Consider the following 72,089-nt stretch of genomic DNA (forward strand, 5'->3'; position numbering starts at 1 on the left):
GAGACACCAGTACTATGCCCGCTCCTCCGGTGTCACTACTAGGGGTGGAAGATCCATCAAAGTATAGAATCCATGTTTCTTCCTTGATGACCAAGATGTCTGGGAATTCGCCGGGCACTTCTTCATGTAGTGTTGTTGTGTCTTCCCCTGGAAAAGCAGCGAGCAAGTCTGCGACTGCTTGACCTTTGATGGATTTAGGTGGCTTTCAAGCTATGTCAAACTCTGACATCTAGAGTAGCCACTTCGCTGGTCTCCCTATCAAGGCTGGCTTTGATAGCAAGAACTTTATGGGATCAGCTTTGGAGATGAGTACGACCCTGTTAGATAGTAAGTAATGTCTGAACTTCTGGATTGCATGTACCAATGCCAGGCATGCCCTTTCAGCCTTTGGATATCGGAGTTGAGCATCTCTCATTGTGCAGCTGAAGTAGTAGATCGGTCGCTCGACGCCTTCGTCGTATTCCTGAACGAGGAGTGCGCCGATGGCGACGTTACTGGAGGCTGTGTAAAGAATCAGATGTCGTCCCTGCACTGGAGACCTCATGACGGCCGGTGACAATAATATTTGTTGTATTTTATGGAAAGCTTCTTGTTGAACAGCTGTCTAGGTGAAGCTTTCTCCTTTCTTCAGCAAAGGTGTGAACGAAGCAATGAGTTGAGCTAATCCAGGAATGAAGCGTCGAATTTAATTTATCTTGCCCATAAAGCTCTGTAGTTCCTTCATGGTACGTGGAGGAGGCATTTTGGTAATAGCTTTTGCCTTGTCTGGGTCGACTTTGATCCCTTCAGCCGTGACCAGGATTCCTAAGAATTTTCCAGAAGAAACTCCGAATGCGCACTTTAAGGGATTCATTTTTAATATGTATTCTCTGTATATTTCAAACACCTGCCTTAGAACTTCGAGATGAGATGCTCGAGTCTTCGATTTTACTACCACATCATCAACATAGTCTTCTACTTGCTTGTGCATCATGTCGTGGAATATGGCAGTCATGTCTCGTTGATAGGTGGTACCAGCATTCTTTAATCCAAAGGGCATCACAGTGTAGTGAAAAATTCCCAATGGGAGTACGGAACGCAGTCTTGTTGGCGTCATGTTGATACATCTTGGTCTGGTTGTACCCACTATAGCCGTCCATGAATGAGAACATACCGTGACCACTGGTTGCATCGACGAGCATGTCAATGTTGGGTAGAGGAAAATCATCCTTTAGACAACATTTATTCAAGTTCCTGAAGTCGACACAACATCTGATTTGACCATTTTTCTTCTTAACATGTACCACATTTGCTAGCCACGTTGGATGAAGAATAGGCTTGATGAACCCTGCTGCCAACAGTTTCTGGATTTCAACCTTGATTTGCTCCTCGACTTCGTGTCTAAATTGTCTGGGCGGTTGTTTGATAGCTTTGGAACCATGGACGATGTGCAGGTGATGGGTGACGAGTTTGTCATCCAGACCCGGCATTTCTTCGTACGTCCAGGCGAAGACATCTTGATATTCTTTGAATAATTTTATCAGCTCGGTCCGCTCTTCCGGTGATAGTGCTGAACTGATCAGGATTGGCCTTGGATAGTCTTTAGTCCCAATGTTGATTGTTTTAAGATCGTCAGTGGTAGAGTGAATGCCGTCATGTAGTTGTCGTGGGGCATCCTGGACTTCTTCTTCAAGTGATAGCTCACTCTGACACGATTCTTCATGGTGGGGAGACTTTTCATCGTTCTCCCTGATTAATTGCTAATCTTTCCGTCGGCGATAAATGACTCTCCCTTCTACATCTCGATCGGTCGTGAAGTTTGACCCTAGAGTTGAGACTTGATCATTATGGCGTTTAGTCGGTGTATTAGGTGACTTTATCATTTTAGCAGCTGGGGATGACGGATCGTTATCAGCCTTCTCGATAGTCTTCCAACTTGGAAGTGGAGACGACCGTACGGAGGAGGCTCCTCGAACCGAGCGAAATGTTAAACCTCACACAGATACACCGCTGCAAAGGGGGTGCTTTAGATTCGAGAGACCAATCTGTAGTACTCCGGCCTAAATCAAGACAATGATCGTTCCAGAGTAAATTCGGTCACAAGAGAGGATGGGTTGATCTGTAGGAGGGAAACTGGGAAATGTGTGAAATCAATGGTAATCAAAGATTGTGGGTGTGTGAATTCTGAATATGATAAGCTCTGAATGATTGAAATTGCTCAATTGAGAGTAGTTGCTCAATTGATGAGTTGATGATCTCGTGTTGTCGATGAGACGTGAGATTGATGACACTATTGATGCCGATGATTCAATCATAATTCAGAGACTTATTTATATTGCTGGAATTTTAGACACCATGACCCCATGAAGTGTGACATTTGATGGAATCAAGGAGTGGGGAAGTGGAGATCGTGTTTGAAACCAGTTGCTCAACGTGTGGAGACTTGGTCGATTTTCCACCTACTACCTCGTGAATTCCTTCAACTGATTGCACGACTTTCTCACATTCCATCGTGTATTTGAACACACGTGCCGTAGACCTCCAGAACAAAACCCTAAGTGATATACCCCAAAGTGACACGATTGACGTCTCGTGGTATGTTAGTCAATTGATGATTTTGAGGTTTGATGGGACGATGAGTCCATGTAGTTGCTGAGTTGAACATGATGTTCTGAAACTCATGAGTTGAACATGTCATGAGACAGAGGTATAGTTTTTACGATGAAGTGAGCAAGTATTGCTCATTCGATGGATCGTTGAATATTGATTGTTGAACCAATATTCCTTGGTTTGAGAAAATATTTATCATCTGAGCAAGTGTTGCTCATGTGATGAATTGTTGAATATTTGATCGTCTGAGCATGTGTTGCTCATCTGATGGGTTATTGGCAGCGTACCAAAAATATTAATTAGAATACTGGTCATTGAACCGTGCATAATTAATAAAATTAATGACCATGAGGTCGTTGTAAAATTATTAAGGTTGGAATCTGTAATGATGATCCTTGGATTCAGAAACCCTAATTTGATCAATTGATGATCAATTCATGGTTCGTCAGAATTTTAACCATGGGACGAAGGAGGGAGCGACTATATGGGACCATGGATCAACCATGTAGTTTCCAGATGCTCACATGAGAAAATACAAAGAACTCCTGAAGAGTTGACGATTTTTTGGTGAAAGAATGATTAAATGATGGTTTAATCATTTATTCAAAAATGCTCGTCTGAGCCTTGGGTGAGAAAACCTAATTAATTATGACGGAGTGAGGGACCGACCATGGGGTCATGCAACCGGCCCTGGGTAGTCACGTGACCGTCTGATGATCACTTCATGAAAATCCAAAGTGTTTGGAAGAGTCTTGGACCTAATACGTGCAATTGTGCAAATTAGGTCAAAACTGTGAAACTTGATGGGACCGGCTTCTGTAAACCAAAGAGCCAATCTTGGTCGGTCAAGATAACGTGCTCGTGTCCCCAAGGCGTCCGCGTCTCAGTCCTGAGAATTTTGATATTTTCAGGCGTGTAATTGAGCATCCATTCGAGAAAATATGCCAAAAAATTAGGGTTTCGACGAAACTGAGGAAAACACCATGAGATGATGGAAAATAATTATAAAATAAGGAATAAGGAGGTGTGGGACCGTCGAGGCGAAGGCATGGTCGGCCGGTCGTGGCCACGGTTCTGTGGTGCCTTTTCCTTAATTTTATAATATTTTGATGATTTTATGAAAAATTCATGAATTTTGAGAAATTTGATGAATTTAGGGAGTTTCCATGAATTGAAGGAGTTTTCATGAGTTCAGGGAAGCAAAAAATATTAAAATAATAAAAATAAGGGCGTGTGGGACCGTGGAGGCGCGGCCGGCCGGCTAGGGCCCGGTCCCACGAGTTTTCATAATTTTTAATATTTTTTTTAGGTATTTTTCATGATCTGAGGGAATTTTTCCTAATTTGAGAGAAATACCATGAAATAAAGGAATTTGATGAATTCAAGGAAAATAAAAATAATAATAAAACAAAGGTGCGTGTGGGACCAGGTAGGGGATGGACGGCCGGCCAGGGCCCGGTCCCACAAGTTTGTCATAATTTATTTTATTTTATTATTATTTGGTGATTTTTGCAAAATACCATGAAATCAAGGAGTTTTTTCATGATATTAGAGAAATAATAATAATAATAAAATAATGAGGAATCATGAGGTGTGGGGCCAGCTGGGACCAAGGCACGGCTGGTTGGCCCATGGTCACGCCCCACACTCCTTTCCTTATTTATATATTATTTTTTATGAATTTATGACAATACCATGAAACCGAGGAGTTTCCTCGAGACGAAGGAGATTTGATCAAATGAGAGAATTTCCATCAAATCATGGAAAATATTGTATTAAAAATATAAAACTGGCATAGGACTGACCACGACACGGTCGGTTAGTCGTGTGTCCGTGTTCCCAGCACCTTGTCAATATTTTTAATTATTTATTATTTTCTTCCGTATTTTGCATAGGTTCATCGTTTCGTTGTATTTTGAAATACTCGTTCGTGCGGTGACTGTTAGTGCATCGTCGTTGAACACACTTTCACCATGGGGATTACTTAGAGGTAGCTCAGACGCCCGGTTGTTGATTATTTATTACTAATTGTGGAATTCAGTGGAGAATAATTCACAAAACTGAGTAATAAGATGTTTATTATTAATTCATAGGATCGGCTGAGGATTCGACTACGAATTCAGAATAATAAAGTGAGCATTACCATTCCATGGGATCGTAGATTCGACCATAGAATCAGAGTAATTAAGATTTATCTATTACCATTTATGAGACCAGTTGTGGATTCGATCATAAAATCGGAGTAATGAGATAATTTAGTTATTGCTATTCTATGAGATCAAGCCGTGGATTCGATCATAGAATCAGAACAATTGTTTATTGCCATTCCATGGGACCAGTCGTGGATTCGACCATGGAATAGGAGCAATTGTTATTGCCATTCCATAGGACCAGTCGTGGATTCGACCATGGAATAGGAGCAATAATAGATTATTCTGGGAATTCAGCAGTGAATGTCACGGCAGAATTAATCTTAATTAGGAATAATTAACTTTGTGGCTCTATACTAGCAGAGAAAGCTGTCTAGGAGCATTAATTATCCCGATATGAGCTTGTCGGTAAGTCATATCCTTTATATAGTCAGGGTAAACTCGTTGTTTGTTCCTGAAGACGTTATCGCTATATACTAGCAGAGCAAGCTGTCTAGGAGCCGTCCATCTCGTGATACTATATAGAAATAATCACTGAAAGTGTTCAGTATTCATGAGATATGTCGTTGTCCAGTCGTGAGACTACATATCTACATGCACTCCGAGAGAAAGTACTCTCCGTTTAGAATTCGATGAGAGACCCGTGTCTCAATATTCACGTCTGATTGCTGGATCAGAGCTTCGTATTATTATGATTTTACGATTTTATCCCTTGTCGAAAATCCACCATCTACATTAGTCTAGTTGAGTTTTCATATATTCCACAAGTTCTTGTGTTGAGTATATGAACGACTATACAAATCATGTTTTATTGGTTAATGTAGTCGTATATTCCGTAAGGTTTTTCCTTATGTTGAGTATGTGAACGATTAAGTTAGTCGTCTCCGTATGATTATCTTAGTCGTAGCTCCGTAAGTTTACTTATGTTGAGCACATTCAATTAAATTGATCACTTTTGTGGTTTGATTTAATTGCGTATTCCAATTAAATTAATCATGGGTTTTCTTGTGATTAATTTTGTTGAGTTTTGGATGTAGAAAATCATTTCTATGGTTTTTGGTGTCCAATTTAAAAATCCTTTTTTTCTTTCGAAATTAAGGTCGCTCTTGTTGTTCTTTCGGGAATGACATCAAATGGGGGAGAGTTCTTTTGAACTTGTGCTTAATGGTAATATCTTGTGGGGTGTGCGGTTGTGGAATTTTATAGGGGTTACCTTGTATCTTAAAACTCCTTGATGACTGCATTTAGCTTCGGCTTTATGATTGCATCTAAATTAATTTGGTATGTCTTTTTCTTTTAGTCTATGAAATGTCTCTTGTGGAAATTTCATTATGATCCCGTTCTTGTACCTTTGTCAATTTTATTGACAAAAAGGGGGAGAAATATTGTAGTTCACACTACAAATACATATGGTTTTTGGATCATTGTGCAAGGGGGAGTGGTTTCCATGATCGAGATGGAGTATTGACTAAGGGGGAGTGATACATATCACCATAGTATTATTTTTAAAGTCGTGATACAATTGGACTTTGATGTTACATAATAATACTATGACACTGTATAATAATGATCGAGAATCTCGATTTCTCTCATTGTTATAGCTACGGATATTCAACAACGGTGATGCTAAACTTACAACCTTTGGGATCATTGGAGTACTTGGAAGGACGAAGATTTCAGGGAACGTTGAAGTTTAGACTATGGAATAGGAGCCACTAAAGTTTAATCTTTTTTGTATTCCATATGTATTAATAGTTTTGTCACTAAAATTGACAAAGGGGGAGATTGTTAGAGCATAGCTCGGTCGACCTCGCATGCGTTGCTATCTCAAGCATGTTTGTCAATGTTAGTGATCAAAACTATAAGTCTTGATTTCTAGCCTACATAGCTAAGTCTCGGACTAGGATAGAAAAGTGTAGTTGAGCTCAAGGACTTTATGGCGATTCATCATACAACGACGAAGATCTACTTAAGGAACCGTGGAACTTCATCAACAAAAAGGTATGTGGAGACTTGAACTTATCTATCACTCAAAAGTCTATCTCTTCTATCTCCTACTTCTTATGATACAAAAGTCGTATGCTATATATACTGGATCATACACATTTGATATTTCGAGCCGAGTATATCTCGCCTATCTATATCTCGAAATCATGTGTTGGTAAAGCGTTTCGCTTTGATCAAGTTTATCTTCACCTAGTGACGAAAGTCATGAAAAGTTTCAATTACTTTGAGAATTGCTCTGACGCGAAACGGTCTGTGAATAACGGCTATATAACGTCCTCTGAGAATGTCTCAATGATTGGAATGAGAGTTTAGATTACATAACCATGTATTCCTTAATCCAAAGTTTTCGAACTTTGTTGATTGAGAGAAACCGGAGGAATTGGCTTTGCCAAGTCCGCGAACTTACGGAAGTTCTTGTACCGAGAATTTCTGCTGGGATTTTCCAAAAACTCGTTTGCGTGTAAGTCCGCGAACTCAGTCCGCGAACCTAGTCCGCGAACTGGCGAAAGTCTCTTTGCCGAGATTTTCTGCTGAGTTTGGAAAACTCCACCGGTTGTCTTAATTCCGCGAACTTTTTTGTGAGCTTAAGTGGTTATGATCTAAAGATGTGCTCTGAACATGAAACTTAAATTACTAAGGAATGCTCTATGCAAATCGTGGCTATAAAGTTCATGGGCCGATTCAATCGAGTCGAATCATCTTTGTTTGAATTGTGTCTTGTGTAGTTACATAAGATCTCATAGCAATTGAACAACTCTTTAACTAGTTCATTTGTGTCAATTGAACTAGTTATGGTGAAGAAGAACAAGGTTAATATGAAATGCTCATATGGTTAACCTTTTGGGTTACTATGTTGAACCAACATACACGTACACGTTTGGGCATGGTTTTCACAAACCCAGTAAACGTCTACCCAAGTGTGTGTGACAAGCTAAGTTTTCGATCTAACGGTTGAGAAATATTAGCTTGAATCTAAGACATCTAGCATTATGAAAAACTAATCCCCACACGTCTGTGTGATACTAGTGCGCTCGCTAGAGTCGATTCTCCTTTAACCTTTGGTTTTCTTCTCTAAAACCAGGTTAACGACTTAAAGACTTCATTGGGATTGTGAAGCCAGACCGATACTACTTTTATCGTAGTTGTGTGATCTGATCTTGTATCTTCTATCGTACGAGTACAATCTTTGATTGGCTTGAGATCGTGAGAGTTCTCCGATAGGCAAGATAAAGAAGTCACAAACATCTTCGTCTCACTGTTTGTGATTCCTCGACATACCGTCTGTGTAGTCAGGAATGATTGTAGAGAGGTGATTGAATAATCTAGGATGTTCTTCGAGAATATAAGACCGGATTATTAATTGGTTCTTGTTCATCTTGATTTCTTATCTTAAGACGGAACAAAACCTAGGGTTTATCTGTGGGAGACAGATTTATCCTTTGATATACTTTTCTGTGTGAAACAGATTTGTTTATTATCAAGTCTGCGATTTTGGGTTGCAGCAACTCTTGGTTGTGGGTGAGATCAGCTAAGGGAATCAAGTGCGCAGTATCCTGCTGGGATCAGAGCCGTAGGAGTACAACTGTACCTTGGATCGGTGGGAGACTGATTGGGGTTCAACTATAGTCCAGTACGAAGTTAGCTTGGAGTAGGCTAGTGTCTGTAGTGGCTTAATATAGTGTGTATTCAATCTGGACTAGGTCCCGGGGGTTTTCTGCATTTGCGGTTTCCTCGTTAACAAAACTTCTGGTGTCTTTGTTATTTCTTTTTCGCATTATATTTTATATAATTGAAATAATACAGGTTGTGCGTTCGTGATCATCAATTGGAAATCCAACCTTTGGTTGTTGATTGACATTGATTGATCCTTGGACATTGGTCTTTGGTACCGTCCAAGTTATTCCTTGTATTTGATAAAGACTCGCTATTGATTTTAGCTTGAGTAAAAATCAAATCAAGAGAGAGATATTAACTCCCTGAGATACTTTTATCTAGATTGAGTCTGAATGTCTAGTTGATTCTCTAGCAAAGTATTTTGGAGTTAGTCCATACATATTGCTAAGAGAAATATTGGGTGGTGTTGTTAGACCCCCGCTTTTTCAGATTGATCAAACCAACATTCAATCACAATCATGGGTTTAACGGTTCTACCAAAACAAGTTTCGGTTCTACCTCCATGTGAGTACTGTGCATAGTCACGCTAGCTTTCCAAAATTCGGTTGACTAGGTACTAGGATCGGTTCCCCACATATATATGGTATCTAACTTATATGTGTTGCACATGTCCATAGGATCGGTTCTCGTTTGCCTAAAAACGTGTTGCACATGTCCATAGGATCGGTTCCCCTTTCTGCTATAAACCTTGCTGCACCCCATACAAGGATCGGTTCCCCTTTGTGATGTACTGCGCCTCTTACTAGGATCGGTTCCCCTTTCCCATATTTGGTCAGACAAAACACAAACCCGATCATACCATCTCAGGTGATTACTTAAGATCGGTTTCACTATTAAAATTCATACCAATATATAATCCAGGCCTTTGTGAATAGTTTTACCAAGAACAGAAACAAGTTGTCAGCGGTTATACTCAATCACACGTATTGGGTGTTCATAAGATATGAAATGAATAACAAAACCAATAACACCTGGCAATTTCCTTTTCGGTTCACAAACAAGTTTATGAACTTACTTCCTTAGAACACGTGTAAATATTGTTCTGGGATGAAATCCTAACCTCATACCCATACATAATCACAATAGCATTCAAATGATTATGGCGATGTCTTATCTACAAAGTCTAATGGTTAAGCAATAAACCTCGTATTGTATTCCTTAATACTATGTCTATCTAGAGTTCAAATATGCTTCGCAGTTATGTTTTCAATATGCACGACTTGAAATATACGTTAGGGAATGAAACAGTTCAAGTCAAATATCACTAACCTCAAGTGGAAGGATGATTGTTGTCGTTGTAGCTCCTTGATTCTTCACATCTTCAAGACTTCGCAATACTTGTAATGTCTCATATCCTAATACTTTCAAGCTAACCTATACGAAGTTGACTCTAGTACATAATCAAGCGACTCTTAACATGAGTTTTGATTCACTAAAATATGACAACCAAACTTGACATACCAACTACTTGGTGGGTTCAACCAAGCCATGCTCTAACAATCTACCCCTTTGTCAATTTTAGTGACAAAACTCTTACATCATATGGATAAACAAATTACAAGAATTCACTACACATCCGCTTGATTCCCGATTCAACAGCACAGTAAAACTGCTTACATTCAATCCTTGAAAATGCCGTTGTTGACATTATAATAACAAAGATAATACTCCCCCTAAGGAAGATAGGTAGATATTGAATCTGCACGTCTTTGTTATACCAATTCATATGACATATTACTCCCCCTTAGTCTGTGCTTTCACTCTTTCGTTAGATAAACGTTCAAGCACCATTGTTCTTTGCCTTAGCGATACCAATCAATATAAAATCAATGCCAGTATCACCTGTTTACTCCATATATTTCTCCCCCTTTTTGTCACAAAAATGACAAATAAACGAAAAAATAAAGGACAACACGTAAAGAATCTTACAAATCTCAAAATAGACTTGCAAATCTGTAGAGTTAGGCACGAGTGTTCCACACATCATGTTCTGATAACCAATATCAAAACCGAAACTACAAGTAGTTTTATTTTGATATGTTATCAAGGAAACAATTGTCTGAAATAATTTTTCCAATTTAGTTTAGCAAACCAAAAATCAACTAAGCACTTTAGTCCCTTTGCTAAACCGATTGTTCAAAAACACCGCTTAATTCGATAAAACCAAAATAAAGATAAACTCTATTTTTCTCATCAGGTTCTAATTATCCATAAACTTAGACCTTTCAATTTTAAACAAGACAAGTACTAGGTTAGTTAACTAGCATTTCTTGTTAAGGCATTCGATTAGACTTGAATAACCGAAACCTCACTTCGATAAGTCTAACTAAGATCAGAATTAACTTAGTTTCTCTTATCCGGAATCGAATTGGACTAAACAACTCATCCCGTACACCTTTTTATTTCGTTAAGCCATAAATAATTTATACAAACCAAAACAAATCAACTTTCATAATTATTCACCTCAACCGGAAGCAATTGAAACAACATAGACATTAAAAGCACCGCAATTGCACCGAAATTTTGTAATCCTAAACAATTCATACCATACAAAAGCAAGATAACAATAGTTTTTCTTAACCGGAACCAATTGAATCACACATAACATCAATTGTAATGAAATTTTGTAAGCCTAAACAATTGATACCACACAATAAAGCAAGATAACAATAGTTTTTCTTAACCAAAACCAATTGAATCACACATCCACGCACACATCATGGAATAAGTATCAATTATACCGAAATTTTGTTAAGCAAAAGCAACAAATATATATAATATAAACTCAGGCTTTTCTTAAACAGGAAAACAATTAACTAACAAGAATGTTACCTCAAATTTCGCATCCACTTCTCCAATATGTTTGCATCTTCGTCCAGGGAAAATTGATATCAAAATATCATCACGTTGTCATCCTTATGCCAAAACAAAAGAATAACAACAACCCTCAACCTTTACTAGAGAAAGGTTGAAAACCGGTTTTAACAATTGCAAGCAAGAGTTGAAAACCGTCGAAACACATATGATTTTATGCTAAACCAAAACCGATTCAACATATTGTGACTTTTTAACATATTGTTTCTACCAGTACCCCTCATGATTCTTTGATAAAGCCTACCAACATGGGATAGAACTTAATCCTGCTAAACCAAAAAGTCACCCAAACAATAAGGGTTCACAATATATGAGATCGAATATTATGGTAGTAAAACCGAAATCAAACATCCCATAAACAATTTGCAATACACCATAAATATTCAACATAAAATCAAGTATTGCAATTACCTCAATCTTTTAGGAAATTGAATTACGAAACCAACTAAAAAATAATGAGGTCATTCCGAGTTCGGACGAAGAAGTTTTGCGCAAAATAGTTTTTACACATCTTCGTAAGGGTACCTCTCACTAGGATCGGTTCCCTCACCATGACATGGTACTAGGATCGGTTCCCTCACTATGACAGGGTACTAGGACCGGTTCCCAAGAGTTACTTGTGAAGATCACAACACTAAACTTTTTTCAACATAACTTTTGCATACGATGTCCGGATTCAGTGATTTTTGGATCGTTTTAACCGTAAAAACAAGAGCTACACATATATGATCAGTAGATATCAACATCATAAACTCAAAATTACCGTTTATTTCAAAACCCAAATAGAGAAAGTATGAGTATAGAAGAAAATAAATCTCCTAAAGATGTTAATTAGTCATATAATAATCGAGAGATCATATGCTTAGTTTCATGTGCTTCCTCACCTTTCAAAGTTGAGCACCAAGGTGAGTATGCACATTCTAACACAACTAGGTTGTGTTGATTTGATCCTTGTCTTGTTCGTCACGAGTGACTAAGACGGAATCATCACTCTTGACCTCTTGCTTGGTTTGTTTTCTCTTGTTCCATCTCTTGTTTTTCTTCTTTGACTTGTGATGTAGAGTGTCATTATCACAACCTTTACTAGTACAATAGATTTCAGACATAATATCTTTCTTTATCCTTTCAAGAAGACTGTCACCAATAATTAACAGTTGAGAGTCATTCTTGTGACTAACTTTTGGTCCCTTCTTGGCTATGGAGGACTTCGGGACCCATTTAGAGTTAGTTTTCGCAGGAGCCGCTTTCTCCTTCATACCATTATGACGATTGCCTTTTGAATACTTTGCGAAACATCCTTTCTCCAATTTGGAACATCAGATCTTGTCTTTGCATTTGAAACGTCATCTCTCTTTCTATAATTGGGTATTTCATGAGATGACCTTATCGAGTGATATGCAAACTTTGAACTATCATTATAATAATTATTTTGCCTAAACTTAGGGCAATAACAATCTGAGTTCTTATGAGGAGAAAACTTAGCCAATTCGTTTGATACAAAAGAAAGTTCATCTTGCATCTTACGAACTTTGCATCCCCATTGCAAGTTTCCTTTATTACCACAATAAAAACAATGCTTAGTATAAATATAAGAAGTATGAGTTTTAATGTTACCTTTTTGTGGATCCTCTAGCATTGGAGATCGACGAGTTTTCTTCTTCTTCTTCTTCTTATCTTTGGTCAAAGTTGTTGCTTCCTTCACATTAGTAGAAAAGCTTTCTTTGATTACTGCTGGTTGAACACTTTTCTTAGGCTTGACAGACTTTTCTTCTTTACAAGAAATATGAGCATCTTTGTCATCAATGGAAGCCTCTGGTTGAGAAGAATTTGTAGTTTTAACAAATTTTACCTCTTTGCTAATATTTGAAGCATTTATTCCTTTATAGCCCAATCCTCGTGTATCACAATGATTTCTACTTGCTTCTAACATTGAGGTTAACTTTTTTGAGATTTCATTGGATTTTTTCAGTTCCAAATTTTCTTCTTCCAACATCTTGATTTTATCAAGAGCACTGGCTACATCAGCCTCAAGGCGTTTTTCTCGTGAGAGATATACACCTTCTTTCTCTTCAAAACTATTTTGTTGAGAGTTAATCCTTGCATCAGATTCAATAAGTTTCTCTTTCAACAAAAGAATTTTTTCAAGAGGAGCATCACGCTCCCTTTTTAACAGTTCTATTAGAGAGAGACTAGCACTTACTTTATCCTCAAGATTCTGTATTTGTTGAGAATCATTTTTATTCAACTTTTCGTAGTCTAGACGATGCCTTTCACATTCAGTAATCTTTAATTGTAAAGTAACCTGAAGTTCCTTTACTTTCTCATTAGCCACACATAAGATAATTTCGTTAGACAAAAAGCGCTCACGAATATCTTCCAACTTAGAGTTTATAACCTCTGATTCTGAAGGTGGTTTAAAAACCTCTTGCGATACATTAACCGAGTCTTTCAATAATTTTCGCTTTTGCTTAATCTTACTTTGACTCATTTCTTATAGGTTGGATCTCACCAAACACAGATTGTTATATCTTTTCGTGTTTGCCTGCTTTGATACCAATTGAAAAGGCGATGGTACCCAAATATACCTCAAGCTAAAAAATTTCCTACCTATAAGTCCTTTCTCCGGAAGTGATTGTTTATGGACTGAGTCGAGACAATAAAACTAATTGGTTCACACTTCGTGTGATCGTCTATGGATACGGGATCGAGACAATACAACAACGAAGTATGTTTACTTGATACAAAGGTTCGGACTTAACCAAACACAATAGTATTGCTTATCAAGTAAATATGAATTAGCGTTTGTGCGATTTACTTTAATTATAATAAAACAATTATAATGCAGAAATATAAAGTAAATGACACAACAAGATTTTGTTAACGAGGAAACCGCAAATGCAGAGAAACCCCGGGACCTTGTCCAGAATTGAATACTCTCAGGATTAAGACGCTACACAAAATTACACCTAACTTCGTATAGTTTAGACCAATCAACTAAACTTATAGTTCACCTAGTTCCGTCTGTATTCCCAGGCCTCCAACTTATAAATAAGTCATGTACTTGGAACAATTCCTTTGGTTCGTATTCCAAACAGTAAAGGAACAACAAATCTGTTTGGTATCAACTCTATTCAACCAAGTGATATGAGTCGGACAAAGGCTCTTCCGTTTATCTTAACATAAACTCCTTCGTCAGGTCCTTAGATTTATCTTATGTTCAATTACCGAAGTAATCGTTTAAGATTAATCCAACAACACTCTTAATCCAAAGAATTGTGTTGATGCCAATCTACTCAATTAATCAATCCAATCTACCACAAAGATAAACCGATTATTAATTGGATCCTCATTTACCAAAACAAGTATTGTGCACACCAAAGATTATGAACCCTGAACACAATCACTTGAATCTCTTGTGATCAATCACGCACAGAACGGAGTCTGTTAACAATGGATTATCACAAGATCGTCTTTAGAACTCACAACAGTCTAAAGATCCCTGTCGAAACTCTGAACTAGTTTGAGTGAATCTTATATCTGAAGAAAAGATTCTCAAGAATAATCAAACTAGGTGCAATCAAATTTCAACCACCATTAGTCAATCAAATCAATAGGAAACAAAAGATAAACCGCAATTATCTAGTTTCCCACCAAAGGTACACGCTAGAGCTTCTCAATCCCAAAGAAGACTTTAAACTGAGCGGTCGTAAGAGATTTCGCCTAATTAGGTTACTGTCCTCTACGAATAGGCGGTTACACCAATAACAACAACAAAAGAGGAACTCTGTTGTTATAAAGGATTAGTTTGCTAGAAAGGAAAACTAAAAGTATTTATAGACAAGGAAGTTTGGACACCAAGAAATTTCCAAAACCGAAAATATTCTCAAGATATTCATTAAAGCACAAATTCGGTTTTCATAATTCCTTGAAATGCTCTGTCCAAAAATAATGATCTAAATCTCTCGGAAAATCTAATTAGTAAATGCACATTACTAATTATGGAATTTCCCTACAAAATGAAATTAATACCCTTAATTAAAAGTTTCTTAACTTACTTATGTTTCGATCCTGGGATTCTCTTCCCTTATCCGTTAAGGAATATATTTGAACAATTAAAGAAATAAACATTCACATCACATGTTCAAAGTATGTCGACATCCTTACTTTGTAAGTTCTCTTTCACACTTACAACCTTGAAACCGATTTGCCACACTTCCAAACAATTTTATAATTGGTTCATCTGACTTTCAAGAACTATGTTATTGATCAAGCCAACATTCAATCACAATCATGGGTTTAACGGTTCTACTAAAACAAGTTTCGATTCTACCTCCATGTGAGTATTGTGCATAGTCACGCTAGCTTTCCAAAATTCGGTTGACTAGGTACTAGGATCGGTTCCCCACATATATATGGTATCTAACTTATATGTGTTGACATGTCCATAGTATCGGTTCCTGTTTGCCTAAAAACGTGTTGCACATGTCCATAGGATCGGTTCCCCTTTCTGCTATAAACCTTGTTGCACCCCATACAAGGATCGGTTCCCCTTTTTGATGTACTGCACCTCTTACTAGGATCAGTTCCCCTTTCCCATATTTGGTCAGACAAAACACAAACCTGATCATACCATCTCAGGTGATTACTTAAGATCGGTTTCACTAATAAAAGTCATACCAATACATAAGCCAAGCCTTTGTGAATAGTTCTACCAAGAACACAAACAAGTTGTGAGCGGTTATACTCAATCACACATATTGGTTGTTCATAAGATATGCAATGAATAACAAAACCAATAACACCTAGTAATTTCCTTTTTGGTTCACAAACAAGTTTATGAACTTACTTCCTTAGAACACATGTAAACATTGTTCCCTAGGATGAAATCCTCACCTCATACCCATACATAACTACAATAGCATTCAAATGATTATAGCGATGTCTTATCTACAAAGTTTAATGGTTAAGCAATAAACCTCGTACTGTATTCCTTAATACTATGTCTATCTAGAATTCAAATATGCTTCGCAGTTATGTTTTCAATATGCACGACTTAAAAGATACGTTAGGGAATGAAACCGTCCAAGTCAAATATCAATAACCTCAAGTGGAAGGATGATTGTTGTCGTTGTAGCTCCTTGCTTCTTCACATCTTCAAGACTTCGCGATACTTGTAATGTCTCATATCCTAATGTAGATGGTGGATTTTCGACAAAGGGTAAAATCGTAAAACCATAATTGTACATACTCCTGATCCAGCAATCAGATGAGTATTGAGGCTCATGTCTCTCATTAAAGCATGAAAGTTCATGCCGCAAGAACCTCTGACTGAGAATATTGTCTCTCAGAGCATATGCAGATGTGCAGTCTCTCAACTGAGACAACGGCATATCTCATGGATACTGAGCAATTTCAGTAATCACTTTTATATAGAATCGAACGATTGGACGGCTCCTAGACAGCTTGCCTGCTAGTATCGAGTAATAACGTTTTCAGGATGTAACAATGTTTTCCCTGACTATATAAAAGACATGTATATAGAATCATTATGATTGGACGGCTCCTAGACAGCTTGCTCTAGTATAGAGCGATAACGTCTTCAGGATGCAACAAAGTGTTTTCCCTGACTATATTATACATAATAAATATGACGCTTCAACAAGCTCATATCGCTCAATTATTGAATAATTAATGCTCCTAGACAGCATGCCTGCTAGTATAGAGCCATCAAATAATTATCTCTAATCCTTAAATTCATTAGCTGAATATTCGGAAATACTCTACATTCTTCATAATATTTCATTACTTCAATTCGTGGTTCTTCCTAGCAGAATTCCATGGGTTAGTGATAAATATTCAACGTGCGGGCATCTGAGCCACCATCGAGTAAGCCCCAAGAAAATGGTGCAAGTATATTCAGCAATAAATACACTGACAAGCACCTGAATGCACGAACGAACATTTGTTGATAACATAAAGGAACGATCAAACCATGGAGAAAATAATAATAATAAAATATTTAAAGAGGCGTCTAAGGGGACCAATCCCACCGGCCGGCCGGTCATGCTGTCGTGGTCGGTCCCACGCTTCTCCCTTTATTTTATCATATTTTATTATTTTCCCTTGATCCCATGAAAATCCTTTCATTTGAGCAAATCCCTTAATTTTATGAAACTCGTCAGTTTCATGATATTTCCTCCACATCAAGGAAATTACACAAAAATTACATAAAATCAGGAAAGGTGTCACGGGATCGTGGTCACTAGCCGGCCGGCCATGCCCTAGCCGTGACCATCCCACACCTTGTAATTCCTTATTTTATTAATTATTTCCATCATCTTGTGCAAATTCCTTAATTTTATGAAACTCCTCAGTTTCATGATATTTCCTTCAAATCAAGGAAATTACATAAAATTATGTAAAATTAGAAAAAGGTGTCACGGGACCGTGGTCACTAGCCGGCCGGCCATGCCCTAGCCGTGACCATCCCACACCTTATAATTCCTTATTTTATTAATTATTTCCGTCATCTAATGGAAATTCCTTAATTTTATGAAACTCCTCAATTTCATGATATTTCCTTCACATCAAGGAAATTACACAAAAATTACATAAAATCAGGAAAGGTGTCTGATGTGATCTCAATAATGTTGTAGTAATAAGTTCGTTGAGGCTTGTGAAAGCAAAAGATTCTAGACTTAATAAAACTTAAAAATAAAGAGAACTTAACTCAAAATTGATTTCAAGATATGAGAAAATAACCAAGACACTGATTCCACTATTACACATGAATGAATGATGGTAAATAACTCAAAACTCTAATTATCTTTAAGCCCCTTATTTTCTTAACTCACAAATAATCAGGCAAATTCTCAAATATTAATTGTATCCCCAAAGCATAGATTATCTAAACAAAGTATAACCTATCTAATTGAATCACAACTAATGAAGAAAATTATGCAAACAATTAAAAACTCTGCAAAAGCACTGATTGAGTGAATTATAAATTATAAATTAGAGAAAATAAAATAGTTACCAATTATTCATGCGTAAATAGCTTCCTCATTGCCTTGGTTGTGAGAGAATTAGCTCATCATCATGTTGGAACACGCTCAAAAATCATTATTATTGCTCAAAGGGTGTTTACAAAGATGAAATGGAGAAAATGATGAAAATCGGGTGTTTGCAACGTTTATAGTTGTTGCAAACACTGTTACAGAAAGCGATAAAGATGAACTGTTGCTGTTACTGTAACTCTGCGACCCTCATATGAATGTCGTTGTCACTGTATCATGAACGACAGCCTATGGTGGTCTTTGTTCTTCGTGTTCTTCGTAGCAATAGAAGAAATGGTGGTCTTCTGCAACTCAATTATCTCGACTTTCTGATGCTCTGAAACTCTCACAATCTCTCCGTCCCTCCTCAGTATCCTATCCGCCTATTTATAACTCTGAGCAACAATAAATCTCGAGTAATTGCGAAATATTTTTGATTATTCTTCATGCAGGATCCGGGAATATATTTTCCTTTTCAACTCTTTCACGCACTCTGCTGGTGTCTAGTTCTCCATATTTATCTCTTCCACTTTCCTATTTTCAGCAAACACGTCCCAAACGGAGTCAAACTCGTTGAGAACACACGTTGTTCTTCCAAAAATAAACCCGAGCGTTTTTCTAACCTCTATTGCGTTGGATTCTCACGTATCTTCCTTTTTATATGATTTTGATTCACTTACGAACCCTGTTTGACTGAAACAGGCGTAAACCAATCCATTCCAGCATTGAAATCCCGAGAAAATCTCCCCAACAATTAAATTCAAAGATACGCAGGTGAAGGTATTTTCTTTTCCCGCCCAACCTCATTTTTCAAACGAAGAAGAAAAGGTGTCCCCTTAACCAAATCGGGGGTGCGACAAGCAGGTGACGCTCTAGGGTGTAAATAGTGAATAAGGTGCCCCTTATCCAAAGTAAGATTCCGCATAGAAAATGTCATCCGGGGGTGCTCCGAGCAACTTTTCGAGCCGAATTTTCCAACAATATTTATTTTTCAAAAAAAATACATACAAACACACAAAACACCATAATAAGGACGAAAACGAGTACTAACGATACGAAACATTAGGATAAATTAGACACATAATGCGTCTATCAAATACCCCCAAACTTATTATTTGCTAGTCCTCGAGCAAAACTGATAAAAAATAAAACCGAGTTAATCTCGGGAGGGTTTACCAGAGGTGTACCCACAAAACCATGACTTCTAATTGGTCACAAGTATCCAAAGAGCTATGAGGACATACAAATTCTCAACCTATCTCCAAGTAACTAGAATGCCAGAGAAATTAAAGGTTCCAGCTCTAAAGCTGACTAAAGAAAAGGGGAGACACATCCGCAACACTGCTAGATAAAGAGATATCCGCTACACAGCTAGATAAACATTGTAAGATGCGTCCGCTGATTTACAGCTGGATAAGATTAGGAGAGAGATAAAGATGAGAGGGACATCTGCTACACAGCTGGACTAATTACGTGTGATGAGTTAAACCAGTGCTAGAAAGATCTTGTGCCAGATTGAAAGCGGACTAACAAAGCAACCAAATGTATCTTTCTTCGACTCTCTCATAGTGCTCAGTAGAAACAACGTCTTCTTCGGTCTTCAACTGTTGATGATAAACTATCGAACCTCATAGAACCTTGACAATTAACTCTTCTCTTCGATTTCTTGCTTGACTTAAAAATTTCTACTTCCCTATGGCCTTATTGAACAAAAAACTAATTATGAACAAAAAGAACGTAATGATTTTTTTTTTTTTTCATTTTTTTTTCATTTTTTTCATTTTTTTTTTTCAAAATTACAAGACAAAAATTTACATGGCCATGAGAGAAGGACTTTAAAACTTGGATCTTCGCAACTTGTGATGTCTTGGTATCATGAATTCCAACAACTTATATCATTTGCTCTTATAACTTCTTGTAACTAAGTCTTCAACTTTGATTTTTGAATTATTCTTTTCTATTGTTGCTTCTAAACCTTAAACGTCTTCAACTTTCTTCATATTTTGATGTCTCTTCGCTTGTTGATGATAAGTTTCTACTGAGAGAGAGTCGTAATCCAGTAACTAAGACTACATTGTGAGGTTGCTTTGTTTTCTGGCATTTCCTGACCTACTTGCCTTTCCATCATGATGGTTAGGTCCATCACGGTTACCCTCTAAAAGGAACAAGTTCTCTCCTGAATTTCAAGGATCTCAATGTCTTTTTCTCTAATGTCTCAAAAGGTTGTTATCCCTAGCATTCCAATTTCTATCTTTTCGGTGAGAAACAGTATGTAAACTTAGCTAACCGGATACCATGTGACGCTAGAAGTTTCAAAAGTGCAACTAAAAAGTTCTTCCCCACCCCCAAACTTAAATCTAACATTGTCCTCAATGTTTCTAATGAAAGAGCAATACCAAAAGTAAAATAACACGAGGAGAAGTTGGAAAGATAGTACCTGGGTGAAGAGAGAGAAAATCAAAAACTAATATACAACATACAATCGCCTCGATGGTCAATCAAGGGTAACAGGGTCCTCCAGAGGGACCTCCTCAACATCACCTATAGGAAAGGGCTCTAAAAAGGGTTTCAATCTGACCGTTAACCTTGAAGAACTACTACCATCCGGTGTCTCGATTTCAACAGCTCCATGAGGAAAAACAGTGGACTAAAAGGACCGTCCACCGAGACGTAACTTCCCGGGAAAAGATGCAAACGGTATCATACAGAAGAACTTTTTGACCTGGAGAAAATGACTTTAAATATTTCTATCATGCACAAGTTTCATTTGTTCTTATACTCCTTCGCACTATCGTAGCATCTCTACGAATCTCGTCCAACTCATTGAGCTGGAGTTTCCTATGGGCTCCTGCCTTGTCAAGTGAAAAATTTAGCTGCTTAACACCCAATAAGCTCTATGTTCTAACTCAACAGGTAAATGACATGCCTTCCATACAAGCCGATAAGGCGACATTCCAATGGGGGCCATAAGGCATCAGTAAGCCTAGACGACCAGTCTTTCCGATTAGGATTAACTGTTTTCTCTAATATACGTTTTATCTCCCTATTGGAAACCTCTACCTGACCACTAGTCTGTGGATGATACGGGGTAGCCTTATGTGTAATACCATATTTCTTCATCAGAAGCCTAAAAGGCCCATTACAAAAGTGCGACCCTCCATCACTAATTATAGCTCGCGGTGTACCAAAACGTGTAAGTATATTATTTTTCAAGAACTCAATCACAACCCTATGGTCATTGGTTTTACACGCAACCGCCTCAATCCACTTAGAGACATAGTCTACGGCGACAAGGATGTAAGGTTACCAAAAGAATTAGGAAACGGACCCATAAAGTCAATACCCCACACATCAAAGACCTCAACAATTAAAATCGGGTTCAAGGGCATCATATTCCTACGGGAAATGGTTCCTAATTTCTGGCAACGTTCACAAGTAACACAGTAACTATGGGAGTCTTTAAACAACGAAGGCCAATAGAATCCACACTGCAATATCTTAGCAGCAGTTTCTTAGCACTAAAGTGACCCCCACAAGCATGATCATGACAAAAGGAAATAATACTGGACTGGTCACTCTCAGGTATACATCTCCTAATAATCTGGTCTGGACAATACTTAAACAAATAAGGATCATCCCAAAAGAAGTGCTTAACCTCGGCTAAAAACCTAGAACGATCTTGTTTACCCCAATGTTGGGGCATTCGACCAGTAACAAGATATTCACGATATTCGCATACCAAGGTAATTGGGTAACAAAGAAAAGTTGTTCATCAGGAAAACTATCCCTTATAGGAAGGGAATCATCAGGGGAATCAACAACTAGCCTAGACAAGTGGTCTGCTACATTTTCGGCACCCTTTTTGTCTCTAATGTCTGGAGAGAACTCTTGCAACAAAAGGATCCACCTAATCAATCTAGGTTTGTATCCTTCTTAGACAAAAGATATTTCAAAGCAGCATGATCAGTATATATGACGATCTTAGAACCTAAGAGATAGGGTCTAAACTTGTCTAAGGCAAACACAATGGCTAACAGTTCCTTCTCGGTAGTGGTATAGTTCAACTGGGCATCATTCAGAGTTTTGCTAGCATAGTAAATCACATGAAGTAATTTGTTTTCTCGCTGACCTAGCACAACACCAATAGCATAATCTGAAGCATCACACATGATCTCAAAGGGTAGTTCCAGTTGGGTGCCTGGACTATGGGGGCGGTAGTGAGTAAAGTCTTAAGCTTCTCAAAAGCCTCTAAACAAGCATCATCAAAGACAAACTTAACATCTTTTGCAAGCAAATTGCAAAGAGGTCTAGAAATCAAGCTAAAATCCTTAATGAATCGACGATAAAAACCTGCATGCCCTAAGAATGACCTAATATCTCTTACGGTTTTTGGGACCTGTAAAGTCTTGATAAGGTCAACTTTGGCTTTATCTACCTCTATACCCTTAGAAGATACGATATGCCCTAAAACAATTCCTGATCGAACCATGAAATGACATTTCTCCCAATTAAGCACTAGATTCTTTTCCTTACACCTAGTCAACACTAATGACAAATGATGCAAGCACTCATCGAAAGACGAACCAAACACTGAAAAATCATCCATAAAGACCTCTAAAAACTTTTCTACCATATCGGAAAATATGCTCATCATGCAACGCTGAAAAGTCGCAGGGGCGTTACATAGCCCGAAAGGCATGCGTCTATACGCAAAGGTACCAAAGGGACAGGTAAAAGTGGTTTTTCTGGTCTTCTGGGGCAATAACGATCTGATTATAGCCAGAGTAGCCATCTAAAAACAGTAATGACTATGTCCAGCTAATCTCTCTAGCATTTGGTCGATGAAGGGAAGGGGAAAGTGGTCCTTCCTAGTGACCTTGTTCAATTTCCTATAGTCAATACAAACACGCCAACCCGTGGTCACTCGGGTGGGATTAACTCATTGTTATCATTCTGGACTAATACCGGATTTCTTGGGAACAACCTGAACGGGGCTGACCCACTTACTGTCTGAAATGGGGTAGATAATGCCTGCATCTAACAGCTTAAGAACCTCGGTTCGAACTACTTCTTTCATATTAGGGTTTAGTCTTCGTTGCATCTCCCTAGAAGGTTTGGTATCTTCCTCTAAATAGATGATGCATACAAACAGTAGGACTTATACCCTTAATGTCTGCTAGTCCACCCTAAAGCTTCCTTGTTGTTTTGAAGGACGGTCACTAGCCTACTTTCCTGATCACTATCCAAGTCGGAAGCAACAATCACGTAAAGTCTCAGACGGGCCTAAAAACACATACTTCAGGGTATCTGGCAATGGTTTTAGGTCCAACTTAGGAGGCTCTTCTAACGAAGGAACTAGGGTAGACTTAGAAACTGGTAGTGGTTCGAACTTAGGTTTCCATCCATTACTAGTGTCTAACAAAGGGGTTGAATCTAACAAAGCATTCACCTCATTAATCACATTATCATCATCAAATCAATCCCAAAGTGAGCTAGGCATTTCTCTAATGGATCTCTCAAACGTGTTTGGTAATGACTCCTCGACTAATGTTCCTATCATGTTACTCTTCTATGATCGATCATCAGTTCAGAGGGTAGCTTACTAATATGAAAGATTCAGCTCAATAGTCATATTACCAAAAGACAAATTCATAATACCAGTTCGACAATTAATGATCGCATTGGATGTTGCTAAAAATGGGCGACCTAAAATCACTGGTATCTGGTTCTCTGGGTCAGGGACAGGTTGGGTATCTAGGATAACAAAATCCACTGGATAAATAAACTTGTCGACCTCAATAAGAACATCCTCGATCACACCACGAGGAATTTTAACGGACCTATCAGCTAACTGAAGTGTCATCTGGGTAGGTTTCATCTCACCAAGTCCTAGCTTAAGGTACACATGGTATGGAGTAGGTTCACACTGGCTCCTAAGTCAAGCAAACGCTTTCTCAACACGGTATTTACCTATTGTGCAAGAAATGGTAGGGGACCCTGGGTCTTTATACTTAGGAGTAGTGGTATTCTGAATAATGGAACTCACGTGACTAGCTAGGAAGGCTTTCTTTTGGACACTAAGCTTACGCTTTCGTGTACACAAGTCCTTAAGAAACTTGGCATAAGCGGGAATCTGCTTAATCGCATCTAATAATGGGGTTGATAGTAACCTGCTTAAAAACCTCCAATATATCATTAAAGTTGGACTCCCTCTTAGTTGGAACTAGCAGCTATGGGAATGGAGCTCTGGGAACAAAGCCGGACTCATTAGGACCTCATTGGTTCTTTAGGACTCTATCAGTCTCCTCATTTTCTGGCTGAGAAGGGTGAACTACAGCATGTTCACCATCAGGCATGGCAACCTTATTGTCGACTTTCTTTCCACTCCTAAGGGTTGTAATAGAATTCACGTGATTGTACGATTTCTCTCCTTTTGGATTAGGATCAGTATGACTAGGGAACCTTCCATCTTCTCTCTCAGTAAGGAACTTAGCTATTTGGCCGACTTGAAGTTCTAATTTAGCAAGAGACTGGGAATTATTCTTAAAATTCTGCTTGGTTTCCTCTTGAAAATTAACCTGGCTCTTTACTAACATTTCCTGACTTTGTGATAGCATATCCTGGCTCTTTTTAGTATACTAAGAGATTCCTCTAAGCTAGTCATTCTATTCTCAGAAGGGTTCTGGAACTGGGCTTGACCTGAAGAATTCTTATTATAACCAAAACCTGGGGGAGGATGAGAATTACTAGGTTGACCTTGATTCTGGCCTTTAGACCAAGAAAATTAGGATGGTTTCTCCAACCAGGGTTGTAGGTCTCTGAGTATGGGTCAAACTTCTGACGGTTTCTCAACCTAGCATTGTTATAGACAGCATGGGCTTGCTCTTCACTAACATGACCTTCCCAAAACGAGTTATTGGGTTCTAATTCACAACTAGAGACTTGAGAGGCTCTAATCCTATCATCAGGTTCAACAAGAGACCTATGTTTAGGCTGATTCATTTCCAAAGCTTCTAACCTTCTAGACAAAGCAGCAAACTTAGCATCTGACCAAAACTTATCTACCAATTGGTGCTACTTCTATTAACCAAGAGTCTTTTAGGGGGTTCAACACAAGACTCCCACTGTTGGGATTTCTCAGCAACAACTCCTAAGAAGGTAAAGGCATCCTCAGCACTTTTACTAGTGAACTCACCAGCGCACATAGACTCGACCATGGCTTTGGTCGAATAGTCTAAACCATCATAAATAATCTCTACGAGTTTCATCTTATCAAATCCATGGTGAGGACACTGGGATAGGAGATCATTGAATCTCTCTAAAAACCTATAAAGAGACTCTCCCTCTTGTTGCACACTAGCACTAATTTTCTGCCTAACAGCTGCAGTTTTATGCTTAGGGTAGAATTTCATATAGAAAGCAGCAATAAGTTCCTGCCATGTTTCAATGGATTCAGATGGTAGGTTGTTTAGCCAGGTCTTGGCTTTATCTTCAAGGAAAAGGGGAACATCTTAAGTTTCAAAACTTCATCAGTAAGGTCTTTTATTCTAACTGTCCCACAAATTTCCTCAAAGTCCCTAATATGAAAATAAGGGTTCTCATCATCTTTTCCTAAGAATATAGGGATCATCTGAAGAATACTAGGTTTTATCTCGAAATTAGCCGTATTGGCTGGCAATTTAATGCACGAAGCTCGGTTGGTCCTAGTTGGGAACATGTAATCTTTCAAAGTTGCCATCGCTGGCACAGCTGAAGTACTAGGGGTACTTTCCTCACGAAGAGACAGATTTTCAAAACTGAAGTTTCCAAAAACAGGGCTCTCAAAAGAAGAGTCTTCGAGCTCCCTGTCTTCACAAGAAGAACTACTAGGTTTTTCACTAATCAAACGACCTAGAGTGTCTCTTTTCCAAGCCCGTTCTCTAATGACCTCGGGCATACACTAAAAAAACAAAAGAAAAGAAAAAGAAAAAAAACCTAAAAGGAAGGGAAGTTCTATGCAAACACAAACAAGGCTGACTCTACCACAAACAACCTACTGATTTCTAGCAAACAAAAAGCATGATGGCTCCACTTAGATTGTTTTAGACCAGCTTCTAATCCTTCGAAAGGGAATTCGTTACAATTTAAGCAAACCCCTCTGGAATCAATCCGAGTCAAAGTAAGTTGAATCGAGACGAGGGAAGCTCAGTGGAGCTTTGATACCCAAGGTCTCACCGGTATTACAAGGCGGCGCAGTCACGCATTCAACTCACACAAACCATCATGAACTTCGAAGTATGCTAAAAAGAGTAACCAATATTTTTCGAATGACTTTCCTATTAAGCTCGTTACCCTATCGGTCTCGTTCTATTCCAAATTTTAAAGCTTAGGTTCGCGTTAAGTATCGTTTTCCTAAGGCGGGCAAGAAGAGAACGGTGATGAAATCCGAACCCTTATCTTGTATGGCCAGTCCTTGCCCTTTACTAGGAAATTAAAGCAGCGTTTTCAGTTCCTCGACATATATTCACACGAAGGAAGACAGTAACTCGCTGACAGGGGATTCGCGAGTGTTTCGACAAACTTACCTCCCTCTCCGTTCCACGGGGATGAACCGTTGTAGTCGACTCGGGCCACGACTCCGATGTCAGTGTACGAACCCGAGGGGCCGAGACGATATCGTAATCGTCGTCCTTCTCTGCACACAGTTTATATTTAAACTACCCTTCCGTAGGGTTTAAAAAATAATGTCCCAAAGTTTAAAGTCCAAAGTCCAAAAATAAAGTGCAAAAGAAAAGGAAAGTCTAAAAAAAAAAAATCTAAAAATAAAAATGTCTCTCTTTTTTTCTCTCTTTTTTTATAAAAAAAAAATATCTTCTTCTTTCGCTCCTTTCGCTTTGCCTTTTACTCCAAGTCTTTAAGTATTCACCAAAGCTTTGGCAAATTTTCTTTCGCTCCAAATTTCCAAATTCTGTAAGGAAAAGACAAAAACAAAAAACGTAAAGAAGAACAAAATAAAATAAACACAAAAAAAACCTAAAAAAAAAAAAATCTAAAAACTCTAGCCTAAAGACAAGCCCGTCGGCGGCGCCAAAATTGATGTGATCTCAATATGTTGTAGTAATAAGTTCGTTAGGCTTGTGAAAGCAAAAGATTCTAGACTTAATAAAACTTAAAAATAAAGAAAACTTAGATCAAAATTGATTTCAAGATATGAGAAAATAACCAAGACCTGATTCCCACTATTACACATGAATGAATGATGGTAAATAACCCAAAACTCTAATTATCTTTAAGCCCTTATTTTCTTAATCATAATAATCAGGCAAATTCTCAAATATTAATTGTATCCCCTAAGCATAGATTATCTAAACAAAGTATAACCTATCTAATTGAATCACAACTAATGAAGAAAATTATGCAAAAATTAAAAAACTCAAGCAGTGATTGAGTGAATTATAAATTATAAATTAGAGAAAATAAAATAGTTACCATTATTCATGCGTAATAGCTTCCTCATTGCCTTGGTTGTGAGAGAATTAGCTCATCATCATGTTGGAACACGCTCAAAAATCATTATTATTGCTCAAAGGGTGTTTACAAAGATGAAATGGAGAAAATGATGAAAATCGGGTGTTTGCAACGTTTATAGTTGTTGCAAACACTATTACAGAAAACGATAAAGATGAACTGTTGTTGTTACTGTAACTCTGCGACCCTCGTATGAATGTCGTTGTCACTGTAGCATGAACGACATCATCTGGTGGTCTTTGTTCTTCGTGTTCTTTGCAGCAGCAACAGAAATGGTGGTCTTCTGCAACTCAATTATCTCGACTTTCTGATGCTCTGAAACTCTCACAATCTCTCCGTCCCTCCTCAGTATCCTATCCGCCTATTTAAAACTCTGAGCAACAATAAATCTCGAGTAATTGCGAAATATTTTTGATTATTCTTCATGCAGGATCCGGGAATATATTTTCCTTTTCAACTCTTTCACGCACTCTGCTGGTGTCTAGTTCTCCATATTTATCTCTTCCACTTTCCTATTTTCAGCAAACACGTCCCAAACGGAGTCAAACTCGTTGAGAACATACGTTGTTCTTCCAAAAATAAACCCGAGCGTTTTTATAACCTCTATTGCGTTGGATTCTCACGTATCTTCCTTTTTATATGATTCTGATTCACTTACGAACCCTGTTTGACTGAAACAGGCGTAAACCAATCCATTCCAGCATTGAAATCCCGAGAAAATCTCCCCAACAATTAAATTCAAAGATACGCAGGTGAAGGTATTTTTTTTCCCGCCCAATCTCATTTTTCAAACGAAGAAGAAAAGGTGTACCCCTAACCAAATCGGGGGTGCGACAAGCAGGTGACGCTTTGGGGTGTAAATAGTGAAGAAGGTGCCCCTTAGTAATTAAGGTACCCCTTATCCAAAGTAAGAGTCTGCATAGAAAATATCATCCGGGGGTGCTCCGAGCAACTTTTCGAGCCGAATTTTCCAACAATATTTATTTCCAAAAATATACCTACAAACACACAAAACACCATAATAAGGACGAAAACGAGTACTAACAATACGAAACATTGAGGGAAAATTAGACACATAAATGCGTCTATCAGTGTCTCGGGATCGTGGTCACTAGCCGTCCGGCCATGCCCTAGCAGTGACCATCCCACACCTTGTAATTCCTTATTTTATTAATTATTTCCATCATCTCATAGAAATTCCTTAATTTTATGAAACTCCTCAGTTTCATGATATTTCCTTCAAATCCATGAAATTACATAAAATTATGTAAAATTAGGAAAGGTGTCACGGGACCGTGGTCACTATTCGGCCGGCCATGCCCTAGCCGTGACCGTCCCACACCTTGTAATTCCTTATTTTATTAATTATTTCCATCATCTCATGGAAATCCCTTAATTTCATGATATTTCCTTCAAATCATGAAAATAATATGAAATTAAGGGAAACTCGCGGGACCGGGCCTTAGCCGGCCGACCATGCCCAAGCCGGTCCCACACACCTTTATTTTATTATCATTAATATTATTTGTTTCCCTCATCTCATGGAAACTCCTTCACTTCAAGGAAACTCCTTGATTTCATGATATTTCCCTAAAATCATGAAAATAATAATAAATTAGGAAAAGTGCCATGGGACCGTGCTCATTGTCCGGCCGGCCATGCCTTGTCCATAGCCGGTCCCATACTTCATGATTGCTTCATTTTATTATTATTATTTCCTTCATCTTATGAAGTTTCCTCAGTTTCAGCAAAATCCTTGATTTCTTCGTATTTTCTCAAAATGTTTGCTCAAATGCACATCAGAAAATATCAAAATTCTCAGGACTGAGACACGGACAATTTGACGACGTGAGCATGTTACCTTGATCAATCAAGGTTGGCTCATTGGCTTGCAAGGATTCGGTCTACGCATTTTCACCATTTTGACCTAATTTGCGCAATTGCACGTATTAGGTCCAGAACTCTTCCAAACAATTTGGAAATTTCATAAAATGATCGTTGATTAAAGATTTAATGGGGGTTGTAGTAGTAGTGGTAAGGATGGTTCGAACTCTAAGACTTGTGAAGGTGAAGGATTTTTAGATTTATAAAAAATATATACAAAATATTGACAAATTGGTAGAGAGGTGTTGGGACTAGGATTCCGCCAAATTCATTTCTTAAGGTTCAAATAATAATTCTTTTATCAATAATAGCTCAAAAAATATATTAAATATATCGACTCTAATTTATTGCCAAGATAGATTCTCAAAATATTAGGTGTAAATGTTAAGCATGGGACATCAAATCATCTAAGCTAAGCATGACCCATCACATCAAATCACAACTAATTAATTTAAATCATAATTTCAATTAAAATTAATGCAAAAGTCATGAAAATAATTAAATATAATTACCCAAGTGTGAAATAAGGCTTCCTCCATCGCCCCAGTGTTGGGGTTTAGCTCCTCATATTAATCATAATCTCAAAATACATGTATAAAGCTCAAAAGTTGATTAAAGGGAGTAAAACAATTGAACAAAAAAATCGCAACAGAAATAACTGTTGCAAAGGCGTTGTTCAACCGTTACAAAAGGAACGATAAAAAGCTGAAGTGTCGTTGTCGCGCGTTGTAACTACGACTGTCAGTAAACGACGGTTCTTGCAAGTCTGTTCTTCGTATTCTTCATCTTCATCACGAACAGCAGCAGCGGCAGAGAGAATTGGTGATTCTTCCTCTGCAGCTTCCTCTCTTCTCCTCCCCACTCTCCAACCTATCTCACTTCAATTTTACGTGTATTTATAGTGAATTGAGGCCAAAAATCCGACCATTGATTGCGTATATACTCTCTTTAATTCGATTATTCCTCGCTGCCAAAAATAGAGAATAATTGCCATTTAAAGAATTTTCTCACGTCAACTTGCTTCCTGCACGCTCCCATTCGACTTATTCACGCCTCAACACTCTTCCAACGCCAGCAGAACTCCCCCATGCACACAAGAACTTCAATTTTGCTCGTGTTACAGTACACGTGCTCTGTTTTGGGTGTGAGAATCATACCTAAAATTCCATCCAAATTTGATCGATCATGTCACCCATACTATGTTCCTTAACCTATATCACATCTCTATACCAAATTCCAGCCATTGAATCGACCCATAACCCCTTCATTTTGACGATCGAAATTCTGCCAGAACTGTTTAGAAATTTCCCGCCAAAATCGTTTCAAATGGGGAAGAAACTGGTAGCCCCCTATCCAGAGTAGGGGTGCGAATAACAGCCGCCTTGGGGGGTGACCTGGGTGTGCCCCTTAGTAATTAGGTTACCCCTTATCCAAAAGCGAGAATCCGAATAACACTTGTCCTCCGGGTGCCAAAATCAACTTTTCGAGCCGAATTTTCCAAAAATGTTTATTTCCTAAAAATACATAAAAACACAATATTAGTACAAAAATAGAGTTCCAACAATACGGACATTGAGGACAAATTAGACACAAAAATGTGTCTATCAAATACCCCCAAACTTATTATTTGCTAGTCCTCGAGCAAAACTAATAAAAAATAAATAAAACCGAGTTAATCTCGGGAGGGTTTACCAGAGGTGTGCCCACAAAACCAATACTCCAGACCCTAGCTATCTACGCAGAACCTTGGAAGGCACTAAAGAATCTCCTTGGTTGGCATACAATCATTGACTATAGGAGGAAGTACCCTGATGCGAAATTCCAATTGTTGTACACGAGTTTGCACTCAAGCATACTAAAATTCATATAAAGTGACAGATCTCTACTCAGATAGTTGCACTATGGACATCATATTCGGAGTCAAACTAATCATATGGATAGAAAAAGGAGATGGAAATAGAAAAATGTAGATGGTTTTGATGTTAACCAAATGATCGATGTTTCACATATTTGTCTGAAGGCCACTGCCAGAATGAACCTATCCTAATGGACTGAGATACCGGTCTGACTAATATCAACACAACTAGCATATACAAGGGAACCAGTGTTCAATAACTTAAATCTAGATCAACAAACTGGCAAATACAAGGGAACCAGCAGTTGACTACACAGAACAATGACCATTTTTTTTTATTATTATTTTTTTTTAACTTAACGGCATGAATAGATCTTTTTGATCCAAGCGCATGCTTCTTGTCAGCATATTACACGATAGTTCCCACGGGTCCTGCATTCCACGCTTGCTTAGGCGACGGAAACAGGGAGAACACACGCATATTGCTATCCGAGTGTTAATACTTATTCCGATTGGTCTAACTGGTCCGGTCTCTTTTTTTTTAGTAATTCAGTCACTCTAATTCATCCTAGCAGTGGTAACAACTTGAATCGTGTGCCCCACCTAATCACTTAGAGAAACATAGTTTAAAATGAAAAAATAAAATAAAAAAAAGAAATGAAAAGGACTCAACGAGATATGGTGAAACTATCATGTTATTTCTAACACCTGAGCTCTGCTTTTATGAATAGACTCTTTCGATGTTTCCATCTAATCAGATTGGTTCCTCAACTCCTATAACCAAGATGTTCCCATCCACTTAGATTGGTTAGTGCAAACCTTAATAGGCATAAATTTCTAGTATCTGGAGTTTACTAATTGCAACTAAAAAGTTTCTCCCATACCCCCAAACTTAAATCTAACATTGTCCTCAATGTTCTAAAGATGAAACTAAAAGCATGAACAAGGAGAAATTGTTACCATTTGAAGCGAAAGAGTTAAGGAAAGATATTACCGTGTTGCATGAGCATGGGATACCTCTCAAGAAGTGCTAAGTTTAAAGTCTTCATCCAGACTTAGGAAAGGATTAGTCAACTCGAACCATAAAGTAACAATCGAAATAATTATGGGTCTTCAAAACTAAATAGAGCTGACCCAAGGAAACTGCAATGAACCAAGAAAATGAACAAGACTAGCAAGCCCTTACTTAGTTTCCTGATTAAGAAATTTATATCTAATTGTGGTTCAGGTTCAGGTTCTACGAAAGGGTCTAAATAGAAAATTTTCATTGGCTGCGTTTCTTCATAGGTGGGATCCGAATCATTAGGTCCTAGGGTCTGGAAAAACTCAAATATGATCTTAGAAGCGCACAATAATAACCTAAATAACTGAGGATCCTCTAAGTCAATAAGATTTGACTTACATAATTGACCACAATGAGAGTAGTGGTCATTCTTAAGCAAATGTGTCGATTCTAATTTCCTAAAGCATTTAGGTTTAGTCTCACAACTTAATATTCGACACATTTGGAATATAAACGTTCCCACAGTTGGAAGAAAACTATTTGGTGGAAAACAAAGTCAATCTGGGGATCATAGCCTGGGCAAACCACATCAACCAGAGTATGGGTTTCTAACGACTGAACTTCATCCTGGACATCATTAGGTTCGGGAAAACGAGTATGAAGGTAATCTTGTAAAATTGTCGAGGCAGAGATATCAAGTCTTAAGTGAAGGGACTTTTTGAGAGTTAAAGGTAAGGCACTAGGAAGGTGATAATCACCCCCAAACTTAGAGTTTTGGGTATCTCTAGATAGACTAGCTACAATTTCCCTAATTTCTAGGTCATCAAATTCCTAGAAATGGTCAATTGATTCTTCTAAGTCAGGTTCATCCTCACTCATATCTACGAGTTCATCTTCTTCGTTTAAGACTATTGTTTCTAAATCGCTAGACTCTAAAATATTATTCTCAGAATAAACTCGTTCCTCTAAATCATTATCGGCTTTGTAAACAGGAAATACTACATCGTCTAAAACGAGGGTATCTCTAGTCAAATCCTCGTCCTTTTGAATAGGTGAATAATTATTAAAATTATTTGGATTTGAACTAGAAATAATATTATCATTGTAAAGCTCAATTGGAGTAACCATTTCCTGATCACTATTCCTGCATAAGTATGATTCTCCATCAACACTATCCTCATCATAATAACATGAAAAAGATCGAACCTCATCAAAACAAGTAGTGCTACCAATTCTAACCTTGTCATCTTGATTATGAAAATAACTATCCTCATTTTTAAGGGTATTATTGGAAACACTATATTGGAAAGTAAGATTATTTCGAGCAAGTCTTTCGTTCGTCTCAGCCATCAGCTTGAGGGATTCCTCTATAGAAAGTTCACTCATTATTGTAGTTCTTTCGTCTAGAATTACACTATTCATCTCAGCTAACTTACGCGTCGACTCAGATAACTCCCTGAGGGACTCTTCTAAAGGAGGAATAGGAACAGAGGGATCATAAAAAGGACTACTTTTCAATAGTTTGATTGTATCCTCTAGAGAAGAAGAACTAGTACTATAATCTTCTTGCTCGTAAGACTGATGCATGTGTGGATAGTAATTGGGCTCACCAGGGTATGACCCATATCCTTCCAAATGATGGCATTCCCAACCACTATTCCCAACATGGTCATAGAAAGGATGATGTCCATATTCAAATTCAGATCGATAATCATTGTATTGGCTTCTATCATACCAGTTCGACATTCTTAATTGCAAGGGAATTCTACACAATCACAAACAAGGCTGCCCTAAAAGGGAAGGGAAGTTCTATGCAAACACAAACAAGGCTGACTCCACCACAACAAACCTACTGAATTCTAGCAAACAAAAAACATGATGGCTCCACTTAGATTGTTTCTAGACCAGCTTCTAATCATTCGAAAGGGAATTCGTTACAATTTAAGCAAACCCCTCTGGAGTCAATCCGAGTCAAAGTAAGTTGAATTGAGGCGAGGGAAGCTCAGTGGAGCTTTGATACCCAAGGCCTCACCGCTATCACAAGGCGGCGCAGTCACGCATTCAACTCACAGAGACCATCATGAACTTCGAAGTATGCTAAAAGAGTAACCAATATTTTTTGAATGACTGTCCTATTAAGCTCGTTACCCTATAGGTCTCGTTCTAGTCAAAATTTTAGGCTTAGGTTCGCGTTAGGTTTCGTTTTCCTAAGGCGGGCAAGAAGGGAGCGGTGATGAAATCCGAACCCTTATCTTGTATTGGCCAGGCCTTGCCCTTTACTAGGAATTTAAAAACAGTCCAAATTCGTCCTCAATCAATGAATCATCTTAAGGAATACAGTAACTCGCTTACAGGAGATTCGCGAGTGTTTCCATGGACTTACCTCCCGTACCAGACGGGGGATGAACCATTGAAGTCGACTCGGGCCACGACTCCTATGTCATGTACGAACCCGAGGGGTCGAGACGATATCGTAATCGTCGTCCTTCCCTGCACACAGTTTGTATTTAAGGTACCCTTCCGTAGGGTAAAAATAACTTAAAAATGTCCAACGTCACAGTCCAAGTCCAAAGTAAAGCGCAAAAATATTACAAAAATTTCCTAATACAATTCTAAAAAAAAAATTAAAAATTAAAAATTAAAAAAAAAATAATAAAACTAAATCCTAAAAAAAATTATTTGTCTTCTTTTTTTCTTTTCTTTTAGCTTTAAGCTTTGTTCCAAGTCCTTAGTATCCAACTTCAAACCTGCAAATCAAAGACACACCCAAAGAAACGTAAAAAGGAACAAATGAAATAATAATAAAAAAATCTAAAAATGCTACCTAAACACAAATCCCCGGCGGCGGCGCCAAAATGATTAAATATTTAATGGGGGTTGTAGTAGTGGTAAGGATGGTTCGAACTCTAAGACTTGTGAAGGTGAAGGATTTTTAGATATATAAAAATTATATACAAAAATATTGACAAATTGGTAGAGAGGTGCTGGGACTAGGATTCCGCCAAATTCATTTCTTAAGGTTCAAATAATAATTCTTTTATCAATAATAGCTCGAAAAATATATTAAATATATCGACTCTAATTTATTGCCAAGATAGATTCTCAAAATATTAGGTGTAAATGTTAAGCATGGGACATCAAATCATCTAAGCTAAGCATGACCCATCAAATCAAATCACAACTAATTAATTTAAATCATAATTTCAATTAAAATTAATGCAAAAGTCATGAAAATAATTAAATATAATTACCCAAGTGTGAAATAAGGCTTCCTCCATCGCCCCAGTGTTGGGGTTTAGCTCCTCATATTAATCATAATCTCAAAATACATGTATAAAGCTCAAAAGTTGATTAAAGGGAGTAAAACAATTGAACAAAAAAATCGCAACAGAAATAACTGTTGCAAAGGCGTTGTTCAACCGTTACAAAAGGAACGATAAAAAGCTGAAGTGTCGTTGTCGCGCGTTGTAACTACGACTGTCAGTAAACGACGGTTCTTGCAAGTCTGTTTTTCGTGTTCTTCATCTTCATCACGAACAGCAGCAGTGGCAGAGAGAATTGGTGATTCTTCCTCTGCAGCTTCCTCTCTTCTCCTCCCCACTCTTCAACCTCTCTCACTTCAATTTTACGTGTATTTATAGTGAATTGAGGCCAAAAATCCGACCATTGATTGCGTATATACTCTCTTTAATTCGATTATTCCTCGCTGCCAAAAATAGAGAATAATTGCCATTTAAAGAATTTTCTCACGTCAACTTGCTTCATGCACGCTCCCATTCGACTTATTCACGCCTCAACACTCTTCCATTGCCAGCATAACTCCCCCATGCACACAAGAACTTCAATTTTGCTCGTGTTACAGTACACGTGCTCTGTTTTGGGTGTGAGAATCATACCTAAAATTCCAGCCAAATTTGATCGATCATGTCACCCATACTATGTTCCTTAACCTATATCACATCTCTATACCAAATTCCAGCCATTGAATCGACCCATAACCCCTTCATTTTGACGATCGAAATTCTGCCAGAACTGTTTAGAAATTTCCCGCCAAAATCGTTTCAAATGGGGAAGAAACTGGTAGCCCCCTATCCAGAGTAGGGGTGCGAATAACATCCGCCTTGGGGGGTGACCTGGGTGTGCCCCTTAGTAATTAGGTTACCCCTTATTCAAAAGCGAGAGTCCGAATAACACTTGTCCTCTGGGTGCCAAAATCATCTTTTCGAGCCGAATTTTCCAAAAATGTTTATTTCCTAAAAATACATAAAAACACAATATTAGTACAAAAATAGAGTTCCAACAATACGGACATTGAGGACAAATTAGACACAAAAATGTGTCTATCAATCGTCAGTCGATCCCGTGACCAACCAGGGCCGGTTTCATGACCCCTTGGTCGGTCCTTCATCTCTTCACAATTCATTAGGTTTTATCACCTAAGGTTCAGACGAACATTATTTTAAAAAATGATTAAACCAACATTTGATCATCTTTTTATCAACTGGTCTTCAAGAGACTTTGGTATTTTGCTCACTCGAGAATCTGGGCGTTACATGGTTGACTCATCATCCCATGTAACCGGTCCCTCCTTCACTCCGTGGTTGATTTTCAATAAATCATCAATTGATCAAAATTAGAATCCAAAGCTCTGCAAAACATAATTCTGAGCAGATTTAAACACTAATAATTTTGCGTTGATCCAGTGATCAACATTTTAGTTAATTATACTCGGTTCAATTGCCAGTATTTTAAATTAATATTTTATTTGGTCATGTTACCAATAATTCATCAAACGAGCAACATTTGCTCAAATGAGCAATATTTGCTCAGATTAAGGAATATTGGTTCAACTATCAATATTCAACAATTCATCAAGTGAACAATATTTGTTCACGTTAACTATCAACATTTATTCGACAATTATACCTCTGTCTCAACAGACACGTTCAATTCATGAGTCCCAGAACATTTGTTCAACTCAACAATACAAGGACTCATCGTCCCATGAAGTCAATAACTGACTAACTAAAACCACGAGACATCAATCGTGTCACATGGGGGGATATTTACTAGGGTTTTGGTCTGGCGGTCTACGGCACGTGTGTTCATACACACGATGAGAATGTGAGCAAGTCATGCAATCAGTTGGAGGAGTTAGCAAAGTAGTGGATGGAAAATCAACCAAGTCTCTGCACGATGAGCAACTGGTTTTGACACGATTTCCCACTTCCCCACTCTTTGAATTCAACAACTATGACACTTCATGGGATCAAGGTGTCTACAATTCCAGCAATATAAAAGTCTCTGAATCATGATTGAAAAGGACAAGAACGTTCATATAGACAATCTTTCGTCTACAAGAACTCATCGTCTGAGCAATCACTCTTAATTGAGTAAATTCAATCATTCAGAGCTTCCTTACGCAGAATACACAACACACCTACAATCTTCGATCACCATTGATCTCACACATTTCTCAGCTTCCCTCCTACAGATCGACCCATCCTCTTTTGTGACCGAATTGACTCTGGAACGGCCATTGTCTTGGTTTAGGCCGGAGTCCTATAGATTGATCTCTCGAACTTAAAGCACTACCTTCTTGCAGTGCATTTGTGTGAGGTTAAACATTTCGCTCGGTTCAAGGAGTCTCCTCCGCACGGTTATCTCCTCAATTCCGTAAAAACCAGCAAATCGTTTTTCCCTATCTACACCTAATACTTTCAAGATAACCTATACGAAGTTGACTCTAGTACATAATCAAGCGACTCTTAACATGAGTTTTGATTCACTAAAATATGACAACCAAACTTGACATACCAACGCTTGGTGGGTTCTACCGAGACATGCTCTAACAATCTCCCCCTTTGTCAATTTTAGTGACAAAAATCTTACATCATATGGATAAACAAATTACAAGAATTCATTACACATCCGCTTGATTCCCGATTCAACAGCACAGTAAAACTGCTTACATTCAATCTTTGAAAATGTCGCTCTTGACATTATAAAAACAAAGCTAATACTCCCCCTAAGGAAGATAGGTAGATATTCAATCCGCATGTCTTTGTTATACCAATTCATATGACATGTTACTCCCCCTTAGTTTGTGCTTTCACTCTTTCGTTAGATAAACATTCAAGCACCATGTTCTTTTCCTTAGCGATACCAATCAATATAAAATCAATGCCAGTATCACCTGTTTACTCCATATATTTCTCCCCCTTTTTGTCACAAAAATGACAAAGAAACGAAAAAATAAAGGACAACACGAAAATAATCTTACAAATCTCAAAATAGACTTGCAAAACTGTAGGGTTAGGCACGAGGTTCCACACATCATGTTCTGATAACCAATATCAAAACCGAAACTACAAGTAGTTTTATTTTGATATGTTATCAAGTAAACAATTGTCCGAAACAATTTTTCCAATTTAGTTTAGAAAACCAAAAATCAACTAAGCACTTTAGTCCCTTTGCTAAACCGATTATTCAAAAACAACCGCTTAATTCGATAAGACCAAAATAAAGATAAACTCTATTTTTCTCATCCGGTTCTAATTATCCATAAACTTAGACCTTTCAATTTTAAACAAGACAAGTACTAGGTTAGTTAACTAGCATTTATTGTTAAGGCATTCGATTAGACTTGAATAACCGAAACCTCACTTCGATAAGTCTAACTAAGATCAGAATTAACTTAGTTTCTCTTATCCGGAATCGAATTGGACTAAACAACTCATTTCGTACACCTTTTTATTTCGTTAAGCCATAAATAATTCATACAAACCAAAATAAATCAACTTGCATAATTATTCACCTCAACCGGAAGCAATTGAAACAACATAGACATTAAAAGCACCGCAATTGCACCGAAATTTTGTAAGCCTAAACAATTGATACCATACAAAAGAAAGATAACAATAGTTTTTCTTAACCGGAACCAATTGAATCACACACAACATCAATTGTACCGAAATTTTGTAAGCCTAAACAATTGATACCACACAATAAAGAAAGATAACAATAGTTTTTCTTAACCAGAACCAATTGAATCACACATCCACACACACATCATGGAATAAATATCAATTGTACGGAAATTTTGTTAAGCAAAAGCAACAAATATATATAATATAAACTCAGGCTTTTCTTAAACAGGAAAACAATTAACTAACAAGATTGTTACCTCAAATTTCGCATCCACTTCTCCAATATGTTTGCATCTTCGTCCAGGGAGAATTGATATCGAAATATCATCACGTTGTCATCCTTATGCCAAAACAAAAGAATAACAAAAACCCTCAACCTTTATTAGAGAAAGGTTGAAAACCGGTTTTAACAATTGCAAGCAAGAGTTAAAAACCGTCAAAACACATATGCTTTTATGCTAAACAAAAACCGATTCAACATATTGTGACTTTTTCACATATTGTTTCTACCAGAACCCCTCATGATTCTTTGATAAAGCCTACCAACATGTGATAGAACTTAATCCTGCTAAACCAAAAAGTCATCCAAACCATAAGGGTTCACAATATATGAGATCGAATATTAAGGTAGTAAAACCGAAATCAAACATCCCATAAACAATTTACAATTCACCATAAATATTCAATATAAAATTAAGTATTGTAATTACCTCAATCTTTTAGGAAATTGAATTACGAAACCAACTAAAAAAGAATGAGGTCATTCCGAGTTTGGACGAAGAAGTTATGCACAAAATAGTTTTTACACATCTTCGTAAGGGGACCTCTCACTAGGATCGGTTCCCTCACTATGACATGGTACTAGGATCGGTTCCCAAGAGTTACTTGTGACAGATCACAACACTAAACTGTTTTTGACATAACTTTTGCATACGATGTCCGAATTCAGTGATTTTTGGCTCGTTTTAACCGTAAAAACAAGAGATACACATATATGATCAGTAGATATCAACATCATAAACTCGCAATTACCGTTTCTTTCAAAACCCAAATAGAGAAAGTATGAGTATAGAAGAAAAGAAATCTCCTAAAGATGTTAATTAGTCATATAATAATCGAGAGATCATGTGCTAATTTTCATGTGCTTCCTCACCTTTCAAAATTGAGCACCAAGGTGAGTATGCACATTCTAACACAACTAGGTTGTGTTGAGTTGATCGTTGTCTTGTTCGTCACGAGTGACTAAGACGGAATCATCATTCTTGACCTCTTGCTTGGTTTGTTTTCTCTTGTTCCATATCTTGTTTTTCTTCTTTGACTTGTGATGTAGAGTGTCATTATCACAACCTTTACTAGTACAAGATATTTCAGACAGTGTCTAATAACACCACCCAATATTTTGCTTAGCAATCTGTATGGACTAACTCCGAAATACTTTGCTAGAGAATCAACTAGACAGTCAGACTCAATCTAGATAAAAGTATCTCAAGGAGTTAATATCTCTCTCTCTTGATTTGATTTTTACTCAAGCTAAAATCAATAGCGAGTCTTTATCAAATACAAGGAATAACTTGGACGGTACCAAAGACCAATGTCCAAGGATCAATCAATATCAGTCAACAACCAAAGGTTGGATTTCCAATTGATGATCACGAACGCACAACCTGCATTATTTCAATTATATAAAATATAATGTGGAAAAGAAATAACACAGACACCAGAAGTTTTGTTAACGAGGAAACCGCAAATGCAGAAAAACCACGGGACCTAGTCCAGATTGAATACACACTGTATTAAGCCGCTACAGACACTAGCCTAATCCAAGCTAACTTCTTACTGGACTATAGTTGAACCCCAATCAGTCTCCCACCGATCCAAGGTACAGTTTTACTCCTACGCCTCTGATCCCAGCAGGATATTGCGTACTTGATTCCCTTATCTTATCTCACCCACAACCAAGAGTTGCTGCAACCCAAAATCGCAGACTTGATAATAAACAAATCTGTCTCACACAGAAAAGTCTATCAAGGATTGTACTCGTACGATAGAAGATGCAAGATCAGATCACACAACTACGATAAAAGTAGTATCGGTCAGGATTCATAATCCCAATGAAGTCTTTAAGTCGTTAACCTGGTTTTAGAGAAGAAAACCAAAGGTTAAAGGAGAATCGACTCTAGCGAGCGCACTAGTATCACACAGACGTGTGGGAATTAGTTTTGCACAATGTTAGATGTCTCCTTTATATAGACTTCAAATCAGGGTTTTGCCTTAGTTACAAAGCAATCCATATTCACCGTTAGATGAAAACCTGATTTAGATTCAATCTAATATTTCTCAACCGTTAGATCGAAAACTTAGCTTGTCACACACACTTGGGTAGACGTTTACTGGGTTTGTGAAAACCATGGCCAAACGTGTACGTGTATGTTGGTTCAACATAGTAACCCAAAAGGTTAACCATATGAGCATTTTATATTAACCTTGTTCTTCTTCACCATAACTAGTTCAATTGACTCAAATGAACTAGTTAAAGAGTTGTTAAATTGCTATGAGATCTTATGTAACTACACAAGACACAATTGAAACAAAGATGATTCGATTTGATTGAATCGGCTCATGAACTTTATAGCCACGTTTTGCATAAAGCATTCCTTAGTAATTTAAGTTTCATGTTCAGAGCACATCTTTAGATCATAACCTCTTAAGCTCACAAACAAGTTCGCGGACTTAAGACAACCGTTGGATTTTTCCAAACTCAGCAGAAAATCTCGGCAAAGAGACTTTCGCCAGTTCGCAGACTAGGTTCGCGGACTGAGTTCACACACTTACACGCAAACGATTTTTTGGAAAATCCCAGCAGAAATTCTCCGTACAAGAATTTCCGTCATTTCGCGGACTGAGTTCGCGGACTTGGCAAAGCCAATTCCCCCGGTTTCTCTCAATCAACAAAGTTCGAAAACTTCGTATTAAGGAATACATGGTTATGTAATCTAAACTCTCATTCCAATCATTGAGACATTCTCAGAGGACGTTATGTAGCCGTTATTCACAGACCGTTTCGCGTCAGAGCAATTCTCAAAGTAATTGAAACTTTTCATGACTTTCGTCACTAGGTGAAGATAAACTTGATCAAAGCGAAACACTTTACCAACATATGATTTCGAGATATAGATAGGCGAGATATACTCGGCTCGAAATATCAAATGTGTATGATCCAGTCTATATAGCATACGACTTTTGTCTCATAAGAAGTAGGAGATAGAAGAGATAGACTTTTGAGTGATAGATAAGTTCAAGTCTCCACATACCTTTTTGTTGATGAAGTTCCACGGTTCCTTGAGTAGATCTTCGTCGTTGTATGATAAATCGGCATGAAGTCCTTGAGCTGAACTACACTTTTCTATCCTAGTCCGAGACTTAGCTATGTAGGCTAGAAATCAAGACTTATAATTTTGATCACTAACATTTACAAACATGCTTGAGATAGAAACGCATGCGAGTTCGACCGAGCTACGCTCTAACAATGTCTTTCTTTAGCCTTTCAAGAAGACTCTTGTAATTATTGTCACCAACAATTAATAGCTGAGAGTCATTCTTGTGACTAACTTTTTGTCCCTTCTTGGCTATGGAGGACTTCGGGACCCATTTAGAGTTGGTTTTTGTAGGAGCAGCTTTCTCCTTCATACCATTAGGACGATTGTCCTTTTGAATACTTTGCGAAACATCCTTTCTCCAATTTGGAACATCAGATCTTGTCTTTGCATTTGGAACGTCATCTCTCTTTCTATAATTGGGTATGTCATGAGATGACCTTATCGAGTGATATGCAAACTTTGAACTATCATTATAATAATTTTTTTGCCTAAACTTAGGGCAATAACGATCTGAGTTCTTATGAGGAGAAAACTTAGCCAATTCGTTTGATACAAAAGAAAGTTCATCTTGCATCTTACGAACTTTGCATCCCCATTGCAAGTGTCCTTTATTACCACAATAAAAACAATGCTTAGTATAACTATACGAAGTATGAGTTTTAATGTTACCTTTTTGTGGATCCTCTTGCATTGGAGCTCGACGAGTTTTCTTCTTCTTCTTATCTTTGTTCAATGTTGTTGCTTCCTTCACATTAGTAGAAAAGCTTTCTTTGATTACTGCTGGTTGAACACTATTCTTAGGCTTGACGGACTTTTCTTATTTACAAGAAATATGAGCATCTTTGTCATCAATGGAAGCCTCTGTTTGAGAAGAATTTGTAGTTTTAACAAATTTTACCTCTTTGCTAATATTTGAAGCATTTATTCCTTTATAGCCCAATCCTCGTGTATCAAGATGATTTCGACTTGCTTCTAACATTGAGGTTAACTTGTTTGAGTTTTCATGTTCAGTTCCAAATTTTCTTCTTCCAACATATTGATTTTATCAAGAGCACTGGCTAGATCAGCCTCAAGGCGTTTTTCTCGTGAGAGATATACACCTTCTTTCTCTTCAAAACTATTTTGTTGAGAGTTAATCCTTGCATCAGATTCAATAAGTTTCTCTATCAACAAAAGAATTTTTTCAAGAGCAGCATCACGCTCCCTTTTTAACAGTTCTATTAGAGAGAGACTGGCACTTACTTTATCCTCAAGATTTTGTATTTGTTGAGAATCATTTTCCTTCAACTTTTCGTAGTCTAGACGATGCCTTTCACATTCAGTAGTCTTTAATTGTAAAGTAACCTGAAGTTCCTTTACTTTCTCATTAGCCACACATAGGATAATTTCGTTAGACAACAAGCACTCGCGAATCTCTTCCAACTTAGAGTTTGTAACCTCTGATTTTGGAGGTGGTTTAAAAACCTCTTGCGATACGTTAACTGAGTCTTTCAATAATTTTCGTTTTCGCTTAGTCTTACTTTGACTCATTTCTTATAGGTTGGATCGCACCAAACACAGATTGTTAGATCTTTTCGTGTTTGCCTTCTCTGATACCAATTGAAAAGGCGAGGGTACCCAAATATACCTCAAGCTAAAACTTTTCCTACCTATAAGTCCTTTCTCTGAAAGTGATTTTCTATGGACTGATTCGAGACAATACAATTAATCGGTTCACACTTCGTGTGATCGTCTATGAATACGAGATCGAGACAATACAACAACGAAGTATCTTTACTTGATACAAAGGTTCAGACTTAACCAAACACAATAGGATTGCTTATCAAGTAAATAGGAATTAACGTTTGTGCGATTTACTTTAATTATAATAAAAAAATTATAATGCGGAAATATAAAGTAAATGACACAGCAAGATTTTGTTAACGAGGAAACCGCAAATGCATAAAAACCCCGGGACCTTGTCCAGAATTGAATACTCTCGGGATTAAGCCGCTACACAAAATTACACCTAACTTCGTATAGTTGAGACCAAGCAACTAAACCTATAGTTCACCTAGTTCCGTCTATATTCCCACGCCTCCAACTTATAAATAAGTCACGTACTTGGAACAATTCCTTTGGTTCGTATTCCAAACAGTAAAGGAAAAACAAATCTGTTTGGTATCAACTCTATTCAACCAAGTGATATGAGTCGGACAAAGGTTCTTCCGTTTATCTTAACATAAACTTCTTCGTCCGGTCCTTAGATCTATCTTATTGAATTACCGAAGTAATCGTTTAAGATTAAGCCAACAACACTCTTAATCAAAAGAATTGTGTTGATGCCGATCTACTCAATTAATCAATCCAATCTACCACAGAGATAAACCGATTATTAATTGGATCCTCTTTTACCGAAACAAGTATTGTGCACACCAAAGATTATAAACCCAAGTCAGATCTTTAATATCTTCTTTGTCTTCAAATCTTCAATAAAAACCTGCACACAATCACTTGAATCTCTTGTGATCAATCACGCACAGAACGGAGTCTGTTAACAATGGATTATCACAAGATCGTATTTAGAACTCACAACATTCTAAAGATCCTTGTCGAAACTGTGAACTAGTTTGAGTGAATCTTATACCAGAAGAGAATATTCTCAAGAATAAACAAACTAGGTGCAATCAGATTTCAACCACCGTTAGTCAATCAAATCAATCGAAAACAAAAGATAAACCGCAATTATCTAGTTTCCCACCAACGGTACACGCTAGAGCTTCTCAATCCCAAAGAAGACTTTAAACTGAGCGGTCGTAAGAGATTTCCTAATTAGGTTACTCTCCTCTCCGAATAGGCGGCTACACCGGTAACAACAACAAAAGAGGAAGTTTGTTGTTACGAAGGATTAGTTTGCTAGAAAGGCAAACTTCAAGTATTTATAGACAAGGAAGTTTGGACACCAAGGAATTTCCAAAACCGAAAATATTCTTAAGATATTCATTAAAGCACGAATTCGGTTTCATAATTCCTGGAAATGCTCTGTCCAAAAATAATGATCGAAATCTCTCGGAAAATCTAATTAGTAAATGCACATTACTAATTCTGGAATTTCCCTACAAAGTGAAATTAATACCCTTAATTAAAAGATTCTTAACTTACTTATGTTTCGATCCTGGGATTCTCTTCCCTTAGCCGTTAAGAAATATCTTTGAACAATTAAAGAAATAAACATTCACAACACATGCTAAAAGTATGTCGACATCCTTACTTGTAAGTTCTTTTTCACACTTACAACCTTGAAACCGATTTACCACACTTCCAAACAAGTTTAGAATTGGTTCATCTGACTTTCAAGAACTATGTAATTGATCAAACCAACATTCAATCACAATCATGGGTTTAACGGTTCTACCAAAACAAGTTTCGGTTCTACCTCCATGTGAGTACTGTGCATAGTCATGCTAGCTTTCCAAAATTCGGTTGACTAGGTACTAGGATCGGTTCCCCACATATATATGGTATCTAACTTATATGTGTTGCACATATATGTCCATAGGATCGGTTCCCGTTTTCCTAAAAACGTGTTGCACATGTCCATAGGATCGGTTCCCCTTTCTGCTATAAACCTTGCTGCACCCCATACAAGGATCGGTTCCCTTTTGTGATGTACTGCACCTCTTACTAGGATCGGTTCCCCTTTCCCATATTTGGTCAGACAAAACACAAACCCGATCATACCATCTCAGGTGATTACTTAAGATCGGTTTCACTAATAAAAGTCATACCAATACATAATTCAGGCCTTTGTGAATAGTTCTACCAAGAACACAAACAAGTTGTGAGCGGTTATACTCAATCACACATATTGGTTGTTCATAAGATATGCAATGAAAAACAAAACCAATAACACCTGGCAATTTCCTTTTCGGTTCACAAACAAGTTTATGAACTTACTTTCTTAGAACACATGTAAACATTGTTCCCTAGGATGTAATCCTCACCTCCTACCCATACATAATCACAATAACATTCAAATGATTATCGCGATGTGTTATCTACAAAGTTTAATGGTTAAGCAATAAACCTCGTATTGTATTCCTTAATACTATGTCTATCTAGAGTTCAAATATGCTTCGCAGTTATGTTTTCAATATGCACGACTTGAAAGATACGTTAGGGAATGAAACAGTTCAAGTCAAATATCACTAACCTCAAGTGGAAGGATGATTGTTGTCGTTGTAGCTCCTTGCTTCTTCACATCTTCCAATCTGAAACTCAACCTCCATCCTTCCATGAACGTTGTTGCTGAAGGAAGTAAAAGAAAAACCGAGGCACAACAACACATGCATGCTTCTCCAGTTCTCCAGGCTCCTCCACAAAGGAAGGATAATCAAACCCGAAATGCACAAATATGGACTTAGCGTCAACAAAATGACCAGACATACCCGGACTTCCCTCTTCCCATTGAAAAAGTGATCCAGTTGCTAGAAGTCTGGATCCAAGATGGTACAATCAAATTTCCATACGTCAAGAAAAAGCCGACTGAAGAAGAAATAGAGAATCCTCGTTATTGTCGCTTTCATAGGTTCGTCAATCATCCAACAAGCGACTGCAAGGTTTTGAAGCGCATCTTCAAGGAAAAGGTCGAATCAGGAGAACTTAACCTGGGGACTGAAGGGGTGCACAGGGATCCTCTCTCAGTCAGGACAATCTCTCTCTGAACAACCTGTCAAAGAAGCGGTTCATGGTCGAACATATATGTGAAATGTTTTATCCGTCGAAGGAACAAAGGAAAGACATGTTCACAATACTGAATCGCATCGTGTCAGGGAGACGGCTGTTTATTTTCGGAAATACTCCTTGGTCCTTCAGCCACAGACAAGGAGATGCACGACCGTGTACTGCTTACCATAGTCGATCTCAAAGGAAACAAATTTGGAAGAACGTTGATCCGCCATCAACATAATTCCACTGAAGACTCTTAGAGCCGCAGGCATCACTCGAAAAGAAGTTACTCATGTTCCCATCTCAATCAAGAATCATGAAGGAACGCTCAGAGATGCTAATGGCTACATTACTCTCAAGATGAAAATAGATAGAAGCCAAGTTTTTTATAGTCAATGAAGATTCAGGATATGACATGATCCTCGGATGAACATGGATCCATGGATGCTGAAAAAACGCCTTTGGTTTCACATCTCTCCAACGAAGAAGGTTCGATCCAGGGGGTTTGGTGAGCGCTCCGTCATCATGGCACTAGGAGGAATTTTTTATGAGGTTGAAACAAGAACCCGAAGAAGGTTCATTGACATTTCTCAAAATATTCTGCACTCAGGAAAGTCTCATTCCTCCTATGCCCATATCATATATTCTTCTACATGCTCTCCTAGCATGGGGACTCAATTCTGCTAACAACTTAACCATTGCAAGACGTCATGAATGGATATCTTCACCACAACAATATTTTATCAAGTGGTCGCACCTCTTCGAATCGAGCATCTCACTGGAATGTTCATTTTAGAGACGATATGAAATCATGACAAGGAATGTCTTGGATGTACTCATGTTCCGCATTCAGGAATGTCCACCGCCGAATTATGGAAAAGTTCTGACGCGTGTACGAGCATGAAATCTCACACGTTGGAGGACTAATGAAGGAAAAGCCGAACAGAAGATATTCAGGGCCAAGATGATCATGCCTAAGACGTTCTCTTAAGGGATCTGATGCATTGACCCTCAAGCATCTGAAGTTTGAAGCAGGATTTTCTTAATTTATTCGTGTTGATCAATCCCTCCAAAACATATGCAATACTTGCATTCAGTAATTGATCTCTTTCAGCAATCAACATCAGTTTATTTAAATGAAAATCTTTATCAAACCAAAAGAAAATTCCTACAACAGTCAATCGCCTACTTTTCCAAGGCCAACTGAAAATCAAAAACTGCTCATTTCTCGGTGCCTTATTCTAAGAAGCCTTCAAATTGTACTCCCAATCAAAGATTACACCTTCTATAATGGCGCCTCTAGCTTCAGCACAAATATCTCAACGATGACACACTGATTTAACACCAACACGATCAAAGTGTAACTGAATTTATCCCATGATAAGACTTCTGAAGCATATGCAACATCATTCGTCCATGGATGGCACAAACTCCTTCAACATACACCGGGGACTTGATCTTATTGGAGAAATCAATTCTATTTCAATAAATTTTATCCACATAACAAGTTATTGCAACCTGATGTGATTCCATGAAACTTCATCAACGGGTCTCTCTACATCACAAGCCCCTGCACGACTGAGGAACTTCCTCTCTTCACCGATCACATCCAGAATGGAAACTGCCGCTGCTATCTACCGCAACAACATCGATTCCCTGACAAGGCACTTCACAGTAAAGGTTCGGGAGAATTTGGGTTAAACCCTACACCCTAATCTTACGGACGCTCAACTCATCAATTAGTTCGTGAATGTAAAGGCTCACTGGATGAAGGAGTAAAAACTATGTCGATAATCATGAATCTAGCCTTTTCAGTCTCTGGAGAAATTCTGACCATAGTATCGGCATCAACAAGCATTTGTGGAGAAAATTCTATCGTGATCCAGCATCAACGACAGTCTCAAGGGCAACATCCTCATGACCAGCTTCATCAACTATCTGTTCTCTGAAGTGTTACTCGACGAAGCGGACTTCTCCAAGCACTAATGATTCATATCAAGGTGTGTATACATGAAATATATTCAGATGAAAGTCTTTCCCAAGTCTTCTACAAGATGTTCTCATCACCTCTACAAACGAGGTACAACACACTTCAGGCCATGGGTTTAGAAAAACGTACCAATGGGTGAGTAATGGGACAATTCTTCCTGAACAAAAGATGTTTGTCTATGTCTCTTCTACAACATACCAAAAGGGCGCATCAATCGGATATACGAGCTGAAAGATATGGCCTTTACCGTCAGGTCTACGAAATCTGAAAAATTTATACGGGATTACAAATTACAAACGTGCACGCTTCGTTGACTGACCTCTACAACTCCAAATTGAGTAATTCTTGTATCATGAGATAAGTCGGTCTCTTAGCTTCAAAATTTGGGGTCAAGCATCAAATTCCGACGTCGTATGAGGTTCCTGCAGCTTCCAGAGCATACAATATGCAAGCAGCAATTCTTAGACGAGATTCATAACTTCCACAGTCGATTTGTGTCCACCAGGTCTGTCCACTAAGTCCTTCATCAAGGTACCTTCAACTTCGACCACCTAGGTCTTTACATCAAGTTTTCTACCTGGGTCCTCTATCTCTTGCCAGAAGAAGAGAAAACGAAAAGGAGAAATTTAACAAAATACTGGGGACTGACAGTCCACTGATCATGATGATCAGTTTTACAGTCCAAGACCCGTGACACCAGACTCTCATGTGCTAATCATTCATCATAAAAGGAATGCTACCACCAGGACATGCAACCATGGTCATTACATCACCCCCTCTTGAGAGCAACCTCAGTTATGGTCCCGTGACCAGGGTTTCAGAAGTGATGTTTCTACGACTGACAGAAACAAGATGGCACTGCAAGCACCATGCTCATGTATCAATCAAGGGGTACTGATCTCAAATGAATCAATGACATTAAAATCCTTCACCAACCGTTCCAGACACAAGCAAATGGTCTAAAGACACAACATGAGTGTTTATAACAAGCTCGCCTGAGATGATTTTACACTGTCACGCACAAAGCAGCGAACTGGGAGAAATTGGTGAAGAATCTAGGGATGGGTCATGTACCATTCTCTTCGTATGGATGTCCTCTATAACATATCCAAAATTCATAGCAATTGGAGAAACGAGCAAAACGATATGACCAAAACATTGGACTACATACAAGCTGAAAAAATTCTGGAAGTCTCCTGGAAGTTTACTATTTCGCCTATTTGGGACCCTAAACATGCTCAAGACTCAATTATCTCCTTCAATAAAGCTTGGAAATTTCCTGAGAATGAAGAAACATGGGTAGATCGCTAAAATCCGACATCGGACGAAGATTCTACGGCATTTTCAATGAAGACCTAACTTCTGAATTTTCTGATGACGGATTATGACGAAGTTCATCATTAATCCACGTCAGGAGCTACACCATCAATGCAAGGCCACACTTCATCTTCAGTTGATAGTCTCACTTGCTAAAGTCGACGGTGTTTCTGCTGATGAGATATGAGCTTTTCATCCTCAGCTCTTTTCTTCTGTGACATTTCATTACGTCTCTGCTTTCTCTCCGCATCTGCTAATACCAAGAAAGCATATATCTTAGCACAGACGACTCCCATATGATCGAGAGACATACAATATATCATCTTTCCAGCGTCTCTGAAAGGTTGATTCACCTCGGCAAGAACATCTGATCTTTGACTTAGTATTTCTGGAGCGTTCCTCGGAAGAGCCGGAAGAGTGGATGTAACCAGAAGTCACCACTATCTGATGCAAAAGACATGGAGTCATGGATATACCAATAGCAAACGCGTAACAAAAATGGTAACAATCCAACTCTTACTTATTTACAATTCCACTAGCTGTAGTGATTATAACGTCAGAATTTCGAAAACTTGCTCGTTCCTTCAAACCTGCAAAGACGAGCAAAGTTCGTTATTCAAAATCATGACTTGATTTTCATAAAACCGTGAACAACCCACGTGAATTTTAACATCCACTGGTTATTCAAAAATTGGACAGACGTCCACTCTACAATTGTGAAAACTTACATACAGACATTATTTCACCATGTATAATTGTCTACTTTCAACAGTTGTTCAAAATCAAAACATTGGTTTTACAAAAATATATATATTTAACGTGAAACTCACGTAAGTTTGAAAAATAATATATAGATATATATATATATATATATATATATATATATATACTTTTGCTCCCTCGCGCGAGCATCTGTCTTTGAAGCGAGAGTATATTTTCAAAGATTTCTGAAAGCTCGAAGATAAAAAATTTCATGAAAGCTCATAAACAAAATTTTATTGCTGACAGACGCACGTCTGTTCAAAAAAAAAAATTCTCTCGTACGAGCATCCACCTTTGAAACGAGAGTTTATTCCACTTTGTGAAATCTCAGTATTTAAAAAATAAAATTTTGTTTTTCGTGAAAGCTCATAGACAAAAATTTTATCATTAGACTCAGGTCTATTTTGTTTGTTTCTTAAACTAACGAACGAACGAACGTCCGCGCTAAAACGGATTCCTTTCTTGGGCCCGGATCCGTGAATCCTAAACCGACCAAGGTTCCATCACCAAATCAGCGGTGCTACACCACTTTATGCTCGTTAGACAATGTTCTATCATGCCACTGGGATCTTCGTTCAAGCCATGGTTCGCTCGTACAATCGAAAATCTGGTAACATCTTATCTTACGACTAAGTTCAATTACTTATTTCGTTTATGATTAGAACATCACCATCCAGTGCTGACTGAGGAACATGATTGTACCTCACTAAGCAGGGGACTTAATGTAGATGGTGGATTTTCGATAAAGGGTAAAATCGTAAAACCATAATTATACATACTCCTGATCCAGCAGTCAGATGAGTATTGAGGCTCATGTCTCTCATTGAAGCATCAAAGTTCATACAGCAATAACCTCTGACTGAGAATACTGTCTCTCAGAGCATATGCAGATGTGTAGTCTCTCAACTGAGACAACGGCATATCTCATGGATACTGAGCAATTTCAGTAATCACTTTTATATAGAATCGAATGATTGGGTGGCTCCTAGACAGCTTGCCTTCTAGTATAGAGCGACAACGTCTTCAGGATGTAACAATGTTTTCCCTGACTATATAAAAGATATGTGTATAGAATCATTATGATTGGACGGCTCCTAGACAGCTTTCCTACTAGTATAGAGCTATAACGTCTTCAGGATGCAACAACATGTTTTCCCTGACTATAATATACATAATAAATATGACGCTTCAACAAGCTCATACCGCTCAATTCTTGAATAATTAATACTCCTAGACAGCATGCCTGCTAGTATAGAGCCATCAAATAATTATCTCCAATCCTTAAATTCATTAACTGAATATTCGGAAATACTCCACATTCTTCATAATATTTCATCACTTCAATTCTTGGTTCTTCCCAGCAGAATTCCATGGGTTAGTGATAAATATTCAACGTGCGGGCATGTGAGCCACCATCGAGTAAGCCCTAAGAAAATGGTGCAAGTGTATTCAGCAATAAATGCACTGACGAGCACCTGAACGCACGAACGAACATTTGTTGATAACATGAAGGAACGATCAAACCATGGATAAAATAATAATAAAAAAATATTTAAAGAGGCGTCTAAGGGGACCAAGCCCACCGGCCGGCCGGTCATGCTGCCGTGGTCGGTCCCACGCTTCTCCCTTTATTTTATCATATTTTATTATTTTCCCTTGATCTCATGAAAATCCTTTCATTTGAGCAAATCCCTTAATTTTATGAAACTCGTCAGTTTCATGATATTTCCTTCACATCAAGGAAATTACACAAAAATTACATAAAATTAGGAAAGGTGTCACGGGACCGTGGTCACTAGTCGGCCGACCATGCCCTAGCCGTAACCATCCCACACCTTGTAATTCCTTATTTTATTAATTATTTCCATCATCTCATGGAAATTCCTTAATTTTATGAAACTCCTCAGTTTCATGATATTTTCTTCACAGCAAGGAAATTACACAAAAATTACATAAAATCAGGAAAGGTGTCACGGGACCGTGGTCATTAGCCGGCCGTCCATGCCCTAGCCGTGACCATCCCACACCTTGTAATTCCTTATTTTATTAATTATTTCCATCATCATGTAAATTCCTTAATTTTATGAAACTCCCCAGTTTCATGATATTTCCTTCAAATCAAGGAAATTACATAAAATTATGTAAAATTAGGAAAGGTGTCACGGGACCGTGGTCACTAGCCGGCCGGCCATGCCCTAGCCGTGACCATCCCACACCTTGTAATTCCTTATTTTATTAATTATTTCCATCATCTCATGGAAATCCCTTAATTTCATGATGTTTCCTTCAAATCATGAAAATAATATAAAATTAGGAGAAACTCGCGGGACCGGGCCGTAGCCGGCCGACCATGCCCAAGCTGGTTCCACACTCCCTTATTTTATTATCATTAATATTATTTATTTCCCTCATCTCATGGAAACTCATTCACTTCAAGGAAACTCCTTGATTTCAACAAACTCCTTGATTTCATGATATTTCCCTAAAATCATGAAAATAATAATAAATTAGGAAAAGTGTCATGGGACCGTCCTCATTGGACGGACGTCCATGCCTTGGCTATAGCCGGTCCCATACTTCATGATTGCTTCATTTTATTATTATTATTTCCTTCATCTTATGAAGTTTCCTCGGTTTCAGCAAAATCCTTGATTTCTTCTTATTTTCTCAAAATGTTGCTCAAACGCACATCAGAAAATATCAAAATTCTCAGGACTGAGACACGGACCATTTGGAGACGTGAGCATGTTACCTTGACCAACCAATGTTGGCTCTTTGGCTTGCAAGGATCCGGTCCCACGTATTTTTACCATTTTGACCTAATTTGCGCAATTACACGTATTAGGTCCAGAACTCTTCCAAACAATTTGGAAATTTCATAAAATGATCGTCAGTCGATCCCGTGACCAACCAGGGCCGGTTTCATGACCCCTTGGTCGGTCCTTTATCTCTTCACAATTTATTAGGTTTTATCACCTAAGATTCAGACGAACATTATTTTAAAAAATGATTAAACCAGCATTTGATCATCTTTTCACCAACTGGTCTTCAAGAGACTTTGGTATTTTTCTCACTCGAGCAGCTGGGCGTTACATGGTTGACTCATCATCCCATGTAAGCGGTCCCTCCTTCACTCCGTGGTTGATTTTCAATAAATTATCAATTGATCAAAATTAGGGTTTCGAATCCAAAGCTCTGCAAAACATAATTCTGAGCAGATTTAAACACTAATAATTTTACATTGATCCCGTGATCAACATTTTAATTAATTATACTCGGTTCAATTTTCAGTATTTTAAATTAATATTTTATTTGGTCCTGTTACCAATAATTCATCAAACGAGCAACATTTGCTCAAATGAGCAATATTTACTCAGACTAAGAAATATTGGTTCAACTATCAATATTCAACAATTCATCAAGGGAACAATATTTTTTCACGTTAATTATCAACATTTATTTGAAAATTATACCTCTGTCTCAACAGACACGTTCAATTCATGAGTCCCATAACATTTGTTCAACTCGGCAATACAAGGACTCATCGTCCCATGAAGTCAACAACTGACTAACTAAAACCACGAAACATCAATCGTGTCAGATGGGGGGATATTTACTAGGGTTTTGGTCTGGCGGTCTACGGCACGTGTGTTCATACACACGATGAGAATGTGAGCAAGTCGTGCAATCAGTTGGAGGAGTTAGCAAAGTAGTGGATGGGAAATCAACCAAGTCTCCGCACGATGAGCAACTGGTTTTGACACGATTTCCCACTTCCCCACTCTTTGACTTCAGCAACTGTCACACTTCATGGGATCAAGGTGTCTACAATTCCAGCAATATAAAAGTCTCTGAATCATGATTGAAAAGGACAAGAACGTTCATATAGACAATCTTTCGTCTAGAAGAACTCATCGTCTGAGCAATCACTCTCAATTGAGTAAATTCAACCATTCAGAGCTTTCTTACGCAGAATACACAATACACCTACAATCTTTGATCGCCATTGATCTCATACATTTCTCATCTTCCCTTCTACAGATCGACCCATCCTCTCTTGTGACCGAATTTACTCTGGAACGACCATTGTCTTGGTTTAGGCCGGAGTCCTACAGATTGATCTCTCGAACTTAAAGTATTCCCTTCTTGCAGTGCATCTGTGTGAGGTTAAAAATTTCGCTCGGTTCAAGGAGTCTCCTCCGCACGGTCATCTCCTCAATTCCGTAAAACCAGCAAATCGTTTTTACCCATCTACACCTAATACTTCCAAGCTAACCTATACGAAGTTGACTCTAGTACATAAGCTAACCCTGAACCCTGAACCCTGAACCCTTAACCCTGAACTCTTAACATGAGTTTTGATTCACTAAAATATGACAACCAAACTTGACATACCAACACTTAGTGGGTTCAACCAAGCCATTCTCTAACAATCTCCCCCTTTGTCAATTTTAGTGACAAAACTCTTACATCATATGGATAAAAAAATTACAAGAATTCATTACACATCCGCTTGATTCCGGATTCAACAGCACAATAAAACTGCTTACATTCAATCTTTCAAAATGTCGTTGTTGACATTATAATAACAAAGATAATACTCCCCCTAAGGAAGATAGGTAGATATTCAATACACACGTCTTTGTTATAACAATTCACATGACATGTTACTCCCCCTTAGTCTGTGCTTTCACTCTTTCGTTAGATAAACGTTCAAGCACCATTGTTCTTTTCCTTAGCGATACCAATCAATATAAAACCAATGCCAGTATCACATGTTTACTCCATATATTTCTCCCCCTTTTTGTCACAAAAATGACAAAGAAACGAAAAAAATAAAGGAAAACACGAAAAGAATCTTACAAATCTCAAAATAGACTTGCAAACCTGTAGAGTTAGGCACGAGGGTTCCACACATCATGTTCTGATAACCAATATCAAAACCGAAACTACAAGTATTTTTATTTTGATATGTTATCAAGGAAACAATTGTCCGAAACAATTTTTCCAATTTAGTTTAGCAAACCAAAAATCAACTAAGCACTTTAGTCCCATTGCTAAACCGATTGTTCAAAAACAACCGCTTAATTCGATAAGACCAAAATAAAGATAAACTCTATTTTTCTCATCCGGTTCTAATTATCCATAAACTTAGACCTTTCAATTTTAAACAAGACAAGTACTAGGTTAGTTAACTAGCATTTCTTGTTAAGGCATTCGATTAGACTTGAATAACCGAAACTTCACTTCGATAAGTCTAACTAAGATCAGAATTAACTTAGTTTCTCTTATCCGAAATCGAATTGGACTAAACAACTCATCTCGTACACCTTTTTATTTCGTTAATCCATAAATAAATCAACTTGCATAATTATTCACCTCAACCGGAAGCAATTGAAATAACATAGACATTAAAATCACCGCCATTGCACCAAAATTTTGTAAGCCTAAACAATTAATACCATACAAAAGCAAGATAACAATAGTTTTTCTTAATCAGAACCAATTGAATCACACACAACATCAATTGTACCGAAATTTTATAAGCCTAAACAATTGATACCACACAATAAAGCAAGAAAACAATAGTTTTTCTTAACCGAAACCAATTGAATCACACATCCACACACACATCATGGAATAAATATCAATTGTACCGAAATTTTGTTAAACAAAAGCAACAAGTATATATAATATAAACTCGGGCTTTTCTTAAACAGGAAAACAATTAACTAACAAGATTGTTACCTCAAATTTCGCATCCACTTCTCCAATATGTTTGCATCTTCGTCCAGGGAGAATTGATATCGAAATATCATCACGTTGTCATCCTTATGCCAAAACAAAAGAATAATAACAACCCTCAACCCTTACCAGAGAAAGGTTGAAAACCGGTTTTAACAATTGCAAGCAAGAGTTGAAAACCGTCGAAACACATATGCTTTAATGCTAAACAAAAACCGATTCAACATATTGTGACTTTTTCACATATTGTTTCTACCAGAACCCCTCATGATTATTTGATAAAGCCTACCAACATGGGCTAGAACTTAATACTGCTAAACCAAAAAGTCACCCAAACCATAAGGGTTCACAATATATGAGATCGAATATTAAGGTAGTAAAACCGAAATCAAACATCCCATAAACAATTTGCAATACACCATAAATATTCAACATAAAATCAAGTATTACAATTACCTCAATCTTTTAGGAAACTGAATTACGAAACCAACTAAAAAAGAATGAGGTCATTCCGAGTTCGGACGAAGAAGTTATGTGCAAAATAGTTTTTACACATCTTCGCAAGGGGACCTCTCACTAGGATCAGTTCCCTCACCATGACAGGGTACTAGGATCGGTTCCCTCACTATGACAGGGTACTAGGATCGGTTCCCAAGAGTTACTTGTGAATATCACAACACTAAACTTTTTTCGACATAACTTTTGCATACGATGTCCGAATTCAGTGATTTTTGGCTCGTTTTAACCGTAAAAACAAGAGCTACACATATATGATCAGTAGATATCAACATCATAAACTCACAATTACCGTTTATTTCAAAACACAAATAGAGAAAGTATAAGTATAGAAGAAAAGAAATCTCCTAAAGATGTTAATTAGTCATATAATAATCGAGAGATCATATGCTTAGTTTAATGTGCTTCCTCACCTTTCAAAGTTGAGCAACAAGGTGAGTATGCAAATTCTAACACAACTAGGTTGTGTTGATTTGATCCTTGTCTTGTTCGTCACGAGTGACTAAGACGGAATCATCACTCTTGACCTCTTGCTTGGTTTGTTTTCTCTTGTTCCATCTCTTGTTTTTTCTTCTTTGACTTGTGATGTAGAGTGTGATTATCACAACCTTTACTAGTACAAGAGATTTCAGACATAATGTTTGAAAAAGCGGGGGTCTAACAACACCACCCAATATTTCTATTAGCAATCTGCATGGACTAACTCCGAAATACTTTGCTAGAGAATCAACTAGACAGTCAGACTCAATCTAGATAAAAGTATCTCAAGGAGTTAATATCTCTCTCTTGATTTGATTTTTACTCAAGTTAAAATCAATAGCGAGTCTTTATCAAATACAAGGAATAACTTGGACGGTACCAAATACCAATGTCCAAGGATAAATCAATATCAATCAACAACCAAAGGTTGGATTTCCAATTGATGATCACGAACGCACAACCTGCATTATTTCAATTATATAAAATATAATGCGGAAAAGAAATAACACAGACACCAGAAGTTTTGTTAACGAGGAAACTGCAAATGCAGAAAACCCCCAGGACCTAGCCCAAATTGAATACACACTGTATTAATCCGCTACAGACATTAGCCTACTCCAAGCTAACTTCGGACTGGACTATAGTTGAACCCCAATCAGTCTCCCACCGATCCAAGGTACAGTTGTACTCCTACGCCTCTGATCCCAGCAGGATACTGTGCACTTGATTCCCTTAGCTGATCTCACCCACAACCAAGAGTTGCTGCAACCCAAAATCGCAGACTTGATAATAAACAAATCTATCTCACACAGAAAAGTCTATCAAAGGATAAATCTGTCTCCCACAGATAAACCCTAGGTTTTGTTCCGTCTTAAGATATGAAATCAAGGTGAACAAGAACCAATTGATAATCCGGTCTTATATTTCAGAAGAACAGCCTAGATTATTCAATCACCTCTCTCCAATCCTTCCTGACTACACAGGCGGTTTGTCGAAGAATCACAAACAGTGAGACGAAGATGTTTGTGACTTCTTTATCTTGCCTATCGGAGAACCCTCACGATCTCAAGCCAATCAAAGATTGTACTCGTACGATAGAAGATGCAATATCAGATCACACAACTACGATAAAAGTAGTATCGGTCTGGCTTCAATATCCCAAAGAAGTCTTTAAGTCGTTAACCTGGTTTTAGAGAAGAAAACCAAAGGTTAAAGGAGAATCTACTCTAGCGAGCGCACTAGTATCACACAGACGTGTGGGATTAGTTTTGCACAATGCTAGATGTCTCCTTTATATAGTCTTGAAATCAGGGTTTTGCCTTAGTTACCAAGCAATCCATATTCATTGTTAGATGAAAAACTGACTTAGATTCAAGCTAATATTTCTCAACCGTTAGATAGAAAACTTAGCTTGTCACACACACTTGGGTAGACGTTTACTAGGTTTGTGAAAACCATGCCCAAACGTGTACGTGTATGTTGGTTCAACATAGTAACCCAAAAGGTTACCATATGAGCATTTCATATTAACCTTGTTCTTCTTCACCATAACTAGTTCAATTGACTCAAATGAACTAGTTAAAGAGTTGTTCAATTGCTATGAGATCTTATGTAACTACACAAGACACAATTGAAACAAAGATGATTCGATTCGATTGAATCGGCTCATGAACTTTATAGCCACGGTTTGCATAAGGCATTCCTTAGTAATTTAATTTTCATGTTCAGGGCACATCTTTAGATCATAACCTCTTAAGCTCACAAACAAGTTCGCGGACTTAAGACAACCGGTGGAGTTTTCCAAACTCAGCAGAAAATCTCGGCAAAGAGACTTTAGCCAGTTCTCAGACTAAGTTCGCGGAGTTACTCGCAAACGAGTTTTTGAAAAATCCCAGCAGAAATTCTCGGTACAAGAACTTCCGTCAGTTCACGGACTGGGTTCGCGGACTTGGCAAAGCCAATTCCTCCGGTTTCTCTCAATCAACAAAGTTCGAAAACTTCGGATTAAGGAATACATGGTTATGTAATCTAAACTCTCATTCCAATCATTGAGACATTCTCAGAGGACGTTATATAGTCCTTATTCATAGACCGTTTCGCGTCAGAGCAATTCTCAAAGTAATTGAAACTTTTCATGACTTTCGTCACTAGGTGAAGATAAACTTGATCAAAGCGAAACGCTTTACCAACATATGATTTCGAGATATAGATAGGCGAGATATACTCGGCTCGAAATATCAAATTTGTATGATCCAGTCTATATACCATACGACTTTTGTCTCATAAGAAGTAGGAGATAGAAGAGATAGACTTTTGAGTGATAGATAAGTTAAAGTCTCCACATACCTTTTTGTTGATGAAGTTCCATGGTTCCTTGAGTAGATCTTCGTCGTTGTATGATGAATCGCCATGAAGTCCTTGAGCTCAACTACATTTTTCTATCCTAGTCCGAGACTTAGCTATGTAGGCTAGAAATCAAGACTTATAGTTTTTATCACTAACATTGAAAAACATGCTTGAGATAGCAACGCATGCGAGGTCGACCGAGCTATGCTCTAACAATCTCCCCCTTTGTCAATTTTAGTGACAAAACTATTAATACATATGGAATACAAAAAATATAAACTTTAGTGGCTCCTATTCCATAGTCTAATCTTCAACGTTCCCTGAAATCTTCGTCCTTCCAAGTACTCCAATGATCCCAAAGGTTGTAAGTTTAGCATCACCATTGTTGAAGATCCGTAGCTATAACAATGAGAGAAAGCGAGATTCTCGATCATTATTATACAGTGTCATAGTATTATTATGTAACATCAAAGTCCAATTGTATCACGACTTTAACAATAACACTATGGTGATATGTATCACTCCCCCTTAGTCAATACTCCATCTCGATCATGGAAACCACTCCCCCTTACACAATGATCCAAAAACCATATGTATTTGTAGTGTGAACTACAATATTTCTCCCCCGTTTTTTCAATAAAATTGGCAAAGGTAGAAGAACGAGATCATAATGAAATTTCCACAAGAGACATTTCATAGACTAAAATAAAAATACATACCAACTTAATTTAGATGCAATCATAAAGCCGAAGCTAAATGCATTCATTAAGGAGTTTTAAGATACAATATAACCCCTATAAAATTCCACAGCCACACACCCCGCAAGATATTACCATTAAGCACAAGTTCAAAAGAACTCTCCCCCATTTGATGTCATTCCCGAAAGAACAACAAGTGCGACCTTAATTTCAAAAGAAAAGAAGGATTTTAAAGCACTAAAGAGATACTAAAAAAAAACGACAATCCTACAAAAACTGAACTGGAAAGTACCTAATGGAGTTTCAGACTCAAAATTGCCCAAAAATATAAGGATAAGCATAGATGAAAGAGTTAATAAAACATATTAATGAACCAAAACAACACCAATAGACTGCCGCAAGTGTTGAAACGTTGCAGTGTCTAAGGGTTTGGTGAGAATATCAGCCAATTGTTGTTCGGAAGGCACAAACTCCATACTGATGATACCATTTTCATAAAGATCACGAATAAAATGGTACCTTATATCAATGTTCTTTGTTCTTGAGTGCTCAACAGGATTCTCAGTAATTCGAATCGCACTGGAGTTATCACAAAAGATCTTCACTATTCCAGTATCAATTCCATAATCAGCAAGCATCTGTTTTATCCATAGGAGTTGAGTACAGAATGATCCGACAGCAATGTATTCTGAATCACATGTAGACAGGGATTGAGAGTTTTGATTCTTGCTATGCCATGCTACAAGATTGAGACCCACATAGTAGAAGCCCCCCGATGTACTTTTTCCGTCTTCTACACATCCTGCCCAATCAGCATCAGAATAAGCAGAAAGGTCAGTATTAGTATCAAAAGTCTACGAGAGACCATACCCAACAGTGTGATTTATATATCGTATTATTCTCTTCGCATCTGCAAGATGAGATTCTCTTGGATCAGCCTGAAACCTGGCACAACAACCAACACTGAATGAAATATCAGGTCTAGTAGCTGTAAGATATAAAAGGCTACCTATAATGGATCGATATAGTTTTTGATCCACTTTTGCTCCTTTCTCATCCCTGTGTAATTTACCAGTAGTAGGCATGGGAGTCAGCTAAGGAGACGACTTATCCAGGCCGACTCTTGACACAAGATTTCGTGCGTACTTCTCCTGGGATAAGTAAATCCCCTCCTTATGTTGTTGAGTCTGTAATCCTAAGAAGTATCTTAATTCACCAACATTGCTCATTTCAAATTCTTTAGCAAGAGAGACTTGAAAGTCTTTTGTGAATTTCTCAGAAGTTGATCCATAGATGATATTATCTACATAGATTTGATCAATTACAACATCTTTCCCACTCCATTTGGTAAACAATGTTTTATCAGCTAATCCTCTTGAAAATCCTTTTCTAATAAGAGAAGTAGTAAGTTTCTCAAACCAGGCTCTTGGTGCTTGCTTCAATCGTATAATGCCTTATTGAGCTTCAGCACATGATCTGGGAAACCAGGGTTTTCGAATCCCTTAGGTTGAGCAACAAAACTTCCTCTTTTAGAATTCCATTCAGAAACGTTGATTTTATGTCCATCTGAAACAACTTAACCTTGAGAAAGAAGGCATGGGCCAACAAAAGTCGAATGGACTCAAGACGTGCCACAGGAACAAAGGTTTCGTCAAAATCGATTCCTTCAATCTGTGAATATCCTTGAGCGACAACTCTAGCTTTATTTCTGACAATTGTGCCGAATTCATCAGACTTGTTCTTGAATATCTATTTGGTACCGACAATATTGACATTTGGAGGACAAGGTACACGTTCCCAGACATCTTGTCTTTCAAATGGATTTAACTCTTCATGCATCGCATTGACCCAAAAAGGATCTTTCAGAGCTTCATCAATATTCCTTGGTTCCACCTGCGAAAGATAACAACCAAAATTGCATATATTTTGAAGTTGACCCCTTGTTTTGGCTGTAGAATCCCTTCCCCCAATGATACTGTTGGGGTCATGATTCCTTTGAACCCATATACGTCATGAGGGACAAGTTCTTGTTCATCAGGAATGGCTCGATCAGTGCTCTTCTCCTCGTCACTAGAAATGTCAGGATCAGTAACAGTTGGGATAACTTCAACTGATTCTGGAATTTCTTTGACTTTCTCAATTGTCTCTGTTGGAGGCAACTCAGCAGGAGAACTATCTTGACGAGAATTCTGCTGAATTTGGAAAACTCACCCGATTAACTTAAGTCCGCGAACTTGTTTGTTAACTTAAGAGGTTATGATCTAAAGATGTGCCCTGAACATGAAACATTAAATTACTAAGGAATGCTTTATGCAAACCGTGGATATAATTTTCATGAGCCGATTCAATCGAATCATCTTTGTTTCAATTGTGTCTTGTGTGGTTACATAAGATCTCATAGCAATTGAAAAACTCTTTAACTAGTTCATTTCAGTCAATTGAACTAGTTATGGTGAAGAAGAACAAGGTTAATATGAAATGCTCATATGGTTAACCTTTTGGGTTACTATGTTGAACCAACATACAACAACACGTTTGGGCATGGTTTTCACGAACCCAGTAAACGTCTACCCAAGTGTGTGTGACAAGCTAATTTTTCGATCTAACGGTTGAGAAATATTAGCTTGAATCTAAATCAGGTTTTCATCTAACGGTGAATAAGGATTGCTTTGTAACTAAGGCAAAACCATGATTTGAAGGCTAAATAAAGGAGACATCTAGCATTGTGCAAAACTAATACCCACACGTCTGTGTGCTACTAATGCACCCTCTAGATTCGATCTCCATTAACCTTTGATTTTCTTCTCTAAAATCAGGTTAACGACTTAAAGACTTCATTGGGATTGTGAAGCCAGACCGATACTACTTTATCGTAGTTGTGTGATCTGATCTAGCATCTTCTATCATACGAGTACAATCGATTGATTGGCTTGAGATCGTGAGAGTTCTCCGATAGGGAAGATAAATAAGTCACAAACATCTTCGTCTCACTGTTTGTGATTCCTCGACAATACGCTTGTGTAGTCATGAAGGATTGTAGAGAGGTGATTGATTAATCTGGGATGTTCTTAGGGAATATAAGACCGGATTATCAATTGGTTCCTGTTCACCTTGATTTTATATCAAAAGACGAAACAAAACCTAGGGTTTATCTGTGGGAGACAGATTTATCCTTTGATAGACTTTTCTGTGTGAGACAGTTGTTTTTATTATCAAGTCTGCGATTTTGGGTTGCAGCAACTCTTGGTTGTGGGTGAGATCAGCTAAGGGAATCAAGTGCGCAGTATCCTGCTGGGATTAGAGGCGTAGTAGTACAACTGTACCTTGGATCGGTGGGAGACTGATTGGGTTCAACTACAGTCCAGTCCGAAGTTAGTTTGCAGTAGGCTAGTGTCTGTAGCGGGTTAATACAGTGTGTATTCAATCTGGACTAGGTCCTTGGGTTTTTCTGCATTTGCGGTTTCCTCGTTAACAAAATTTCTGATATCTGTGTTATTTCTTTTCCGCATTATATTTTATATAATTGAAATAATACAGGTTGTGCGTTCGTGATCATCAATTGGAAATCCAACCTTTGGTTTTTTATTGATATTGATTGATCCTTGGACATTGGTCTTTGGTACCGTCCAAGTATTCCTTGTATTTGATAAAGACTCGCTATTGTTTTTAGCTTGAGTAAAAATCAAATCAAGAGAGAGATGTTAACTCCTTGAGATACTTTTATATATATTGAGTTTGACTGTATTGTTGATTCTCTAGCAAAGTATTTCAGAGTTAGTCCATACAGATTGATAAGCGAAATATTGGGTGGTGTTGTTAGACCCCCGCTTTTTCAATTGTTATTAGAGCAGGCAAACACGGTAAACCTAATAAGTTTGCGTTTGTTTGTTCCATATAAATTTCCCTATGGGAAATTTCTTTGGAAAACTTGCTCCTGACATCTGTAACGCACGCCAGAATTCCTTACAGATTGTTCAAAGATTGTTATGGTTAAAACCTCTGGGTTCTCATGATAATCTTACTTCATCTAAAAGGGGATATTTAGATGTTAAGAAGCAATCTGAAGGAAAAAAATAAAAGGAAAGAAAAATTGGGAAAACGTTCAATACGCTCAAGGATATGGAACCTCACTAGATTAACTCTTGATTTCTATGAGGAATACTATCGTGATGGATCAATTGATAAAAATTTGTTAAAGCGTTCGAAGGCGTTTTTAAATTCTTAGAAAAACTTAATTCTGTTAAGTCTAGGAATCTTTCCGGAAAGGGTGTTGGTATTGTTAAAACTGTTAATACTGAACAACCCAGATATTGGAATATCCTTCCTCTAGCCCGAACCAATGAAGGATAGAAAGCTCCAGATGCCCTGACTATCATCATTATTTTGATTATACTACAGGGACTGTTCACACCTATCAACCAGATGTGTCGTATGAGAATTCCTCTGCGCATTATGCCTCTTGGTAACAAGACTGGATTTTCCCCATTTGTATATATCTTGATGTGGGGCAAGAAATGGCTTGAGTTGTGTACAGTTGTGTTGTTGTTTGGTTAACTTTCTATTACCTCTGTTTTCTTTCACTTTTTGTTGGTTTTTTACCACTTATGTGGAAAGGGCTAAGATTTTTCCTTAAGTCTTGTGGATCACGGTTCGTGTACATCCCAAGCCCATGAATGAGGAATATATATGTTGGTGGTCCGCGAACCTTCTCTTTTCTCATCTTCCGTCCGCGTACGTGAACTAAGGTTTGTGATTCTCCACCATTAAAGCTTCTTTGAAGAAATCAAAAGGAAGGGTGTTTGAGGTTCTCTTCAAGTAAGTAATCTCCTTTTGAGTATCTCTTTATGATGATTTCTAGAAGCATGAAAAGGAGTTCTAAAAGCTCAAAATCCTCTAGCTTGAATCCACCTTGTGATCAAAATTCTCTTAGAATTAGGTTTGTGAATGATTCTTGTGCTAGAACTTTTGATAGGATTGCTTCCAAAGGTTTTATTCTAGAAAATAAATTGGAAACCTTTAGTGGATATGAAGAGGATTTAGCTTGCTTCAAAAAGTTCAATCTTGGGAATATCTTTAATGGCCTCGGTGAAAGTTTTGATTCTCTAACAAGGATTTTCTATGCCAACATTCATGATGTTGATTTTAAGAAGATGGAATTCAAATCCATGATAAATAGATAAAGGTTTTCTGTTAATAGAGAGTTAATTTCAAGGGTCATCAAACTACCGTTGAGCAACGTACAGTTACCTAGACCAAGTGATGAACGTCCTTCATATGATGATATCTCTATTGGAATTTGTGGAAAGAAGGTTGTTTGGAGTCAAGGAAAGTTTCCTACTAATGATCTTAGTATTGATTTAATGGCGTTTGGAAAACTCGGTATCTCTAACCTTTGTCCCTCCACAATTGAGAATTCTTGGTGGAGTTATGAGTTTGCGGAATTGGTCTTCTTCCTTGCATCCGACAATACAGATCTTGATATTTGTGGCTTTATCATCTTTCAAATGATGACGATGACTTCTCACATCAATATGTTAGGATATCCTTGTTTGATTAGCCAAATTTGTCGTGATCGTGGACTTGATTTTATTGGAAATTCTCTTGGGGTTCCCAAACTTGTTCGTCCATGTACTTTTCGGCGTATAAGGGAAAATGTTCGCAAGCGACAAAGAGGTACTTCTCTTGATGTTGAAGACCCTACCACCTTGAGGATTATTAAAAAAGTTTACAAGGGTGTGTGCAAGGTAAATGCAAGAGTAAAGTGCTTAAAAGATCAAGTGTCGTTAATTGGAACCAAGTGTCCCGATCTCAAGGAAGAGTTGGATTCAATTCAAGCTACTTGGAAATTGTCCGATGATGAAGGTGATGAGTAATGCATCTTCTTATTTTCCTAATATGTCTTCTTTTTGGATTAGTTGGAAGAATAACTAGTGATTTGAATAGCGATGATTGTGACTACACATAGCTATTTTTGTTTTCATCTTCTTATGTTATTTTTTAGGTTTATTGGTATTAAATTCTAAAAATATTTGGTGGATGATGTTTATTGCAGTATTTTAATGGTTTGTGATATTGCAATATTTTTATGGGATATGTATTGTTTACGTCCGTGAACTTGAAGGTCCCATATTGCAGTCAAAAGTAAAGTCGTTCATGAATCGGTATTCGTATTGATGAAAGGACGAATGGACTTTTTACATATACAAAAGTTATGCCTATGCAATCATGTATTTGATGGAAAATAGGATAAAATCTTTTGTTCAACAAGGATAAAGTCTATTATGTCATTATGATGGAAAATAGAATAGATCCTTGTATGTTATCCACGGTATTGATCTTCATTGATCCATTTTATTATTTTTTACCGTGAAGGCTCCATTGTGTGTCTTATGTTGAGCACCTTACAACTAAGTCGATTTACCTTGGCTTTGTTGGTTGTTCCATAAGATGCTATATGTCGAGCATTATGAACTAAATTAATAAACTAGTTTGGTTATTTAGTTAGTAGTCCATAAGTCTTCTTTCTTATGTTAAATACATGTACGGTTAAGGTTATCATATTCTATGATAAACTCAGTCGGGGTTCCATAGGTTCTCTTATGTTGAGCCCAAAATAATTAAATTGATTACTTCAGTGATTATTTTGGTTGTTTGTATTCCAATTAGATTAATTATAGGTTCTCTTGTAATTAATCTAGTTGAGTTTTCATATATTCCACAAGTTCTTGGGTTGAGTATATGAAAGGCTACACTATCATGTTCTTTGGTTAATGTAGTCATATATTCCGTAAGGTTTTCCTTATGTTGAGTATTTGAACGGTTAAGTTAGTCATCTCCGTGTGATTGACTTAGTCGTAGTTCCGTGAGTTTACTTATGTTGAGCACTTTCAATTAATTTGATCACTTTTGTGGTTTGATTTATTTGCGTATTCCAATTGAATTAATCATGGGTTTACTTGTGGTTAATTTGGTTGAGCTTTGGATATAGAAAATCATTCCTATGGTTTTTGGTGTCCAATAAAAAATCCTTCTTTTCTTTCGAAATTAAGGTCGCTCTTGTTGTTATCTCTGGAATGACATCAAATGGGGGAGAGTTCTTTTGAACTTGTGCTTAATGGTAATATCTTGCGGGGAGTGCGGCTGTGGAATTTTATAGGGGTTATCTTGTATCTTAAAACTCCTTGATGAATGTTGTTATCTTCGGCTATTAGATTGCATCTAAATTAAGTTGGTGTGTATTTCTCTTTTGGTCATGAAATGTCTCTTGTGGAAATTTTATTATGATCCCATTCTTGTACCTTTGCCAATTTTATTGACAAAAAGGGGGAGAAATATTGTAGTTCACAGTACAAATACATATGGTTTTCGAATAATTGTGTAAGGGGGAGTGGTTTCCATGATCGAGATGGAGTATTGACTAAGGGGGAGTGATACATATCACCGTAGTATTATTGTTAAAGTCGTGATACAATTGGACATTGATGTTATATAATAATACTATGACACTGTCTAATAATGATCGAGAATCTCGATTTCTCTCATTGTTATAGCTACGGATCTTCAACAACGATGGTGCTAAACTTACAACCTTTGGAATCATTGGAGTACTTGGAAGGACGAGGATTTCAAGGAATGTTGAAGATTAGACTATCGAATAGGAGCCACTAAAGTTTATCTTTTTTGTATTCCATATGTTTTAATAGTTTTGTCACTAAAATTGACAAAGGGGAGATTGTTAGAGCATAGCTCGGTCGACCTCGCATGCGTTGCTATCTCAAGCATGTTTGTCAATGTTAGTTATCGAAACTACAAGTCTTGATTTCTAGCCTACATGGCTAAGTCTCAGAATAGTATAGAAAAGTGTAGTTGAGCTCAAGGACTTCATGGCGATTCATCATACAACGACGAAGATCTATACAAGGAACTGTGGAACTTCATCAACAAAAAGGTATGTGGAGACTTGAACCTATTTATCACTCAAAAGTCTATCTCTTCTATCTCCTACTTCTTATGAGACAAAAGTCGTATGCTATATAGACTAGATCATACAAATTCGACATTTCGAGCTGAGCATTCATTGCTTATCTTTTATCTCGAAATCGTGTGTTGGTAAAGCGTTTCGCTTTGATCAAGTTTATCTTCACCTAGTGAATAAAGTCATGAAAAGTTTCAATCACTTTGAGAATTGCTCTGACGTGAATCGGTCTGTGAATAACGGCTACATAGCGTCCTCTGAGAATGTCTCAATGATTGAAATGAGAGTTTAGATTACATAACCATGTATTCCTTGAACCGAAGTTTTCGAACTTTTTTGATCAAGAGAAATCGGGAGGATTGTGGAATTGGCTTGCCAAGTCCGCGAACTGTCGGAAGTTCTCGACCGAGAATTTCTGCTGAGTTTGGAAAACTCAACCGTTAAAAACTTAAATCCACGAACTTGTTTGTGAACTTAAGAGATTATGATCTAAAGATGTGCTCTGAACATGAAACATTAAATTACTAAGGAATGCTTTATGCAAACCGTGGGTATAATGTTCATGAGCCGATTCAATCGAATCAAATCATTTTTGTTTCAATTGTGTCTTGTATAGTTACATAAGATCTCATAGCAATTGAAAAACTCTTTAACTAGTTCATTTGAATCAATTGAACTAGTTATGGTGAAGAAGAACAAGGTTAATATGAAATGCTCATATGGTTAACCTTTTGGGTTACTATGTTGAACCAACATCCACGTACACGTTTGGGAATGGTTTTCACGAACCCAGTAAACGTCTACCCAAGTGTGTGTCACAAGCTAAGTTTTCGATCTAACGGTTGAGAAATATTAGCTTGAATTTAAATCAGGTTTTCATCTAATGGTGAATAAGGATTGCTTTGTAACTAAGGCAAAACCCTGATTTGAAGGCTATATAAAGGAGACATCTAGCATTGTGCAAAACTAATCCCCACACGTATGTGTGCTACTAGTGCGCCCGCTAGAGTCGATCTCCATTAACCTTTGATTTTCTTCTCTAAAATCAGGTTAACGACTTAAAGACTTCATTGGGATTGTGAAGCCAGACCGATACTACTTTATCGTAGTTGTGTGATCTGATCTTGCATCTTCTATCGTACGAGTACAATCGATTAATTTGCTTGATATCGTGAGAGTTATCCGATAGGCAAGATAAAGAAGTCACAAACATCTTCGTCTCACTGTTTGTGATTCCTCGACAATCCGCTTGTGTAGTCAGGAAGGATTGTAGAGAGGTGATTGATTAATCTAGGTTGTTCTTCGGGAATATAAGACCGGATTATCAATTGGTTCCTGTTCACCTTGATTTTATATCAAAAGACGGAACAAAACCTAGGGTTTATCTGTGGGAGACAGATTTATCCTTTGATGGACTTTTCTGTGTGAGACAGATCTGTTTATTATCAAGTCTTCTTGGGTTGCAGCAACTCTTGGTTGTGGGTGAGATCAGCTAAGGGAATCAAGTGCCCAGTATCCTGCTGGGATCAGAGGCGTAGGAGTACAACTGTACCTTGGATCGGTGGGAGACTGATTTGGGTTCAACTATAGTCCAGTCCGAAGTTAGTTTTCAGTAGGCTAGTGTCTATAGTGGCTTAATACAGTGTGTATTCAATCTGGACTAGGTCCCGGGGTTTTTCTGCGTTTGCGGTTTCCTCGTTAACAAAATTTCTGGTGTCTGTGTTATTTCTTTTCCGCATTATATTTTATATAATTGAAATAATACTGGTTGTGCGTTCGTGATCATCTATTGGAAATCCAACCTTTGGTTGTTTATTGATATTGATTGATCCTTGGACATCGCTCTTTGGTACCGTCCAAAAGTCTATCTCTTCTATCTCCTAGTTCTTATGAGACAAAAGTCGTATGCTATATAGACTGGATCATACACATTTGATATTTCGAACCGAGTATATCTCGCCTATGTATATCTCGAAATCATGTGTTGGTAAAGCGTTTCGCTTTGATCAAGTTTATCCTCACCTAGTGACGAAAGTCATGAAAAGTTTTCAATTACTTTGAGAATTGCTCTGACGCGAAATAGTTTGTGAACAACGGCTATATAACGTCCTCTGAGAATGTCTCAATGATTGGAATGAGAGTTTAGATTACATAACCATGTATTCCTTAATCTGAAGTTTTTGAACTTTGTTGATTGAGAGAAACCGGAGGAATTGGCTTTGCCCAGTCCGCGAACTCAGTCCGCGAACTGACGAAAGTTCTTGTACCGAGAATTTCTACTGGGATTTTCCAAAAACTCGTTTACGTGTAAGTCTGCGAACTCATTCCGCGAACCTAGTTCGCGAAATGGCGAAAGTCTCTTTGCCGAGATTTTCTGCTGAGTTTGGAAAACTCCACCGGTTGTCTTAATTCTGCGAACTTGTTTATGAGCTTAAGAGGTTATGATCTAAAGACGTGCTCTGAACATGAAACTTAAATTACTAAGGAATGCTTTATGCAAACCATGTCTATAAAGTTCATGAGCCTATTCAATCGAATCGAATCATCTTTGTTTCAATTGTGTCTTGTGTAGTTACATAAGATCTCATAGCAATTGAACAACTCTTTAACTAGTTCATTTGAGTCAGTTGAACTAGTTATGGTGAAGAA

The sequence above is a fragment of the Papaver somniferum genome, chromosome 7 (genome assembly GCF_003573695.1).
Source record: "Papaver somniferum cultivar HN1 chromosome 7, ASM357369v1, whole genome shotgun sequence".
Classification (NCBI taxonomy): Eukaryota; Viridiplantae; Streptophyta; class Magnoliopsida; order Ranunculales; family Papaveraceae; genus Papaver; species Papaver somniferum.